The sequence below is a fragment of the Mobula birostris genome, chromosome 23 (assembly GCF_030028105.1).
Source record: "Mobula birostris isolate sMobBir1 chromosome 23, sMobBir1.hap1, whole genome shotgun sequence".
In the NCBI taxonomy this organism is placed as follows: Eukaryota; Metazoa; Chordata; class Chondrichthyes; order Myliobatiformes; family Myliobatidae; genus Mobula; species Mobula birostris.
This window is the reverse complement of record NC_092392.1, coordinates 32,025,048-32,097,136: the sequence shown is the minus strand read 5'-3', so window position 1 is coordinate 32,097,136 and position 72,089 is coordinate 32,025,048.

Genomic DNA, 72,089 nt, shown 5'->3' with positions numbered 1-72,089 from the left:
AGATCTATACCATTCTGGCTGTAAGCCTACCTTCCCCTTTGAATGAACCCATCAGTTTACCACTATGATTATGATTATGAAGACACATAGTTCTCTTTTATTGTCATTTAGTAATGCATGCATTAAGAAATGATACATTATTCCCTCTGGTGTGATATCACAAAACACAGGACAAACCAAGACTGAAAAAACAGACAAAACCACATAATTATAACATATAGTTACAAACAGTGTAACAATACCATGACTTGATGAAGAAGTCCATGAGCACAGTAAAGTTCAAAGTTTCTCAAATGTCCCGTCTCTCACGCAGACAGAAGAAGGAAGAAAAACTCTCCCTGCTATGCCCGACCACAATCTGGCTCTGAGTCATCCGAAAACTTCAAGCTCTGATCAGCTCGCCGACACCGAGTACTGAGCGCCATCTCTGTCCGAACAATTCGACCTCCTTCTCGGTCACCAAAAACAGGCAAGGCCAGGGATTTTGAGGCCTACCCTCCGAAAGATTCCCGAACACACAGTAACGACAGCAGCGAACGGGCGTTTCAGAAATTTCCCCAGATGTTCCTCTGTGCTTCCACGTCCATTCTCCATCAAATCAGAATTGTCCACGGCCCCTATTTAACAGATACCATATCATTTTTAACCGGAGGACTGTGCACATGCAGGCGCGCCGCCATCTTCTCCTCCCGCCTTGCATAAATACTTTTCAATAACATTGATAATACTGAGGGCAGAATCCTTAAATATTATCAACAATCCCACTCATCCATCCAGCATCCTTTTTGACATTCTGCCATCAAGCAGGAGACTCTGAAGTACAAACACGAGAACGGTCAGGATGGGAAACAGCTTCTTCCCTCAGCCCATTAGGCTTCTAAACTCCCTGCCGGATCACAAAGTGCCACCAGATAATTTGTACTGTAGACTTTCCAGGCACAGATCCATGGTCTCGCTAGACTAACGGATGCCACCACCACCCTACAATAAGCATTTTGTTTATCTATGGATAATTGATTTGCAGATTTAATTCTTACTTTTCTAAGTTATTGTGTGTTATGTATAATACTGTGCTTTACACACCCTGGTCCAGAGAAGCATCATCTCCTTTGGTTGTATACATCTATATAGTTAAATGTCAGTAAACTTGACTTGACATGTGACTAAACTCAACCCATGCTGGGAATATAAACCAGGTCCTTCCTAGTCTGTTCAAAGATCCCTCCCCCCCAGGATACTCTCTTTTTCTCCCCCATCCCATCATGCAGAAGATACAAAAGCTTGAAAGAACATACCACCAGGCAGAAAGACAGCTTCTAACCTGCTGTTGTAAGACTATTCAACAGACCTCTTGTACAATAAATTGGACTCTTGCCTTGCAATCTACATCATAACTTTGCACCTTATGGATTGCCTGCACTGCAGTGTCTCTGTAACACTGTATACAGTATTCTGTTGCTGTTTCCCTTAGTACTACCTCAATGTACCATTGTTGTGAAATGACATGCGAGGATGGCATGGAAAACAGTGATGCCTGGTGCACCTCAGCGCACACTGTACGCAGTAATGAACCAGCACTGGGTTTACAGCACCTGCAGAATTTCTCCTGTTTATAATAAACCAGTTACCAGTTCAGATAGCACATTGCACTAACTAGTTTAACTACCAGGATATGAACATAAGCTGCATTAGAATCAGATTCTGGACCTCTTCACAGGGCTTCAGATTAGAATCAGATTCTGGACCTCTTCAGAGCATTTGGATGTATAGTGATACAAATGAGAAACATTTGCAAGTAAATTGGCAAGATCAGAGAATAACTCAACCCAACCAGTGATATAAATCTCTAATTTCTGATTCTGAACTGCCAGCATGCAAAGATCTGGGTGTTCTATATGAAATGCATATTATTTAAATAACTTTCATTCTCACTGAAGTATTTGTTTTGAAAATGATCCATTGAGAAAGGTTGCATAGAAAACAGAAACGAGTTCTTTGTCTACTGCACCTTCACTGAAAACCAAGAATCCACCTACACTAATTTATTTTCCTTTTATATCTGCATCAATTTCACACTCAAAGCACCTGAATTTCCATCACCCAACTACACCAGGCCCAATTAACCTTCAAACTATCATGTCTTTAGCATATTAGATTAGAGTAGATTGGATTATGAGAACACTCAGTCCTCTTTTTATTGTCATTTAGAAATGCATACATGCATTAAGAAATGATACAATGTTTCTCTGGAGTGATATCACAGAAAACAGGACAAACCAAAGACTAACACTGACAGAACCACATAATTATAACATATAGTTACAGCAGTGCAAAGCAATACCATAATTTGATGAAGAACAAACCATGAGCACGGTAAAAAAAAGTCTCAAAAGTCCCCGAGTCGATCGACTCCCGAGTCCTCGATAGCGGCGGCAAAAGGGAGAAACTCCCTGCCATAAACCTCCAGGCACCGTCAACTTGCCGATGCCTTGGAAGCAACCAACCACGGCCGACACTGAGTCCGTCTGTCCGAAAACTTCGAGCCTCCGACCAGCCCCTCTGATACAGCCTCCCGAGCGCCTTCAACCTCGCCCTGGCCGCTGGAACATGCAAAGCCGAGGATTTCGGGGCCTTCAGCTCCGGAGGTTCCAGTTACCACACAGTAGCAGCGGCAGTGGAGCGAGCATTTCATATAGGAGGAAACCAGAGCTCTCTGAGGAAACTCACATGGTTACACTGTTATGTTTTCTAACTCCAAAACATAAAACAAAGTCAAAGAAAAATGTGCAACTGGGAGACGGGTGTCTCCTCTAGTTTCATTTTTATTTCTAGTGAGACACGCACGTATGACATGGTGGAGTGATGGCGTATGTCATTCGCATACTTTGACATATAACACACAAAGCATTATGTAAACAAAGAATGCTTAATCAATATATTTACAATGTTATTCACATATTAAATGCATAACATACATGAGACTGTCATGCACACAGACAGTCCTGCATTTCTAAAGCAGCAGTGTCAACTATTCCACCAATATGTATTTACTCAAAATCCATGATACTAATCATGAATCCATCAGATTAATGGATCATGCTCAAAAATTGAAGATCTGCAGTAATGATAGACATTTAAATAATTTATGTTTTAGTCAGAATACTGAGAACTTTTCTTGCTGTCAAGGCATTATTCTGGAAGAAGGTGGTACCAGCGAACAATGTGACCAAGGACAACATCCTCCAGATGGTTCACAAAACTACTTCTTTCATGTCTTCCCTTTCTTTCAAATGTGTTCTGCGACTGCTAGAGCCTGTGATCTACCATTTTTGTGTTGTGTTTTTTGAGCCAATTGATTTCGGGCGATATGGCGCTTTGCTGTCTCTGAGGGAGTTCTGTGAGGTTTCAAGCAAAGTGTGCAGCATGGAGGCAGGGCATGAGCCCACGACCGACTCAATTTTTTTGCTGGTTTCGCCGATTAAAGCATTGAGGAAGATTGAAATCAGCCCTGGCTACCTGCATTTGACCAGTCTCTCTCTCCCCCTCTTGCCCGCTGTGCCTGGAGGAAGATGTCTGTATGTGTGTATATTCACATACATCCATTGCACTGGGTTTGGCTGAACTGAGCTGGACAGAATATGCTTGGACTCTTTTGATGACTTAATGGTTTGTGCTTTATATTCCCTGTCTATCTCTCGGTTTTTTTTGTCATTTGTGTGATTTGTTTTTGTTTGGGCCGGTTAGGAGTTTGATGTTTTTCTATGAACAGGTTCCATTGGTTGTCTTTATTTCATGGCCAACTGTGGAAAGACAAATCCCAGGGTCGTATACTGCACCTGTACTTTGATAATAAATGTACTTTGAATCTTTGATTAATCAGAAATTGGTCATTTACATCCAGACTAGCGATCATTTCTCCCTTGAAAACGCTTTAGTAATAATCTGTGGAACAAAATACAGTTCGTGTAATTTGGACAATCTTAGTAACATTGCAAGAAAACCCTGCATCTAATGATTTCAGGTACTCTGTAGAATGTTCATATGTATTTTAAAATTATTAAAAATGTTTAGATGTGCAAGTAGGCAACATTTCTCAATTTCATTTCAACAAGATGGAAATAATTAAAATAAAAATTTGCCTCATCAGTTGTTCTTAATCTTCATTAATTCAACTTTCAAAGATATTTTGAGTGAACAATTAGAATTGATTTCATACATGCAAATGATTATTCCACTGGTGCTCAAGAATCTGCCTCATCGTTGCAGAGTGCTGACCTCGTGGTACCCATACACCAGAATCTCTGCAGCACGTTTAATCATTTTTATAATGGCCTGGTCTAAATATATTCCACCTTGTGTAAAGAAGTTAAAGGTGCAAGATAGCCAATTAAATTGGTCAGTGTATTTAATTTTAAAACAATACTTCATTCTTTAAAATTGCAACCTAAATCTGTACGTTTTAAAACTATAACTTGCAAAGTAACAAATCATCAGGCAAGGTAAATTTCCATTATGGGTATGATATCCAGAAGTCGTCTAACATCATAGTGTAACTAATTACCCCTGTAATTGTGGGACAGCAGAGGATTCTGGACAGCAATTGGTCAAAGAAGATAGAGATTAGTTATTCTGATTGGAGCAGAGTGATCAGATACATTCTACAAGGATCAGTAATCGTGCCTCTATTGTTGGTCAAACAGTACTATATATCTAGAGTGCCTAAAGCTTGTGCACAGTACTGTAGTAATTTTATGTATTGCAATATACTGCTGCCACAAAATAAAACAAATTTCATAACATATGAACATAAAAATTACAGCATATTACAGGCCCTTCGGCCCACAATGGTGTGCCAACCATGTAACCTACTCTAGAAACTGCCTAGAATTTCCCTCGCACACAGCCTTCTATTTTCCTAAGCTCCAAGTAAGAGGCTCTTAAAAGACCCTATTGTACCCACTTCCACCACCCCCACCGATGGAAGTGCGTACCACGCACCCACCACTCTCTGTATGAAAAACTTATCCCAACATCCCCTCAGTACCTATTCCCAAGCACCTTAAAACTATGCCCCCTCATGTTAGCCATTTCAGCCCCGGGAAAAACCCTCTGGATATCCACACAATCAATGCCCCTCATCATCTTATGCACCTCTATCAGGTCACCTGTTATGCTCCATCACTCCAAGGAGAAAAGGCCAAGTACTCTCAACCTATTTTCATAAGGTACACCCTCCAATCCAGGCAACACCCTTGCAAATCTCCTCTGCTCTCTCGCAATAGTATCCACATCCTTCCTGTAGTGAGGTGACCAGAGTGATGATCAACCTGATTCTGATCTGGGTCTCTACTGTGACTGACAGTGGGAAGGGGGCAGGGAGAGGGGAATCATGGTTGGGAAAAGGGGAAGCCAAAGGGAAGAGGGGAGTGTGAGGGAAGCACCAGAGAGACATTCTGTAATGATCTATATCAATTGCGTGGAATCAAATGACCTTACCAAGTATCTCAGGACTGGGTGTGTCTGCACCCGCACCAACATCCCATGCCCCAGCACTTCTTCTCTGCCACCTGTCACCTACCCCCCCACCCCCGTGGAGCTCCACCCTCACCATTCCCAACATCTTTTGCTCCAGCCAGATGTATAAACTTGCTCACCATTCCACATTGAGAAATACAGTACTCTGCAAAAGTCTTAGGTGCCCTAGCTATACACGTGCCCAAGTCATTTGCACAGTACTGTAAATACAAATTATTTGGACAACAATGAAAATGGGATTGGTGAGTTTGCAGTTTGTACTTTGGAAGGTCAAATATAAAGGGAAGTACACAATCGATGGTTTGCTGACCAGTGGTGTAATGGCACCTGCACTGGACTTCAAGGCGAGTGGGGACTGGGTTTGAGTCTTGCTGGCTCCTGGCACGCTTTCCATCTGTGCTGAGTTGAGCATCGAGCTAGCAACTCGGCCTTGTAAAAACAGGCAAATGCTAAAGAAACGGCAAAGTTGCTGCCTGAAGTGCCACAAGGCGCAGAGATGAACAACATCAACAACAACTGATGGCAGGACTGTTGGGAGCAATGGAATCAACTCCTTAGGTTCTAAATGTGGCAATACAAGTAGGTAGTACAGTACAGGCTGCCTATAGCATGCTTGCCTCTATTTGTTGGGGCATTCAATATATAGAAATTCGATAGAAGTTTGTCAAAGTTTTAGATGTCATGCGGAATCTTCACAAACTCCTGAGGAAGTAGGCATGCTGCCATGCTTTCTTCATAATTGTACTTACGTGCTGGGCCCAGACCCTCCAAAATCATAACACCAAGAAATTTAAAGTTGCTGTCCTCTACACCTCTGATCCCCCAATGAGGATTAGATCATGGACCTCTGGTTTCCTCCTCATGAAGTCAATAATCAGTTCCTTGGTCCTGCTGACATTGAATGAGAGGTTGTTGTTATGGCACCACTAAGGCAGATTTCCAATCACACTCCTAGATGCTAATTTAGGTCCAAATTTGACTCGACCCAAGATGGTGATGTTATCAGCAAACTTGAATATAGCATTGGTGCACTTGAAATTGGTTTCGTAGCTGGCACCAGAGCTCCTGTACCTGTGCTATTCTGTAGTATTTTCTATGAAATGCATCGCCTAAGGAATTCTACAGCTTTTGTTTTCAGATAAGGACCTCCCACGGAATAGAAAAAGGATTCTGATGACTTGAATGAAGGATTAACCTAACTAACAATTTCCCAAATTGATTCCAGTGTGCTTAATACTCAGACATAGTCAATCTACAAACTTGTTGACTAGGCAGAACTAAAATAGCTCAGACACAGTAGATTGCAGTTTATTTAATGAAGCTGAACTTTCCAAGCAAGCAACGGGAAGTAATTCAAAAATATTTAACCAAAGTAGATTTTTGAGCTGTTAAGTAGAATTTCCTCCAACGAAATGTCACAATACCAGAATACAGAAGCATGCAAAATTAGTTGCCATCACTTATCAGTCAGACTACTCCAAGCAGTGACTCTCTGTTTACATTGTTCACATGCTCACTATCATCATACTATTGACATCATCCAGGGAATCCCAGCCTTGTGTTCACTGACCCCTTGTTTAATAGTATTGGTTTGTGGTACAACTTTGTAAAACCCTTGATTCTGACAGATTGCCTTAGGATGAGGCTTATGTAGGGGCAACATTTCCTCTAACTTGTTTTTACAGCTGCACTGACCAACCATTGTTCCAAAAAGGTAATTGTGCAGTACTTGAAATTTTTTGTAATATACATATTATGATTATTCAGAATGAAAATTGAAAAATCACATACTTTTGATTTTATTTATTAATTGAAGGGTATAATGAAATACAATACAACTAATAAGACCTTCCACCTTTCATATACTTTTTCTAGCTGCATGGCAAAAAAGGCTATGTGCATGACAACATTTCAGTTACTGCGTGGCCACATACCCATGCAGCTTAGAGGGAACAGTGTGTAGGTATCTGATTAATGATTTGATCTCAGATAAGTTTCCCTTCTAACTCTGCTAATGAATCTGTTGCAGTATTTTCAGCTCACCTTCAGGATGTTTGCTAAAATGATCTCAGTGAGTAGAATGGTTTGAAGGTGGCATGCAAAAGTTTGGGCACTCCTGGTCAAAATTTCTGTTACTGTGTATAGCTAAGCGAGTAAAACATGACCTGATTTCCAAAAGGCATAAAGTTAAGGATAACACATTTCTTTAATATTTTAAGCAAGATTATTTTTATTTCCATCTTTTACAGTTTCAAAATAACAAAAAAGGAAAAAGGCCTGAAGCAAAAGTTTGGGCACCCAGCATGGTCAGTACTTAGCATAACACCCCCTTTGGCAAGTATCACAGCTTGTGAACGCTTTCTGTAGCCAGCTAAGAATCTTTCAATTCTTGTTTGGGGGATTTTCGCCCGTTCTTCCTTGCAAAAGGCTTCTAGTTCTGTGAGATTCATGGGCCGTCTTGCATACACTGCTCTTTTGAGGTCTATCCACAGATTTTCGATTATGTTTAGGTTGGGGGACTGTGAGGTCCATGGCAAAACCTTCTGCTTGCGCCTCTTGAGGTAGTCCATGGTGGATTTTGAGGTGTGTTTAGGATTATCATCCAATTGTAGAAGATATCCTCTTTTCATCTTCAGTTCTTTTTACAGACGGTGTGATGTTTGCTTCCAAAATTTCCTGGTATTTAATTGAATTCATCCTTCCCTCTACCAGTGAAATGATCCCTGTGCCATTGGCTGCAAACCAAGCACAAAATATGATCGATCCACCCCTGTGCTTAACAGTTGGAGAGGTGTTCTTTTCATGGAATTCTGCACCCTTTTTTCTCCAAACATACCTTTGCCCATTGCGGACAAATAGTTCCATTTAACTTCATCAGTCCACAGGACTTGTTTCCAAAATGCATCAAGCTTGTTTAGATGTTCCTTTGCAAACCTCTGATGCTGAACTTTGTGGTGAGGACGCAGGAAAGGTTTTTGCTCTGATGACTCCTCCATGAAGGTTTTATTTGTGCAGGTGTTGCTGCACAGTAGAACAGTGCACCACCACTCCAGAGTCTGCTAAATCTTCCTGAAGGTCTTTAGCATTCAAACGGGGGTTTTGAGTTGCCTTTCTAGCAATCCTACGAGCAGCTCTCTCGTAAAGTTTTCATGGTCTTCCAGACCTCAACTTGACCTCCATCGTTCCTGCTAACTGTCATTTCTTAGTTACGTTATGAATTGAGGAAGTGGCTAGTTGAAAACGCTTTGCTATCTCGTTATAGCCTTCTCCTGGTTTGTGGGCATCATTTATTTTAATTTTCAGAGGGCTAGGCAGCTGCTTAGAGGAGCCCATAGCTGTCGATTGTTGGGACAAGGTTTAAGGAGTCAGGGTGTTATAAAGCCTTGGAATTCACATCACCTGGCCTTTCCTAATGATGATTGTGAACAAACCATGGCCCTAACAAGCTAATTAAGGTCTGAGAACTTGGTAGAAGTTATCTGAGAGCTCAAATCTCTTGGGGGGCCTAAACCTTTGCATGGTGCTCCTTTCCTTTTTTTTCCCCCACTCTAAAATTGTACAAAACAAAAATACACTAATCTTGTTTAAGTGTTGAAAAGAATGTTTCATCTTTAACTTTATGACTTTTGGAGATCAGTTCATCATCTACTCACTTAACTATTCACAGTAACAGAAATTTGACCAGGGAGCCCAAACTTTTGCATGCCACTGTACAATTCTTTGTAGAGGCTAACATGGCAACATTATAAGGTTCTTTTGATCTTATGCCAATAACTGAGTGGGTTTGATAATTGTAAAGTGAATGTCTGCATGCCTAGAACCAGAAAATAACTAAAACCATTTTGCTGTAATGATAAAATATATTGTTACAAGATTTAGAAACAAACAGAGCCAGAAATAACCTCTGGAAATGGCAGCAGTAGAAATCAATATTGTACAAGTAAAGGGGAGACTGTAAATCCAACAAAGATCACACTTTGGCTCCAGAACTATTCCTCAAAATTCAGTTAGGAACATTATTTCATTCCCTGTTCCAGTCTATAATGTTCAGTATTAATTGTTCAAAGTTCAAAAGTTCAAAGTAAATTTATTACCAAAGTTAATATATGTCACCAGATACAACCCAGAGGTTCATTTTCCTGCAAGCACACTCAGTAAATCCATAATAGGATAATAACCAGAAGATAATCAATAAAAGACTACACCAAAACTACCACATCAGAGTATCACTTGAGAGCTTATCATGAAACACACTCCACATTTTGCCTTTCCAAATCAACAGTTCGAGTCTATTCTATGAATCAGGTCTTCTTCTTCTTCTTCTTCTTCTTCTTCTTCTTCTTCTTCTTCTTCTTCTTCTTCTTCTTCTTCTTCTTCTTCTTCTTCTTCTTCTTCTTCTTCTTCTTCTTCTTCTCTTCTTCTTCCTTCTCTTCTTCTTCTTCTTCTTCTTCTTCTTCTTCTTCTTCTTCTTCTTCTTCTTCTTCTTCTTCTTCTTCTCTTCTTCTTCTTCTTCTTCTTCTTCTTCTTCTTCTTCTTCTTCTTCTTCTTCTTCTTCTTCTTCTTCTTCTTCTTCTTCTTCTTCTTCTTCTTCTTCTTCTTCTTCTTCTTCTTCTTCTTCTTCTTCTTCTTCTTCTTCTTCTTCTTCTGCTTCTTCTTCTTCTTCTTCTTCTTCTTCTTCTCTTCTTCTTCTTCTTCTTCTTCTTCTTCTTCTTCTTCTTCTCTTCTTCTTCCTTCTTCTTCTTCTTCTTCTTCTTCTTCTTCTTCTTCTTCTTCTTCTCTTCTTCTTCTTCTTCTTTTCTTCTTCTTCTTCTTCTTCTTCTTCCTTCTTCTTCTTCTCTCTTCTTCTTCTTCTTCTTCTTCTTCTTCTTCTTCTTCTTCTTCTCTCTTCCCTCCGCATGATGTGTAATTAATTATAGAACTTCAAGGAACTCAGATCTTGAATACAACCTAGTCTCATGTATGAACTGAATGATAGACTCTTCAAATAAGATGTTGATTCTCTTGATGGCCAAACAAAGATTGAATAGAAAACCAAAATAAATTTAAGCCAGACAGCCTCTTGAACAACATGCTTCTTCAATTTTGTATCGATTACAGCTCAGCGAAACACGCTGGACTGTCTCTGGACAACCACAGTCACATATCAGTAGGATGTTTTCCTATTATCTTTAAATAATAGTTTAGCCCACAATGCCCCAACTAAGTCTTGTAAATTTCATCATATCTCTACGACTTAAAGGGTAACAGTCTGAGACCTTTTTAACTTGTGGGTGACCAGAAAAATAATGCCTGCCCCCTAATTCATTTTTCCAATCCTCCTGCCACTTCTTCTCTATACCTTTTTTAATCCTACTTCTCAATTCTGCTCTGCCTAGGGGAACTCTAATTTCTACTTGCCTGCTCTCTAAGGAAGACTTTGCAATCCCATCCACAATTTCATTTCCCTCCACCCCAGCATGCCCAGGTATCCATGAAAATCTAACTGCACAACCATCTTCCCTACTCTAGACTACACTAAGAGAATCTCAATAACTATGTCAGGATGAGCTTTTGATTTACTCCCTTTTATAGACTCTAAGCAGCAGCAGAATCCGAACAGATGATAATCCTATGTGGTCGAGAGTCTCCTATCCACCATAAGGCCCAGAGGATTGCTAATAATTCTGTTGCAAAGACAGAAACACATTCTGAAACCCGGTGACCAATCTTAACTCCAAGTTGAGACACATACAGACCAAATCCTGACCTACTGCTCTCTGGGTCATTGAGCCATATCTGGGGTGCTGGAACTACCCCTGTGATTTAAATCAATTAACGTAATTTTGTTCGGGTGCTGTGAATCATGTCCAGTTAAATGAGAAAAAAAGAGTTTCTGTATGTGTGTCTCTATATCTGGTCAATGACAGAGTAACTGAAATGCTCTCACGCACATAGCCTTTGTCGCCCTGCAGCAGAAACTGGACACAGCTAGAGAAAGTCCTTTGTGACTGGGCTGTTGAGCTTAGAACCCAAGCACTCTCCTTTCAAATGGTGCTTCAGTCTTCGTTATTTTATCCTGAAAACAAACTCTTTGAAATTTTTCTAGAAAGGTTAAGGTCTAACTTCCAATTTTAAATCCTTCAACGCATTCTGATGGTGCACACAGCAGAGTGAAGAGTGCCAGATCTAGGATGGCTTTCATTGACAAAATAGGTTCATAACATGAGAACATCTGCAGATGCTGGAAATCCACAGTAACACACAAAATGCTGGAGGAAGTCAGCAAGTCAGGCTGCACCTATGGAAATGACGTTTGAGGCTGGGACCGTCTTCAGGACTGAGAAGGAAGAGGAAAGATGGCAGAATAAGAAGGTGGGGGCAGGGTAGGAGGCTATCTGGAAAGTGATAGGTGAAGTCAGGTAGGTGGGAAAGGTAAAGGGCTGGAGAAGAAGGAATCTGATAGGAGAGAGAGTGGTCCATGGAGAAAGGGAAGGAGGAAGGACCCAGAGGGAAGTGATAGGTAGGTGAGAAGAGTTAAAAGGCCAGAATGTGGAATTGAAGAATTGAAGGTGGAGAAGGGTATCTTTTTACCGGAAAGAAAAATGGATATTCATGTACTGTAAACAGGTTGGAAGATACCCAGACAGAATATAAGCTGTTGCTCCTCCACCCTGAGGGTGGCCTCATCTTGGCACACGAGGAGGCCATGGACCAACATTTCGGAATGGGAATGGGAGTCAGAATTAAAATGTTTGGCCCCCGGGAAGTCTCTCTTGAGGCAGGTGGAGAGGAGGTGCTCGATGAAGCCATCCCCCAGTTTACGACGGGTCTCACCAATACGGAGGGGCCGATTGGGAGCACACAATGCAATAGACGATGGCAGCAGATTCACAGGTAAAGTGTTGCCTCACCTGGAAGGACTGTTTGGGGCCCTGAGTGGAGGTGAGGGAGGAGGCAAATGGGCAGGTGTGGCACTTAAGACACTTGGTTCATGTTTTCATCACTGGTAAGCAGGCAGACTGCCCATCCTCTGTAATTGGAGAAGGTAGAGAGATGGTTCCCGATCAGCTGATTCGTGAATCTCCATCTCCCCTGTCTCATGCTCAGTACTGGACTTGGACATACTGCCTCAGCCCTTAGAAGAATGTACTTGTGCTGGTACTGGTAGTTAGCAGACAGGGTAATGGGCTTTAGTGTCAAGATTTGATCCAAAAATCTTCATGCAGAGCTGTGATTAGAAAATGAAAGGATAAAGAATACTCTGGTTCCATTTCAACATTTATTAAAAGACAAGGACAAGTTAAAAACGAAGGTTTTATTTTGGAAATCAACTAATTTGACTAGTAATAAAAGGGAATTAATCTTCAGGGATTTCCAATCTGGACTCCATGGACCCCTAAGATAATGATAAGGCTCCATGGCTAAAAAAGGTTGGAATCTTTGATCTAGATTGATTAGTAAAATGGGAAAGTTATCAACTCTTGGGGAAACTGGCATAAGCACCTGCCTGATGAGCCACAAGGCTCGTGACAGACTGGAAATAAAATAAACATGTTAAAAGTGAGGATTTGTAAAAATGAAAACAATCTAAAACAGCATAAAATTACTTTGGAAACACAGTACTGTGCAAATGTCTCAGGCACTCAGGCACCCTAGCTATATATGTATATATATATATATATATATATATATATATATATATGCCTAAGACTTTTGCACAGTACTGTAGTAATTTTATGTATTGCACTGTACCGCTGCCGCAAAAGAAAAATACAAATTTCATGACGTTTTTTAGTGATAATAAACCTGATTCTGATATGGGTCTCTGATGTAGGCTGAGAGTGGGAAGGGAACAAGGAGAGGGGAATCATAGTTGGGAAAAGGGGAAGGAAGAAGGGAAGGAAGAAGGGAGGGAACAGGAAGCACCTGAGAAAACATTCTGTAATGATCAATAAAACAATTGTTTGGAATTATAGCAACATTAAAAATCAAATCAACTGACATCACACTTTTGTCCTTTGTCTGACCTTGTGTTTTGAAATAAACATGAGGCCCGATGTTGGTGGTATAGCCCCACTGCTTTCATTCACCATCTATGTTTACTCAAAACTTACTTTCCCCTCAAAAATAATCACTAAGTTTCAAGACATGGGCCTTGATACCTCCCTATGCAACTGGATCCTTGATCTCCTCACTTGCAAACCCTAGAAAATATAGGTCAGCAACAACATCTCCTGCACAATCTCCATCAGCACAGGTGCACCACAAAGCTGTGTGTTTAGCCCCCTTCTCCACACACTTCATACCGATGACTGAGGCTAAGTCCAGCTCCAGTATCATATTTGAATTTGCTTACAACGCCACTGTTGCTTGGCTGAGTCACAGGTAGTGATGAATCAGCATAAAGGGGGGAGATTGAAAATCAGGTTGAATGATGTCACAACAAACCTCTCACTCAACATCAGCAAAAGCAAAGGCCTGATTATGGACTATAGGAAGAAGAAACCAGAGATGCATGAGCCATTGCTCATTAGAGAATTGGAGGAGGAGAGAGTCCGTAGCTTTCAATTCTCTGGCATTATCATACCAGAGGATCTGTACTGGGTTTATATGACATCCTGAGGTCCGGCCATGGCATGAAAAGGTGAGAATCTCTGACCTAGATTGTATCATTATTAGATATCAGCTCAATTAAGAGTTATTCTCGTTTTACCATGGTCCTCTGAATTTTCATGTTACACCAAGGAAATGTGGTGGTGGACCTGCACTGGTTGGGGTCGACCATGGATGTTGCATTCTAGCTGTAAACGTCAGTACACAAGCCAGGGTAGTACAATTTCAGAAGCTAGCTGTTCCCCACCCAGCAGGCTCCCCCATTCGTGCCACTGATGAATCCAAAGGAATGGCAGAGATACATACAGTTTGGTGCCAGCGGCGTCACAGGAGTTGTCAAGTCTGCATTGAACTCAATGTAGGACTGACTTAGGGACCTCAGCTCCAGATTTTTCTTCAGAGTTTACTTCTGAAGCCTTCCCCATGAATATGTATATCTGCAAGGCAGCAGAAGTTTAAGATCAGACCTTCCCTTCTGCTAGATGAGCTGCAAAACATGACTGACAAGACCCATCTGCCCAAAGCGACTGGTTTTAAGTTGCCAGTAACCCACCTTTCCCCTTTCTCCCGTCAGAAAAAAAATGGTTCTGCCAGGCTTAGTAGATAAGGCCAGGAGCTGGACTTGGTTGTCAGAGGCTATCTGAGAATCACCAAGGAATTGAGATATTAATATTCTTAAAATGTTATAATCTTCATTGGTTTTAGATTATTTCACACATAAACAAACATTTAAAAGATTCCCACCTTGTAGTAGTACACCCTTTCTGAATGAAAATGTTATAGGATCAACCTACCTCAAAGCTTCAAAGTAAATTTATTATCAAAGCACATATATGTCATCACGTACAACCCTGAGATTTCTTCTGCATAATCTAGGTCCACATTTCCATGCAGATGTATGGCGGGTATGAACTGCCACTATTTTTCTGGGTACTCCTGTCGGGTGACAGTTAATAAGCTGTCATGAAACTTCAAGAAAGAATGTGAAATCTTGCCATCCAAAAGTAGGCTATCCCGGAAGAAGTGAGAAAATACCCAAATACCCAAATTCATTGTATGTGATGATTTCTCTGCTGAATCTTCCTGAGTCTTATACCTTCCCTCAGAATATCATGCCTATACCCTAACATACTAATCTGATGCTCAGACACCAATTCTCTGCATAAACACACCAATAAAGCTGTCTCTGCAATATGAGACTAATCCACGTCCTCAGACCTGGACAAACAGAGTCTCTGGACTGATGAACTTCCACCAATGGAGCAGAATTCCAGGGACTTGATCATAATGAACGGTTGTAAAATAAGTGGAACATTTTAAAGGGAGCACCAGTAACTTTTTATTTCATCAGTACATGATACCAAAATGTGGTATTAAGACTGAAAACTGTTTAAGTTGACAATGGATGCTCAAAATAAGATCTTGTTTTCCTCCTTGTTCTTCCACCATCCCAGACGTACAAGAAGTTCCTTCCTGTTAAAGACCAGAATGGACCAGAAAGACCAAAATGAATCTCAGGGTTGTATATGGTTGCATATGTATACTTTGATAATAAATTTACTTTGAACTTTGAACTTTTAAACTTTAATTAACTGCATATCCACAAGTATCTTACCTCTCCACTTGTGGGCTCCCAGAAAATGGATAGTTCAATGGTTCGATTTAATGGCAGAGAAGGTACACAGTATACAACCTGTGACCCTTACTCTTAGCAGATGTCCACCAAATAGAAAGGAAAACATTAGAACCCTAAAGCCCCCATCCCCCCATTCCTGCTCCCTCTCCCTCCCTTGTTCCTGCAGAAAACATCAACACTTCCCCCCCCACCACCACCACCCGCGAAGCAATAGTAAGCCACCAAAACCATGACCTATAGTCCATCAAAAATGACTGTTCATCCCAACACCTCAGCATCTCAACAGGACCTGTCTGTCACAATGAGGGAGAGAGAGATATCACTCCTGCCACAGTGAGAGAGAGGCCACCAGCTCACTGTTTCACTGTTACAGTCTGCAGCATCACTAATTTCGAGTTCTCCCAACTCAAGAATCAGCAAGCTCTCCCACTCCACTGAGAGAGAGAGAGAGAGAGAGAGAGAGACAACAATTGTTCAGTGGCCTCTGACAGCTGTACCCACTGTCTTAATGTTTCGATCTCCCGTGACCCGCTTCAGTTGGCGACATTGGTGAGGAATTGGGTCATCCACAGGGCCGCACAAGGCCGCATCCTGAAGGCATGCACCTTCCAAGCCGCTCCTTAAGTTCCCAAAAAGCAAACTGCCTGGTGAGTTCTGAAGAGTGAGAACCTACCGTCCGTGAAGAACACAGTTTCAGTGCAGCTGGAGGTCAAGGACTCCGACAGGATCCCAGCAACTTTGAAAAGGGAAAAACAGACATGAGAGTAGGAGATTTAAGCTATTGCGTGGATGAACTCGAAGAAGTCGTGCAGGTCCACAGAAACCTCTGGTGCCATCTTTAGCTCCTCCCACTCCACTCTGATAGATTCCTGCACACTAACCACCTAATTGCAGAATAGATAAGATCCCTCATTTGAACAAGTACAAGGTTCCAGCTTCAAATTTGCTTCGTGACATCAAATCTATCCCAGTGTTTTTTGAATTCATAATGTCCTGATGTCATTCTCAGAACTTGAACTTGGCAGAACTTGGTCATGGAGAAGCCTGGAAAAAACAACCAGTTTCATATCAGCTCATAGTTAATGCATTCTTCACAGTTATCCATGCCTGCTACTATAAATGCAGTATAGAATTTTTTCATGTAAATTAATATTGCACTTTAAAAGATTTTGTGATGCAGTTCTACCAAAGCAAGTATATAAATATATCTTGACTATATGCTTAGTTTTAAGGCATTTCATAGCATTACCTTTTCACGATGATTGAAAATACATCACTTGTCACAATCAGTCAGTGAAGACAGATGTAATAAAATACTGTTGTAATGGATAAAACTTTGCAACAAAGCTCTATGTTTTTCCTTCGTCTCAAACGGAGTATGCGGCCTTGAGGCCAAGAAGCCTGGGGATGGGGTGCGGGACAATGATTGCCTCCAGTTCTCGCCTATCTTGCCAGTTAAAGCACAAGGAAGATGGAAACCATCAAGGCAAGTGAGGAAGGCGAGGGGCGTTCAGCACCGACTACCCGCCTCCTGCTAGCTGCTGCTGGACTGAAGTGTCTGCATGAGACGGTCCTTCTCTCCGTCAATGCAACTGGAGGATGGTGAAGGAGTTCTGGGTCTTTGGCAAGGTTTAACTAATGCAGCTTGTGGACTGGAATCTGTAATTCACGTTATGGTGCGTTTCTGGTTTCTGGTTGCTCCTGTTTTTGTTGTTATTTTGGGTGATTTTAAATCGGGGCAGCCTGCAAATAACAAACACTGAGGTGAACTGAATATGCCTGGTCTCTTTCGATTTTGTGCTTTATATTCTGTGTTTCTCATTCATTTTTTGTTGCCATTTGCACAATTTTTTGTCTGTGGAAGGTGCAGTTGATGTTGATACCTTGAACAGGTTCCATAGTTTTCTTTGTTTCATAATACTGTGCAAAAGTCTTAGGCATTGGAGATTTTATATACAAACACCTACATCAAGGTGTTGTTCTTTGACTATAGTTCAGCGTTTAACACCATTGTTCCTACAGACTTGATCGATAAACTACGGAACATGGGCCTCCGTACCCCGCTCTAACCAGAAGACCACAATCTGTGTGAATTGGTATTACTAAATCCTCCTCACTGACAATCAACACTGGAGCTCCTCACGGATGTGTGCTTAGCCCACTACTCTACTCCCCCCTATACCCCTGACTGTGTGGCTAGGCATTGCTCAAATGCCATCCATAGATATGCTGATGATACAACCATTATTCAAAGAATCTCAGATGGAGACGAGAGGGCGTAAATGAATGAGATATATTGCTACTTGAGTGGTGTCACAGCAATAACAGTGCACTTAATGTCAGTGAGACCAAAGAACTGATTGGTCACTTCAGGAAGGTAAGTTGGGGGAAACACACACCAGTCCTTACAGAGGGACCAGAAATGGAGAGAGAGTGAGCAATTTCAAGTTCCTAGGTGACAAGATCTTGAAGGATCTAACCTGGTCCCAACATATTGATGCAGCTATAAAGAAAGCAAGACCAAGGCTATATTTCATTAAGAGTTTGAGGAGATTTGGTTTGTCTCCTAAGACGGTCAAAACTTCTATAGATGTAGCATGGAAAGCATTCTGACAGGCTGCGTCACTGTCTGGTATTGGTGGGGGGCAGGGGACTACTGCACAGGATTGAAATAAGCTGCAGAAAATTGTAAAATTAGTCATTTCCATCTTGGGCAACAGCCCCTCTGTAGTATCCAAGACACCTTCAAGGAGCGGTGTCACAGAAAGTTGGAGTCCAACATTAAGGATCCCCATCACCCAGGATATGCCCTCTTCTCACTGTAACCATCAAGAAGGAGGCACACAAGCCTGAAGACATATACTCAATGATTCAGGAGCAGTCTCTTCCCCTCTGCCAATCCAATTCGTAAATGAACATTGAACCTATGAACTCTACCTCAGTTTTATTGTTTCTGTTTTTGCACTATTTTTAATTTAACTATTTAATACACACACACACACACACACACACACACACACACACACACACACACACACACATATATATACTAACTGTAATTGATTTACTTATTTACTTTTCCCTATATTATCATGCATTGCATTGTACTGCTGCCACTAATTTATCAAGTTTCACAATATATGCCGATGACATTGACCTGATCCTGATTCCGATTCCGATAGACAGTATAGTTTCAGATGGAATGGTCTCCACAGAGTCCTGATCTCAACGTTATCAAGGCTGTATGGGAGTACCTGAAGAGACAGAGGCAAGTGAGACAGTCAAAGTCTGCAGAAGAACTGTAGCAAGTTTTCCAAGATGGTTAGATCAACCTACCAGCTGATTTTCTCGTAAAACTTCACAGCAGTGTACCTAAGAGAATTGATGCAATTTTAAAGGCAAAAGGTGGTCTCACCAAATATTCATTTGATTTCTAAACATGAGAAAATCTGCAGATGCTGGAACTCCAGAGTAACACACACAAAATGCTGAAGAAACTCAGCAGCCAGGCTGCATCTATGGAAAAGAGTAAATAGTCGAGATTTAGGGGCGAGACCCTTCATCAGGACTGATTTGATCTAGTTTTTTACCGCCTGCTGCTTTTGATTGTAAATCTTTTTGATATTTAGAAACTTAACATTTAATTATTTTTGAAAGCATCTTTGCTCTACAGGTTTTTTTTTAACATGTGCCTAAAACTTTTTCACTGTCCTATATAACTTATTTTTACTGTAAGAGGATGTTAAAATGGATTACCCTAAACAGCTGATACCAAGGAATAGACAAAAATGCCCACAAAGATATTTACCCCAGTCCCAATTGGTGGAGGGACGGAGATACGTCTCTACCAAAGGAGGTGTAAGGCGCTCCTTCCCTCTGCTAGCCTGCAGATCACCCTTGGCCAAGATGTCGCATCTGCTTTGTCCCCAGATCAGGATCACGTGAAGCCATGGGACCAGTTGGTGGATGGTCATATCAGCAGTTGGTGCATATCACAAATCCTAGTTCAGTGACCATGGACGCCAGGCAGACAATCTCTAAAGTGTATTGATAATGGCTGGGGTCACCCATCTTGTAAAGACACTGCCCAGAAGAAGGCAATGGCAAACCACTTCAGTACAAAAATGTGCCAAGAACAATCATGGTCATGGAAAGAACATGATCACCTAGGTCATACAACATGGCACATGATGATGAGGATCCTGGCATCAGTGCTAATACAAGGGTTTGTTAATCATGCATATATGCTTTGATAATAAATGCACTTTGAATCTTTATTCAAACACTCCCACTTTAGTTATTTGAAGAAATTGATAGGTGGTTTTGTTTCAGTTTCTAAAACATTAGTAGAGGAGAGCAACATGAGTGAAAGACGGATTTCATTGAAAACGGACAGAGTTATTGGAATAGATACACTGGTATCTGAATGTCCAACCTGACATTAAACTGGTAAATTTGCTTATTATTGTCACATGTACTAATATACAGTGAAAATCTTTGTTTTGCACACCGCTCATACAGAGTACTTCATCACATCAAATACAGTGAGGCAATACAAGTGAACTGCAATAACATAACACAGAATATAGTGTTAAAGTGAAAGTATATTGCAGTAAATTCCATTACAAGTAGATTATGAGAGGAAGAGTCCATCTTATCACACAAGAGACCTGTTTGATGGTCTTATAACAGTAGGTTAGCTTAGAATGTTACAGTATTGGCACATTATTGTGACTACAGACACAAGACAGGGGTGGGTCTCAGTTTAGAGATTCTTTCAGTACTCAATAGGGGCACCGTGGTAGTGTAGTGGTTAGCGCATCACTATTACTGCTCAGGATGTTGGAGTTCAGAGTTCAATTCTGACATCATCTGTAAGGAGTTTCTGTATGTCCTCGTCATGGAATACATGGGTTTTCTCCGGGTGCTCCTGTTTCTTCCCACAGTCCAAAGACGTACTGGTTAGTAAATTAATTGGTCCTTGTAAATTGTCCTGTGGTTAGGCGAAGAGTAAATCAGGGATTGCTGGGCGGCATGGTTTGAAAGGCCAGGAGGGCCTATTCCGTGCTGTATCTCAATAGACAAATAAATCACAGGACAATTTCCTATGGTGATTAAAAGTGATACTGAGATAAATCCTAGGACATGCTGGGAGACAGCATCAGTGATGTAACCTGGGGTCATTGGGTGTTACAGATATTTCCACATCAGACACTCTGAACCAGCTATCCCAGACAGGGATGATCAGGCCCAAGCTTGTGTCCCAGCAGCACTGGTCCACAGATCACATCTCTTGATCCATAGCCATCTGGAGGCTCGCTCAGCAACCTCTGTGATGGTCCTGTGGGCTCCTTTCTTTGCAGCCCGGGTAATGCTAAGGTCAGAGCAGATTCTGCACAGCGAGTAGCCAGCAAAACCTCAAAACCACCCCCACCCCACCTCTACAGGCTCGCATCATGCCCTCCAACCCCTATCTCTGGCACTGATTTACCAGCTCCTGGTATTTTCCTTTTTCACCTTGGTAATATTCCCAGGATTTCCCCTTGTGACATCTTACTGCATCAAAAGCACCATGCGTTTTAATCACATCATATCAGCTGGGAAGTTTAGGTTCAGACTTATAGAATTAAAAAACTTGTATTAATAATAATAACAATGAGGCAATTTCATTGTTGCAAACAAAACAAACTGTTTTGTTTAATACTGTTCTTCATGGAAATGAATCTGCAGTCCTGTCCCAAATTTGTCTGTATATGGGTCCAATCTTGTCAATGTGATTGACCCATAACTCCCTCCTCAGTTCATAGTAATGATTAATAAGCCCTTATATTAACACTGATGCCTGGATCCTCATCGTCATTATTATATACTGTGTCACATGACATGGACAATCATGGTCTTTCCATAACCATGATTGTTCTTGGCAAATTTTTCTACAGAATTTGTTTGCCATTGCCTTCTTCTGGACAGTGTCTTTACAGGATGGATGAAACCTGCCTTTATCAATTCTCTGCAGAATCGGTCTGCCTGGCGTCAGTTGTCGCATAACCAGGACCTGTGATATGCACCAGCTGCTCATACGACCATCCACTACCAGCTCCCATGGGTTCACATGACCCTGATCGGGTGGGGAGGGGCAGATAAGCAGGTGCTACACCTTGCACAAGGGTGACCTGCAGGTTAGCAGAGGGAAGGAGTGTCCTACACCCCGTCCACCCCGCCACTCTGGATCCTATGAAGAAATAATAATTAAATAAATGTATAACATGCTTTAAAGTATCTGTTTCTCTTGAGTCAGCCAGTGGTGTACTAGCATCAACACTGGACTTTGAAGCAGCTGGTCCTGAGTTCCAATCCAGCTGGGTCCCAACCTGGGTAGCAGCAGTATCTGTGCAGAAGAAAGGACTGATAATCTGCTTCCGTATCTGGCCATGAAAACCCTATGGACAAGTACATAGGGTCGCCATGAGTCGATGACGACTCGATGGCACTGAGCAACAACATCTTTCTCTCAGATTGCGACTAATAACATAACCCGAGAATAATTTGAATGATTCTGGAATAGAAGTGATGATGTTGTATCAACATTAAAGCTGTTTAAGGCTTTTCTTTTCTGGTTTATTCACAACACTTCAGGCCTTTGCCATAAATTCACTGAAAAATTTTCCAAAATGACAAGTTTATGTACTGCTGTTTTGTGTCACGTGAAGCTTAGAAGCATAATGCCACAGAGAAATCTCACTGCTGCCCAGCATTCCGCTCTACATATGATAATGCATGCAAAATGCAGTTTTGCCTTTCGAGTTGTTAAATAAAATTCTAAAACTCTTGTAATTATGCATGACCCACTCACACTAAATTAAACTGACAGGTAAAATGCCACTTTAGTAATGCACCGCACTCAAAGGCCAATTACCCTGACAACTGATATAATCTGACAACTAAATGGAAAGGCAATTCTCCTCATCATACCGCTGATTAATCATCACACTCACTTCCTTAAGGTATGAATGCTAATTCTGGTAAGCTTGAAAACAACTTTTCTCCTTCCTTTAGGAGACTAAAATCTTACATCAGCTGCTACCATCTAATGGACAGTGACGGTTTCTCACAAAACATTACAAAATGTATTTATTTTGCACCTTTGGTCGCGATCAGGGGTTCCCAACCTGGACCCCTCGATTAATAGCAGGGGTCCATGGCATGGAAAAGGTTGGGAACCCGTGGTCTAGACTAAACAGTGACAGGATGATAAGAGGGATTTGCAAAATGTCGGGGTTGAAGGAGCCAAGTAATCCAGGAGAGTGCAATTGATGAGGAAATTAAACGTATACTTTGGGGAATTGAGAACCAGTGAAGTTCAGTGAAGTTGAGAGCAGTGGATATTTATTTATTATTTATTTTGAGACGCAGTTTGCAGCTGGCCTTTCCAGCCTTTTGAGCTGCTTTTGGGCAACCGAAATTTATTCCTAACCTGAACACAGGACAATTTCCAACAACCAATTAACCTACCCGGCACATCTTTGGACTGTGGGAGGTAACTGGAGAACCCGGGGAAAACTCACGCATTCCACAGGAAGGACGTACAGACTCCTTACAGAGAATCCCAGGATTAAACTACAAAGTCTGAAGTACCAAGCCATACTGGCATCATGCTAACTGCTACGCTACTATGGTTGTATTTATTTGGCACTTTTGTCTACATTAATTAGTGACAGGATGATGAGAAGAGAGATTCACAAGATGTCAGAGTCACAGAGTGTGAAGAAAGTGAGAACATTGTACTATACAGGCCTGGACTGGACAATGACATAGAAGAGGTGTGGCTGTGGAAAAGAAATGAACCAATCACAAACAAGAGAAAACCTGCAGATGCTGGAAATCTAAGCAACACACACAAAATGCTGGAAGAGCTCAGCAGGCCAGGCAGCATCTGTGGAAAAGAGTAAACAGTCGACTTTTCAGGGTGAAACCCACCATCAAAACTGGAGAAAAAAGATGGAAAGTCAGAGTAAGAAGGTGGGGGTAGGGGAAGAAGAAATACAAGGTAGTAGGTGATAGGTGAAATTGCGAAAGGGGAAAGGGTGAAGTAAAGAGCTGGGAAGTCGACTGGTGAAAGTGATAAAAGGCCAGAGAAGGGGGAATGTGATAGGAGAGGCCATGGAAAAAAGGGAAGGGGGAGAAGCACCAGAGGGAGGTGATGGACCTACTGTATCACCTACTGTATCAGGTGAGGAGATAAGGTGAGAGGGGGATAGGGAATGGTGGGGAGGGTATGCATTACAGAAAGTTTGAGAAATCGATGTTCATGCATTAGGTTGAAGGCTACCCAAGTGAAATATAAGGTGTTTCTCCTCCAACTTGAGTGTGGCCTCATTGCAACAGTAGAGGAGGCCATGGACTGACATGTCGGAATGGGAATGGGAAGTGGAAATAAAATGGGAGGTCCTGCTTTTTCTAGCAGACGGAGCATAGGTGCTCAGCGAAGAGGTCTCCCAATACATGTCAAGTTTTCACCGTTATACAAGAAGCCATACCAGGAGCACCGGAAACAGTAGATGACCCCAACAGACCTGGAAGGCCTGTTTGGAGCTCTGAATGAATGTAGAAATGAACCATGATTATTGACCTTGAAGAACGGTTCTTTGTGAAGAAGATGATGTGTGGGCAGAGCCACAGCTCGGCCTTCTTGAATAGAGTCAACATCTTCATTATGTGCCGTGTCGAATGACATGGGCGGTCATATCTTTCCATGTCCGTGATTATTCTTGGCAAGTTTTTCTACAGAAGGGTTTGCCATTGCCTTCTTCTGGGCAGTGTGCTACACCTTGCCCAAGTGGGGCCTGCAGGCTAGCAGAGGAAAGGAACACCTTACACCTCCTTTGGTAGAGATGTCCCTTCCACCTCACCACCCAATGGAGTAGAGTACTGTAGCTGAAAACAGCCTGCTTCTTCCTGAAATTGTGATGAGGGAGAGAGCAAGGGCACTAAGCCTGTGCAATGGGCCCTTTGTCTTCCCAGTACTTAATTGTGAGAAATTGCAAATCATCATCGAAGGGCTGAATGGCCTACTCCTGCACCTATCGTCTATTGTCTATTGTCTATTATCACAAGAGTAACCATCCCTTTCTCATGCATTGATAACTGCTGTTTTTGTGAATGATGTTGCCCGAAAATAACATGCAAAAAAGGATACGAAAACCATTCTTGGGGGGAACACTGACGTAATCGAGTGGGGGTAGGAAGAGAACTGATTAAAAATCCATGGATGAATCAAACAAAAGCATCGTCTCAGTTTGAATAAAGGACAGACATAAGGTGATCCATCTTGTCAAAGAATTTAGAGAGGAGACAGAGAGAGAGAATAAAATTATGTGATACCTCTTTGGGTTACTTTAATGCTGTGTCATGAGCAGAAACTCGATTAGAGTGATGTCTTATTATTTTTTTCCTAAGTGTATTCATTATTGTAGTGTAGTGACTACATGCTCAATGAATTTGGAAAGAAAAACGAGCTTCATGCTGGGCAATTGTTTGCAAGAACAGAGGCGTTAAGGGTCTGAAGCAGGCATGATGATAGGTTTCGAAAAGGAAGGGGTGGGCTCTAAAGAAAGGACATGATTTACAAGCTGAGTTAGCATAGGAGCCAGAAGGGGAAGGTGGGTGTTCTACATATTAATGGCAATAAAATAATGGGGAGGGGGTGCAAAAGGTGGGTTTCATGTGCAAGATAAATTTGGAGAGGTTAGACACAAAAGAGAGAAAGAGAAACGCAAAATAATTAAATACTGTATACCCATCCCTTACAGTAGTTAAAGGAACAGCTGTATAATGTCTACAAATGGGTGAGAAGTGCCACTAGTTTGATTGAGCACCAGAATTGTAAAAAGTAAGTCTTTAATTTCAGAATCTGAGAATTTGAATTCATTAAGTCCAGTGCACTCTATCATACACTTCTTGTTTTGACACTTGATCTGATTATTATTTAATCACAGTTACTTGCTTTAGTTGAATACTATTTCCAAACTTTCAGGGCTGCTGGAGCTTGATATTTTGCAGAGTATTTGAATGGCCATATTTAAGATCTGATTGTTTGGAAGGCAAAGAGTATTTATATCAATGTATGGTTGTGGCTTTGAAGTTATTTTTACTTATGTGACGGGGGTTTTGAGGCACTGCTCCTTAAAGATGTCCTGGTTACTACAGAGCCTAGTGCCCATGATGGAGCGGGCTAAGTTTACAACTATCTGCTGCTTATTTCGATCCTGTACAGTAGAGCCCACATGCCAGATGGTGATGAGGCCAGTTAGAATGCTCTCCAGGCAATGGATTTTGTTTTCAGAGTTTAACCTTTGCTGTAAGTTCTATATTATCCAGGCAGTTCTGCACCATATACCTCCAAATGTCACCAAGCTAAAGGCAGTGATCTAGATAAGATGCAGAAGATAGGACCATAATACATAGGAGCAGACTGAGGCCATTCGATCCATTGAATTTACTCTGCCATTCAAAGGGCTGATCCCTTTTTCCCCTCCTCAGCCCCACTCGCTGGCCTTCTCCCTGTAACCTTTGATGTCGTGTCCAATCAAAAACCTATCAATCTCCGCCTTAAATACACCCAATGACCTGGCCTCCTCTGCTGCCTGTAGTAACAAATTCCACAAATTCACCACCCTCTGGCTAAAGACATTTCTCTGCATCTCTGTTTTAAATAGATGCCCCTCTATCCTGAAACTGTGCTCTCTTGTCCTAGATGCCCCATGGAAAACATCCTTTCCACATCTACTCTGTCTAGATCTCCAAAGAGAGAGAGTAAGGTTTCCAGCTTTTTGTATACGGAGTCTAGACTGTATAGTTACACAAAATACTGAGAAAGGAAAGAATTTTAAAATATTTTAAAACATAATTTAATGTAGTTTACATCAACTGCATAAAGGGAATGGATTTAATTCTTAATAATGCTTAGGCAAACCAGAATGAGCAATCATTTAGACTTAGTATGCAATGATTTTTGGAAGTCACTCACACTAGGTCTTAAACTGATCTATTACATCTTGCACAGGTTACATGATGTGATAAGACATTGAATTACTGTCAATAATCTGAGAAAATAATTGAATTTAAATTTAAATTATGACATGATGCACTGAACCCAAATCTATCAACTTCACCAGTTTCCAATTATCTGGCAATTTTTTTTTCATCCATGGCCATGTGTTACGATACGTGGATTATCACTGAAGAAAAGATATGTCTGGAGTCACTTAGCACCTTCATGCATGGGGTATTAAGTGTGTCAAAAATAAAAAACCTACAAAGATTAGCAAATATACTGAAAATAAAACTGATAATACCTATTTTAAAAAATCTACCAGAAAACACAACTATAGCTACATACTATGTCCAATGTGAACTCCTGGCAGCTTGATCTCCCTCTCTCTCTCCTGTTACTGAGAGCGATTCGCCATCTTTAATTACCCACAAAGCTAACTTAAAACTACACATGAACCAGAATATGATGCACCCCACAATGTAATTAAAATCGTATTACAAAATAAACAGAAATATCTACCAGAAATGCAGTATACAAACAATATATACCCATTTACACATCTCCGTTACTAAGGAAATGGAATATTCCAACCAGAGCATCAGCTTGGGTTAGGATCCATTATGAGGATATACCGGGGGAAGATATTGAAGTGCGCACACTCAGCAGAACGGCAAGACAATAAGTGTGTGTGTGTGTCTGTGTGTGTGTCTCTTTGTCAGTTCGCTAGGGAAAGGATGACTGAAAGGTGTTTCATCACCTAGAACAGCCCTTTTCTCATTGCTACCATCAGGAAGGAGGTAGAGGAACCTAAAGACACACACTCAGAGATTCAAGAACAGCATCTTCCCCTCTGCCATCAGACTTCTGAATGGACATTGAACCCATGTACACTACCTCTGTATTTTTTTGCACTACTTATTTAATTTAATTTTCTCTTTGTGTATATACTTCTTATTGTAACTTAGAATTTTTATTATTATATATTGCAATGTACAGTTGACACCAAACAACAAATTTGATGACATCTGCCGGTGATATCAAACCTGTGTGTGTGAAGATGCGTATGTGTATGGAGAGTGTTTACTGAGCGCTCTCCATCACAGAAAGTTTACACTTCATTTATAAACTTACTTAAATGGAATCAGATAGAAATATCCATCTGCATTCATTTCTTTATGTAGCCATGCTTCTGGACTGTATTTTTTTTTGTGTGACTGTGTTTTTTTACTGAGATAGAGCGCAGAATAGGCCCTTCCGGCCCTTCGAGTGTTGCAATGAGCGAATGAGGTGGGCTCAAGTGCAGGACACAGGCTTGGAGATTTGGTTCAGATGCTGACGCAAATGGCAAACAGGAGGGAAGAGCAGGCAGGAGACGGACAAAATTTATCTTGACTCGGAGCGTAGAGAAAGAAACGGCAGACAAAATTCTTCTTAGTACAGAGAGACGGAGTTACACTGAAGTAAAACTTTAGAAGACTTACCTTGGCGCGGAGAGGCTGGGTTTCACAGGTAAACCTCTGAACTGGAGTTGAACTTAGAAAACTGATCTTGACACAAGGAGACTGAGTGTCACAGGTAATTCTTGATACTGGAGCAAAACTTAGAACATACGATCCTAAGTGGCCGGGAAATGTTAATTACCACACAGGCAAAACCAACGATCTGGCAACTAGTGGTTGTAACGCCGGGGTTCTTATGCTGCAGGTCCTGATGGAAGCCAGGTGTGTCATCATCAAGGAGAATTAGGAGCAAATGGGAAATTAACGGTTGGAACCGTGGCCCAATCAAAGGAAATTAGGAGAAAATAGGGAATTGATGATCGGGACCATGACATTGAGCCGCATTGCCCAGCAACCCCCCATTTAACCCTAGCCTAATTACAGGACAATTTACAATGACCAGTTCATCTACCAACTAATAGGGCTCTGGAGCACCCTGAGGAAACCCACACCATCACGGGGGAAACGTACAAACTCCTTACAGGCAGAAGCGGGAATTGAACCCCAGTTGCCCGTACTGTAAAGAATTGTGCTAACCACTATGCTACTGCGCTGCCCCGATTTTACTGATATCCTCTATGTGCTGTAATTTGCCTTGAAGCTGCGTCAGACTGTTGATATTGTGTTTTGCACCTTGCCTGTTTGGTTTGGCTGTATTCATGGGTATTCATGCATGGTTCAATGACAATTAAACTTGAACTGAACTGAACTGAATGTGTGAACATCTGCTCACATCAACTATGTTCAAACCACAGGATTTAGCTGCAGAAGGAAATGCCTCAAGCATTTTCGTAGCTAGTGACAATGTCTATAAATCAACATCACCTATTTCCTTTACAACCTGTGCAATATTTGACTGGATCAACAAGAGCTATAATGGATAATCTTTGTATCAGCCAATCAATCATAGAAAATTACCCTGATAAAACATCATCTGTCTGCCAAACATTTTCACAGGTTTTCACTTATTATTAAGCTCGTGCTTCTTTTTTAACATATTTATTATGATTCCTGTATCCCAGCCATTCATCTTCCAAGCAGATTTCAACACTTGATAAACCGCTGATTTTTTTTTTGCCCCTCAACACCAATTCTCAATTTTTTGATGGAAAGTACTTTTCAAGAGCTCGAAAAGGAAAAGATTTGCTTTAGCCCTGAGATACTTGGAGCAAAAGAACAAATGAATGTAAGAAATGGGAAAGGTGAAGTCTTAAGGACCCTTAAACCGTTGTGCCATTCAGTGAGTTCTTGTCTGATCTACCTCATCTACTGCATCTTCCTACATGAAAACTATATTCCATGATGTCCTCAACATCAGAAATCAGTCAAGCCCTATTTGAAATACCTCAATGACTGAGTCTTCTCAAGACTACAGAGTACCTTCAGGATTTTATACACCCTGGGAGTATAGGGACTTCTCCTCACGCAGTGCTAAATGACTCTGGCGATGGAACTTGTTTCAAGTTTTCTCAGGAGAAATATGCTCTCTATATGCACATTTCCAAGCTCTGTAGAAATTTTCAGAATCAGAATCAAAATCAGGTTTATTATCAATGACATATGTCGTGAAATTTGTGGCTTTGCAGCAGCAGTACAATGCAATACATAACTATACTATTGGGTGGCGGGGTGGAGATACGTCTCTATCAAAGGTGGTGTAAGGTGCTTTTTCCCTCCACTAGTCTGCAGGTCACCCTTGGGCAAGGTGTAGCACCTGCTTAGTTACCCCCCTCCCCCATCCCCTCCCAGTCAGGGTCACATGGGGGCAGGTGGTGGATGGCCTTATGAGCAGCTGGCGCATATCACAAGCCCTGGTTATGGGACCACTGACACCAGGCAGACAATCTCTGAAGAGTATTGCTAATGGCTGGGGTCACCTATCTTGTAAAGACACTGCCCAGAAGAAGGCAATGGCAAACCAGTTCTGTAGAAAAATTTGCCAAGAACAATCATGGTCATGGAAAGACTATGATCACCCACGCCATATGAATTGGAACATAACAAACAATTGAATTGAGTTGAATTGAATGATCTTTATTGCCGTTATACATAACTACAATGAAATTCTGTTTGGCTTCCTCTCAGGCAATTAAATAAAGCGGTAGATAAAACAAGACAGTAATAGAAAAACAATATTAAATAGATAAGTAGCAGAAAGTAAGTTGCAGCAGCACCAGAATATCACAGTAATGCACAAAGTGCCATTAGTGAAAGTATTTGAGTCCTTGTGTTTGCATGTGTGTGCTCACAGTTTCAGTCGTTGTTCTGTGGGAGTGGTGTGATGGAGGCCACAGCTCTGGGATAGAAGCTGTTCCTCAGTCTATTTGTTCCGGCTTTTAGTGTCCTGAACCTTTTGCTGGCCGGCAGCGGGTCAGACAGGCAGTGGCCGGGGTGTGTGGTATCTCTGGTTATGCTGATTGCTTTCCTCCTGAGTCTGCTGGAATAGATGGTGTCCAGTCCTGGGAGCTCCATCCCGACAATTCGCAAACTGTCAATTAAAATAAGAAACATATAAAAAATAAGTAATTGAAGCTGAGAGTAAAATAGTGAGGTAGTGTTCATGGGTTCATTAACCATTAGGAAATCTGATGGCGGAGGGGAAGAAGCTGTTCCTGAATCATTGAGTGTGTGTCATCAGGCTCCTGTCCCTCCTCCTTGGTGATTGCGATAACAAAAAGGGCATGCCCTCGATGATGGGTATCCTTAATGATGGACGCTACCTTCGCGAGGCATCGATTTTGGAGATGTCTTTAATGATGGGAGTCTAGTACCCATGGAGCTGCTGAGTTTACAACCCTCAGCAGCCTTTTCCAATATTATGCATTGGTGCTTCCATATCAGTCATTGATGCAACCAGTTAGAGCCCCTCCATGGTACATCTACAGAATATCTCTAGAGTCTTTTATGACATATGAAATCTCAAACTCCTAGGATACTAGTGTGCCTTCTTTGTAATGACATCAATACATAGGCCCAGGATAGATCTTCAGAGATGTTGACATTTGAAAATGTTCACCTTTTCCATCGCTGTCCCCTCAATGAGGACCGGTGAGTGCTACCTCAACTTCCTCTTCCGAAAGTCCGCAATCAAATCCTTGGTCTTAGTGACATTGAGTGTAAGGTTTTCATTGTGACACCACTCATCCAGCCAGTTTATCTCACTCTCCCGCATCTCCATCTGAGATTTTGCTGACCACAGTCGTGTCATCGGTGAATTTACAGATGCCATTTGCATTGTGCCTAGCCACACAGTCATGAACGTATAGAAAGTAGAGCTGCAAGCTCAGCACGAATGTTTTGAGGTGTGTCTGTGTTAATTACCAGTGACTAAGAATTGTTATTTGCAATCCGCATAGACTGTCATCTCTCAATGAGGAAGTAAAGGATCCAGTTGCAGAGCCAAGTAGAGAGGCCCAGATTTTGAAGTTTATTGATTAGTACTGAGTGATGGTGGTGTTGAACGTTGAGCTGTAAGAAGACCTTAAGACATAGGAGCAGAAGTAAGCCATTTGGCCTCTTGAATCTGTTCAGCCATTTCATCACGGGTAATTAATTATCCCTCTCAACATTCTCCTCTCTTCTCCCCATAACCTTTGATGCCCTGACTAATTAAGGGCATATCAACCTTCACTTTAAATATGTCTAATGACTTGGATTCAACAGCTGTCTGTGGCAATGAAGTCCACAGATCCTCCGGCTAAGGAAATTCCTCCTCACCTCAGTAAACAGCAGCCTTACGTAGGTATTGCTGTTGTCCAATGATCCAAGGCTGAGTGGAGAGCAAGTGAGATCGCATTTGTTGTAGGCTTATTATGGGGTAGGCAACATTTGGAAGTTTCTACTCCATTCTCTTCTCTCTCAAGCCCCTAATCCTGTAGCTTCTTTATACATCCATTCATACTGTGTGGGACTGTGCTGACAGGTAGCCAGTAGTTTTGTACAGAATATTCGATAGCCGCAGCTGCAATTGTTGCACCAGAGCTTTAAAAAGTCCACAACTGTTAAAGGTTCAAGCCTTCACGGAGATAGGGTAATTCCCACTTCAACATCACTCTATGGGAGAATGTGTACATCGCCAAAGACACTCGCAAATTTCTACAGATGTACCGCGGAGAGCATTCTAACTGGCTGCATCACCGTCTGGTATGGGGAGAACCACTGCACAGAATTCAGAATCAGGTTTAATATCACTGGCGTGTCATGAAATTTGTTATTATGTGGCAGCAAAACATTGAAATACATAATAATAAAAACTGTGAATTACATAAGAAGGTTGACCACCTGTTTTCCGGAAACTAATATTTCGGCACCTGTTTTAATTCGGATGAAATTACGAGGCCAAGTGTTGCTCACATTTCATGAAACATCTGTTAGATGAGGTGAATGCAGACAATTCTGTACAGACATTCATTAAGGAATTTAGCATGAATTCGTTCTTTGAGGGTGGGAGAAGGTAGAGCTTTCTACACTAAAGCATGGCTGGCATAAGTTGCGGCCTGCCTTGACGTTTGATAATGCACCTGAAGAAAAGCTTGACTATGGTTCTACAGGATTTTGTGTATCAAAGGAGAAAGTAGTTGCTCATGATTTGCTTGTGTGCAAAATGTGTTACAGGACCTGCTTTCAAAGATATAGCAAGTAGTCTTAATGAAGAAGATCTACAGAGTGAATGATTGTCAACAACAAAACACCTGTAATGCATTGCCTTGCGGTCTCAGATATTATAGGCAGTGCTGGTAAAAACACTGCAAGCCATGAAGATGGCAGCGACGATGATGAAACTGAAAAATTTACTACTGACAAGTTAATTCAGTTGTTGAGTGATTTAATCAAAAGCTTAAAGAAACATATCTTGTGACTGAACAAGAGCTAATGGATTTTTATTTGATGCAAGAAAGCTTACACAGGGAGAGATCAAAACACATAAAACAACTTCACCTGGTTGAAATGTTTAAAAAGGTAACTGAAAAGCAACATGCAAGCACAGTAATTAATACATTTACATTTAATTTTTGTTTAATTAATACATTTTTTAGCTGCTACAGTCCACTTTTCGTCATTATTATTGCATGACCTCTTTTAGTCTGGCAAAAACGTTAATCCCGCAAGGCTCAGGAACTGAGGGTGCCAGAAAATCGGTGGTCAACCTGTATCAACCGATCATCCAAGACATGCCCTCTTCTCAGAGAGGAGGTACAGGAGCCTGAAGACACACATTCAATGTTTCAGGAACAGCTACTTCCAACCTGCCGTCACATTTCTGAATGGACAATGAAACCATGAACACTTACTCTGTATTTTTCCCTCTCTTTTTGCGCTACTTAATTTATTTTTTGTATTTCCTCCATATTGTAATTTAAAGTTTTAATTTTACATACTGTAATTTACTGCTGCTGCAAAGCAAGGAATTTCACAACATGACAATAACCCTGATTCTGATCTTGAAAAGAAGTTGTTCCTGAACTCCCAATGTGATGTCTTGGTGGCGGACTCATGCTCTGCTGTCTTACAGATGACAGTAGGTGGGAGTTGGGAGGAAGGGGTCGTGAGTGAAAGTTGGTAAATGACATGTAACTTGTATGCAATAGAGCTTTGACTTCACAACAAATGCATTTTAAGGTATATAGCCTACTCCAGTGGGGTTCAATCTTCCAGAACTCATCCTGGTTTAATCTGCAGTCCTGAAGAAGCTACCTACCAGCAAACCGAGGCAGTAGGATTTGCGGGGTGATTTTCAGGATGGGGGATAGGGGTGGGGTGTCCAAATGAAGAGAGAGTAAGCTTGGGTGGGCTGAAGACATATTCCTGCCTCACAATCACACAAATAGTGCAGGAGAGGTCCTTGCCTCCTCGCACAATGATATTCACTTCATTTCAAACGTTGTGTTTTCCAGGAATGTTCCGTACAGGTGACCTTCTTTAATATGACAAAAAAGGTTAAGTCAAAGACTGCCACCCTCAATAAATCCCAGGTTCTGCCTTGCTCTGTTCTATTAAAGCCCTTCATAATTTTAAAAGACCTGCATAGGGCCTCCACAACTGCCTATGGCAAAGAATTCCACTGATTCATCATTCTGCACTCTCTGGTTAAAGAAATTCCTCCTCATCTCTGTTCTAACTGGATTCCCCTCTATTCTGAGGCTGTGTCCTCTGGTCTTAGACTCTCTCACCATAGGAAACAACTCTCCGTATCTACTCTATCAAGACTTTTCACCATTCAGAAGGTTTCAATGAGGTCACCCCTCATTCTTCTGAATTCTTGTGAATACAGGCCCAGAGCCATTCGACACTCTACATGTGACAAGCCATTCAATCCTGGAATCACTTTTGTGAACCTCCTTTGAACCCTCTCCAGTTTCAGCACATCCGTATTAAGATAAGGGGTCCAAAACTGCTCATAATACTCAAAGTGAGGCCTCACCAGTGCTTTATAAAATCTCTACATTATATCTTTGCCTTTATATACTAATCGTCTTGAAATGAATGTCAACATTGCATTTACCTTCCTCACCACAGACTCAACCTGCAATTTAACCTTTAGGGAATCCTGCACAAGGATTCCCAAGCCCCTTTGAGTCTCCGTTTTCTGTATTTTCTCTCCATATAGAAAATAATCAACCCTTTCATTTCTTCTACCAAAGTGCATGACCGTACAATTCCCGACACTGTATTCCATCTGCCACTTCTTTGCCTATTCTCCTAATCTGTCTAAGTCCTTCTGTAGCCACTCTACTTCCTCAAAACTATTTGCCCCTTCTCCTATCTTCATATCATCTGCAAACTTTGCAACAAAGCCATCAATTCCATCATCCAAATCATTGACATATAATATATAAAGAATTGATCTTAACACAGACCCTCGTGGAACACCACTAGTCTCTGGCAGCCAACCAAAAAAGACTTCCTTTACTCCCACTCCTTGCCTCCTGCCAATCAGCCACTGCTTTATCCATACTAGAATCTTTCCTGTAATACCACGGGCTTGTAGTTCGTTAAGCAGCCTCATGTGTGGCACCTTGTCAAAGGCCTTCTGAAAATCCAAGTACACAATAGCAACAGATTCTCTTTTGTCTATCCTGCTTGTTATTTCTTCAAAGAATTCCAACAGATTTGTCAGGCAAGATGTTCAGGAGGCTGATAGCTGAGGGACAGTAACTGTTCCTGAACCAGGTGGTATGAGTTCTGAAGCTCCTGTGCATTCTTCCTGATGGCAGCAGCAAGAATAGGGCATGACCTAGGTGGTGGGGGTCCCTGATGATAAATGCTGCTTTCTTGTGACAACACTCTGTATAGATGCGCTCAATGGTGGGGAGGGTTTTACCTGTGACAGACTGAGCCATATCTACGACATTTTGTAGGATTTTCTGTTCAATGGCATTGGTGCTTCCATACCAGGCTGTGATGCAGCCGGTCAATATAGTCTCCACCAAACATCCATAGAAATTTGGCATAATTTTAGATGTCATGCCAAATCTTCGCAAACTTCTGAGGAAGTAGAGGCACTGTCAGCCTTTCTTCCTAATTGCACGTATGTGTTGGGTCCAGGACAGATCCTCTGAAATAATGACACCGAGGAGTTTAAAGTTGCTCCATATTGCATGTAAAGGTATTATTTGTATTCACATTAGATAAGATTATCTGGAGTTTTTTTATGAATAGCAGTATTATAACAGTAATAAGTTATGTTGCTCCTAATTGATTGTTATTTCATTATAAATCATCATGATCATTTTGTACTGTGTTGTATGATGTGGCTGATCATGGTCTATGACCATGATTGTTTTCGGCAAATTTTCTGCAGAAGTAGTTTGCCATTACTTTCTTCTGGGCAGTGTGACCCCAGCCATTATCAGTACTCTTCAGAGATTATCTGCCTGGTGACAGTGGTCTCATAACCAGGACCTGCCCAAGGGCGACCTGCAGGCCAGTGGAGGAACAGGTTGCCTTTCAGTAGCGACGTACCTCCACCTAGCCATCCATTATAAATATAATGGTCAAAATATTCTTAGCTCATTTGAAAAATATCTTTTTAGTGATTGCAGGAGTCATGAATAGTTATTGCTGTATTAATGTCACTCTTGAAGGAAATATATTGTTTAAACAGAAATAATTTCTATAAACTTACAGACCTCGATAATCACCTGCATAATATATGTTTTGTTGTGTACGGTCCAAGTGAGCAGAGGTGTAAAATCAATCAGAAAATGTGGCTGGCTCATCTGTGGATGCACAGTCTGTGTGTAACTTCATTAATAGCCCATTTTTCACATCCCTGTAATTTAATAAGGTTAGAAAAATATACCAGGCATGAAAATAGACTTCTGTACAAAAAAAAATAGACATTTAGTGTGTGTGCATATATTACCAGGGCACAGTTCTAGGATCAAATAATGCAAATGCTCTCAATGTGAAAGGAAATCAGAAAATGCCAGATATATTCAGCAGCTGAGGCAGCATCAACAGAGAAGGAAACAGAGTCATTGTTTCAGGTTAATGACTTATAAACACTTTTTGTTTACAACATGTGGTCCAGCAAACTTCAACTTTTTGTTCTGGCCTATTCTTCCTTCCCTTACAGCCCTAAAGAAGGGTTTTGACCCGAATTTTTGGCTATCCATTCATTTCCACATTTGCTGCCTGACCTGCTGAGCATTTTGTGCATATTGTTCTTGATTTCCAACATCTACAGGATCTCTTCTGCCCATCCTTACCACTGGCATGTTTATACCAATTTCAGCCAGATCTGCTGCGCATTAATACTTTGTTTTAGTTTGGAACTTCTGAGAATTCCTTGCAAAAAGTTACTTATTAATGTGTTTCTCTCCTGTGATTCAATCACTTAAAGAGTTGCTCCTCAAATAAAGTTACTTCTAGATGTAGATTGGGTGACCTGAAACAATAAGTAACAGAGCAGCGTGGGACAGGATATTCGTCTTCAGTATTTTGACCGGACAGCTCAGTGGGTGAGGTTCAGATCAGTTATCTTGTCCACCTTATCTTCAACCCCAATAAAAAAGAAAGTCCCTTCCTTCAAACAGCTGAGAAATCTGTTACATTAGGCACCAGGAAAGAATCCATTATTATCTTTTGTAGTATATTCTTTCACGAGAAATGTCTGAGATTTCAATTAACATTTAGGTATTATCACAGAATTTCCCAGCAACTCCGCCCCACACTCATTTGCTCAACCATCAGGCTTCTGAATCACCGAGGATCACTTCACTCACTGCAATTCTGAACTGACTCCCTGACCCCACAACCTGCAAACTTGCTTTTAAGGACTCTACAGCTCAAGTTCTCTGCACGATTTATTTTTCATTCGCACATTAGATGTTTATGTGCAGTTTTCATAAATTCTACTGTATTTCTTTTTTTCCTGTGAATGCCTGCAAGAAAATTAATCTCAATGTAGTGTATGGTAATATAAATGTTAATTTGATAATAAATTTATTTTGAACTTTTAACTCCGATTTTGATTAAACTGTACAAACTTTCTCAGGGCTCCCTTATTCATTTTGACGGCCCTTACCCTGGGTGAAGCACCAGTAAGAACGTCCTTAAAGAAGCCTGCTGCATATTCACTGTTGATGAAATTCAAAGGGTCATTAGGCCTTATATCTTTATAAGAAGACTTTATATATCAAAGTTTAAAGTTCGAAGTAAATTTATTATCAAAGTACATATACAAACCTGAGATTTATTTTCCAATAAATCCAATAACTGTAGTAGAATCAATAAAGACCACACCATCAGGACGGACAACCAGTATGCAAAAGACAACTGTACAAAGAGAAAAAGGAAGAAAAAAATAAATAATAAAAATATTTATTATTATATTCACCGAAATCTCACTTAAAATACAAACTCATAAAATAAACTATACCTTACTATAAATACAAGCCTGGCTCAGTTTTAGAGTCAGAATCCCACAAATTATATGACGACCAATCAGATACTACAGATAGGACAATCCATAATAACTGCCTGGATATAATAACACAGGATAAAAAAGCAAGAACAACTTAGTTAATAGATATAACCATTCCAAGCACACATAGCATACAGAAATCAATAAGTGAAAAACATCAGAAATATGCTGAATTAAAAGAGGAAATGGAAAGACGATGGGAAATGAACAGGGTATACATTGCCCCAGTAGTAATGTTTACAACTGGTATCATCCCAAAGTCACTACTTTGCATTGAATAATTAGGCCTACACAGCAATATCTATGTTAATCTCGAGAAAGCCACACCTCTAGAACAGTCCAAAAGTTGCTAACAATTGAGAAATGAATTAATAAAAGAATAAAAATATGAGCTAAATAGTAAATACTTAAATAAATAGGCAATAAATATCGAGAACATGAGATCAAGAGACCTTGAAAGTGAGTCCATGTGTTGTGGGAACATTTCAGTGATGAAACGAGTGAAGTTATTCGCTCTGGTTCAAGATCCCGATAGTTGAAGTTGAACTGTTCCTGATCCTGGAGTTGTGAGTCCTGAAGCTTTTACACTTTCTTCCTGATAGCAGCAGCAAGGTGGTGTGGGTCCCTGATGATGAAATCACAGCATATATGTACAGTAGCTTTGGTAAGCAGGGCATTTTATCTCCCAGCAGGCCAAAGAAATTTTGCCAAAGCATTTGAGGATGATCATTCTGAAGAATTTAGTTGGAATTAAATGGAGTTCGCTAATTCTTCCTGTGAATGAAGGAGTCTCTTCCCACATCCCAAATAAATGCAGGTTAGTAGATTGTAAATTGTCCCTTGTGGTAAAATCCGTGGGAAATGCAGAACAATGTGATTAATGAAAAAGGATTGTAGATGTGCACTTTATAGTCACAAATGACCACAACAGTCACACGGGCTAAAGGATCTGTGCTGGGTCTGAGTTTCTGATTTTCCATAACTGCAAGAGCTTCACCTTGTGGATTAACAAACAAATTAAGTGAGACAACACCACAGCATCCAATTATTTCTGTTTAAAACAACATATTTAAAAGTGACGTTAATATAACAATAACCATGGATGACTGCTGCAATTACTAAAAAGATATTTCAAGGTTCAATGTAAATTTATTATCAAAGTATCTACAGTAAGTGGTGTGGGGGTCAAAGCACAGCAAGACAGAAAGTCAGAACATTTATAAAATATCTTCTCCAGCCTTTCAGCATCCTAAAACATCCCAGTGAGGTATTTTGGAAGCAAAGTCACAGAGAAAATTTACAGTGTAACAACAGGTTGTGGAGGAAAGGATGAAGAACTGTGTCCTGAGGCAGAGATTTTAGGCTCCAAACAGGTTCAATTGGATGGTAGGTGGACTGTCCTCATCATCATTATGCTCCATGTGATATGGCATAGACCATCATGGTCTCATGACCATGATTGTTCTCAGCAAATTTTCTAAGGAAGTGGTTTGCCACTTCCTTCCTCTGGGCAGTGTCTGTGCAAGATGGGTAACCCCAGCCATTATCAATATTCTTCGGAGTTTGTCTGCCTGGAGTCGGTGGTAGCACCAGCTGCTCATAGGACCATCCACCTCCTGCTCCCATGGCTTCATGTGACCTTGATTGGGGGTCTAACAAGGTGCTACACCTCGCCCCAGGGTGACTTACAGGCTAGCGGAGGAAAGGAGCGCCTTACGCGGTAGGGGTAACAACGTTCCCTGTTCCACAATGAAATACAGTGCCACTTTTTCAGGCCATCAGGCAAAGAGCAATAAAACTTGGCTAATTACGCCCATATCATACCCTCAGACTAGAAGTTTTAAATGTCTTTTATAATATGACATTTCACATTCACATTTAAATTTAGGAAGCTCTGAACAACAATTTGAACTATAATTTAAAGTTCAACTTATAATAAATAAGTTATTAAATAAATAGTTTTTTATAGCTTTGATTAACTTGACTAAAGCAACACACACAAAATGCTGGAGTAACTCAGCAGGTTAGGCAGCATCTATGGAAACGAATAAACAGTCGACATTTCAGGCCGAGACCCTTCATCAATACTGTTCAGTCCTGAAGAAGAGTCACAGCCTGAAACTCCGACAGTTTATTCATCTCCATAGATGCTGCCTGATCTGCTGGGCTCCTCCAGCAGCATTGTGTGTGTTGTTTTGGATTTCCGGCATCTGCAGACTTCCTCATGTATATAATTAATTTGACTAAAACAGGTTTCTGGTTAAGCAACACTTGTTTGAAATTGCCACCAATGTTTTAAAATTCAGCCAATTTTTTTCTTCCCATCTCTGTAAAAATCCTACACACTCCTTCATGTCTGGCATCTTAATTATCTCTGAACCGATTCAGTCCACCCCTAATTTCAGATCCTATCAAAGTCAGTGAGTAAATTCTCTCCCAGAGCCTTCACTTTGATGCCTATTTTTCTTTTAAATGCTCCTTCAACCCTACCTCTTTTGGCAACCCCGTTAGGTCGTGCATCCTAATACCACCTGATATCTTCATTTGGTTTGAGAATGCTTCTATAAAACTCTCTGAAGTGTTATTGGTAAAAAAAAGACAATGTATAGATGGTTGTTGCTGGTATGCCTGAATCCTTTAGGCCATCAGATAAAATATTTCACACAAAAAATGCTGGTGAACGCAGCAGGCCAGGCAGCATCTATAGGAAGAGGTACAGTTGACGTTTCGGGCTGAGACCCTTCGTCAGGACTAACTGAAAGAGGAGATCTCTTCTTTCAGCTAGTCCTGATGAAGGGTCTCAGAACGAAATGTCGACTGTACCTCGTCCTATAGATGCTGCCTGCCCTGTTGCGTTCACCAGCATTTTTGTGTGTGTTACTTGAACTTCCAGCATCTGCAGATTTCCTCGTGTTTGCGAGATAAAATAATTCACCAGCTTTAATAAGTCAAAGTGTGCTCTATTGCTTATTTATTATTATCATTTCTTTATTTTTGTATTTGCACAGTCTGTAGTCTTTTGCACACTTATCAAATGCCCAGGTTGTCCAGTCATTCATTGATTCTATTATGATTATTGGATTTATTGAGTATGCCTGAAAGTAAATGAATCTCCGGGTTGTATATGGTGACATATATGTACTTTGATTTAAATTTAATCTGAACTTTGAATGTTTGTTGGAGTCATAGAAAAGTACAGCACTGAAACAGGCCCTTCGGTCCATTTAGTTTGTGCTGAACCATTTAAACTGCCTATTTCATCAACCTGCACTAAGACCATAGCCCCCCATACCCCTACCCCTATGCACTGTATCTATCCGAACTTCTTTTAAACATGGCTCACGAGGATCTAAAATGTCACTGTTTGATTTGACTTGGACTTTTGATTCCAGGTTATGCAAGCCTATAGAACGTGTTTTATAATGGAACGTTAGTGCTGTAGAACCACCTCAGAGCAAAGGGCAATTGTATAACATTGGTCCGATTTTATAAATACCTTCAGACATCAATGGTCAAATGACACACACAATCAAACTGTTCATGAATGGGCTGATAAAAGTTTAAACCGTGTGATTTTTAAGGAGTGGTGTCATGATTAGGTATAAATGGAGACACGGTGTCTCCACAGAATCCCTGGGGTAAGGGTATCCACTGTGTGTGGTGCCTCACTTCACAGCAGTTTCAAGTGTAGAATGTGAGTAGAAATGAAATGAGCTCTTAGCCAAAGCCTTGAATTCAGTCTGGTTGTCAAGGAACTTTATTCTCTGTCACTATATTTCTCACAAGGCTGCCTTTCATGATACAGGTTTAATATGAAGACTTTCAAGAAAAGTTTATATCATTTATTCCTAAAAATACAAACAAAGCATGCATTGTTAACTACCAGAAAAGCAGCATCTGATGAATGGACATTCATGAGTTAAAAATAATAAATTTTCAGATCATTTGTAACTGCTCTTTGAGTCCATTATTTTCATAACACCAAGGATAGGTGTAAAGGCTACAGCCAGAAATCCTAGCTCTTGGAAAACATAAATTACTTCAAATTCTATAATATAAATAAAGGATTTATATTTAGACTATACCTTCTTTATCCTTCTGAAAAACTTTGATACTATTAAATATGATGGTCACTGTTGCATTGCACATAATCTGCTTGCAATCAGGACATGTCAACAACAGCTATAGGTGTCAGGTCAATTTTTGAGAGTCACGAGGACAGTTTTGGATCTTCTTCAAGCACTGTTGTCTAAGTATGGAGATGGTCACAAATTAACAGCCAAGGCAACACCATCAGTAATGCAGCACTCCACTTGCACAGAAATGTTGGTCAATTCCCTCCTAAAGTCATCTGACAACTTTATCTCTCTGTCCTCAGCGGGCTCCTTAAAACCTACCTCTCCCTATTAACCTATCATTGTCTGAGACTTGAACGTTGACTCAGAAAGGAAGAGTAAGACATCAGCTGAGTAAAGTCACAAGAAAGAGGTACTGAAATACATAAATGTACAAAATGTACATCGGTGTTAACAAAGAATCATTAGTGTTCAAAGAAATGCTTTCTTTGACTAATTCTACATGGTAGTCATGCATCTGCTGTTTTGTTGTAGAGTGAGGAGGGAGAATTAGATAGAAGTAATTGATTCTCAACATGAACAAAAAACTCTGTTCTACTCCATTCTTTTAAGTCCCTGGTCAATCCCACTGCTCCCTCACTTCCTGTTTCGGTTCGTGTCACAACCATGGACTCTACCGTGGGGTTGACGTGCCCATGCAGACGGGCTGCTCAACAGGTATGCAATTGTGCTCATGAGCATGCACATTCCAGATTATTACTGTTTCTCTATGGTGGTATTTAACTCTCTTCTTTTTGTTCTAGTCTTGTTGAGACTTGACCAAAAGCACAGCAACATTTACACTCCCTGCTTTCCCTTATCCTTGTCTGGGAAAGAGGACTAATGGTTTGACGGGCTCTGGAAAAGAAGAGTATTCGCTCAGTATTTAGTGTTTGCTTCCAGCCACAGTATTGGCGTTAACTTTCATTTTGAGAGTTTTAGTTAACGGCCCTGTTGGCCCAGCGTTCATTGTTTTCCTTTTCCTTTAAATTCTGCAACAGTTCTCATTAAAGTCAGTGCTCTGTCAACAGACTTCAGTGTCTCTCTCTCTCCAAACATGGCTGATTTCCGAACATTCTGACAGGCCATTCTGTTGACCGTACACTTTGGTGGGTTTAGATCAAAGATCAAAGGGTCCTGTGAAAACCACTCCAGCTCACATTGGAGGTGCTTACAATTTCTCATCAGCCTTAGCCGATCATTTATTTATAATACAGACTTATAGCACATCCATTAAAATAGCAAAGGAATTTCTTGAAGAGATTTGGTAGAATAAATAGAGAAACTCCCCCACCCCCCAATGGATAGGCAACAATGAAAGCTTGTCATTATAAAAATGTTACCAAGTGACTGAGAAGAAAATCAGGTTTCTTTGTGGAAAGTTAGTTTATTTGAAGATAGTATATCTTTTCCACAGTTTGTACTTGAGGATTATACTACTGCATTTAAGGAGAATTTTGATAAACATTTGAACCCAGAGGAAGATAAAAAGAAAACAACATAGAGTGAGGTTTAGCTTTTGTTAGGAAAGTCTTGTCCTTTGTCATGCTCTAACATTTTATGAGGGTTATCATTTAACCCATTGAAAGCGTTGGATAGATCCCCAACAATAGAAATATAACATACAATCTTCTTCACTTTTGGCTTATCATTATGAAGTTTCTAAGTCTTTCATCTCTATGGAAAGAAAAGTCAATGGCTCTATGTTTTTGACTGATAAAACACAGGATGTCATGTTTCCATAAATGGAAACTGAGAAGTAGCAGTAGTGTCATAACAAGATTGACATCAAAAGAACAAAAGAGGTCATAGAGTCATAGAAAAGTACAGCACAAAAACAGGCCCTTTGGCCCATCTAGATCATGCTGAAACATTAAAACTGCCAACTCCCATCAGCCTGCACTCAGACCATAGCCCTCCATATCCCAACCATCCATGTACCTGTCCAAACTTCTCTTAAACATTGAAAATAAGCTCATATGCACCACTTGTGCAGGCCACTCATTCCATACTCTCTCAAGTGAAGAAGATTCCCCTCACGCTGCCCTTAAACTTTTCACCTGAATAATTAGCTTATATGTCTTCAGAGATTCAGAGGAAATCTGCAACATGAATCACATAGTAGCAACTTGCTGCAGTCTTTATGATCCTCATTGGAGATGGTGACCTCCCACAGTAGAGCTTTACAACAAACACTTGGAAAATGTTTCTTTGCCAATAACAAGGAAGAATCATTTGTAGTTTATCACTGACCATTGCTATTGTTCTGAGCTGTTTTATCTCCTTTATATTTTGTCCCCATCCAAAGACACTTCCCAGTTCAGGGCATAACACCCTTAAGGTTTCAACAGATGCCCAAACCTATCAGATCTGTGCAAAATATTCAGAACTCCACAGATAATTAGGTAAAATTGATCTGTTTGCGATCTTTTACTGCATTATACCCACACCCTTTCCCTAGATTGAATTTTCTTTGTTAATTCATTGACAGAACGTGAATGACATTGGTAAGAATTTCCCAACCATGATTACTCTAGCTCCTTTCAGGGGTCAAATAATTGTCAACCAAAAAGAAGGGTAGTGGACCACTTACTGGCCACAATGAGAAACTGTCGGATTTCCTTCCCAAATGAACAATGCTGAATTAGTTAGTTGTATTGTATTTCAGCAGTAGGGTCGCCTTTACTAGAATTTCAGAATTAGAATCAGAATCAAGTTTAATATTACTGATGTATATATAGTGATGCTTTGAAGGGCAGGGGCATGGTTGACAGCTCGTCCCGGCATTCCTGGTGGCCAGCGCTATTTATTGTTCTTGTATTAAAATGCGTTCATGGGATTATTGTGGGATGTCCAAGTACATTTTAGCTTGGGTTATACAGTTAGTCACATGTGTGTTTGTGGCTCACCCTGAATGTAATTGGGGTGTGTGATAATCACCTCCCCCTGTCTGTATGAGACTGCGCAGTTCTTTCCCTGGGTCATCATGCCCAATCTGGTTTTGCACTTATTGCAATGAAAACAGCAGTTGAGTTAAGCGAGCTTTTCTCATCTGCCATCATGGACTGAATGCTCGCTGCAATATATAAAATGGTCAAGTAAAATAAATAGTGCAAAAAAGTAGGAGGAGGAGAAGATGGCGGCGTGACGCAGCGCGCAGCAGCCACTCCTGTGAATGATATTTATAATTTGTCAAGTAGGGTGCCGTGCACAATCCTGATTTGATGGAGACAGACGTGAGAGCACGGAGGAACATCTGGAGAAACTTCTGAAATGCCTTCTTCATTGCCGCTGCTACTGTGTGATTCAGAATCTCCGGAGGAGAAGGCCCGAGTCCTCGGTCTTGCTTGTTGTTCGACGGCCGGGGCAGGGTCGAAGCGCTCGGCAGAGATGGTGCTCGGTGCTCGAAGACTGGTGTTGGAGGGCTGGTCGGACGGACTCAGAGTCGGCTGTGGTCGGCAATTGTAAGCACCTGGAGGTTTATGGCAGGGAGAGTTACTTCCTTTTGCCGCCTGCTATCGGGACTATTGGGAGTCGATTGGAACTTTGAGACTTTTTTTTACCGTGCCCGTAGTCTGCTCTTTATCAAATTATGGTATTGCTTTGCACTGCTGTAACTATATGTTATAATTGTGTGGTCTTGTCAGTGTTAGTCTTTGTCTTGTCCTGTTTTTTTTTTGTGATATCACTCTGGAGGAACATTGTATCATTTCTTAATGCATGCATTTCTAAATGACAATAAACGAGGACTGAGTGTCCTCATAGTCTAATCTAATCTAATCTAAAGTAGCAAGGTAATGTTCATGGGTTCAGTGTTCATTCTGAAATCTGATGGTGGAGGGAAAGAAACAGTTACTGAATTATTGAACATGTGTCAGGCTCCTGTCCTGATGGTAGCAATGAGAACAATGCACGGCCTCAGTGATGGGGGTTCCTTAATGATAGATGCCAACTTTTTGAGGCATCGCTCCAGTTATTTAACTATTCAAATTTTAATTATCCTGATGTCATACTGAAATTCAAACTTATGCTTAAGAATAGTCAAGATCCTTTTTTATTTATTCATTCATTTATTTACAGATACCGTGCAGAATAGGCTCTTCAGCCCTTCAAGCTGTACCACCCAGCAACCCCTGACGACCACTGATATAACCCGAGCCTAATCACGGGACGATTTACAATGACACATTAACCTACTAACTGGTACAGCTTTGGACTGTGGGAGGAAACTTGAGCACGCACGTTCCACAGGGAGGACATACAGAGGATGTTGGGATTGAACTCCAAACTTCAACACCTCGCCGAGCTGTAACAGCATCGTGCTAACCACTACGCTACTGTGGCACCCAACATTAATGGAAAGAAATCTTTGAATACTTATCTTGTAAATTTGCCACTCCACTACCTACATGGAAAATTTAATATACACCATTTTTCTTACTCCTGGTCTTCTTCTGGATCTCATCATGAGAAATCATTGACTATTTTTCAAATCCACAAGGCTTACGCCCCACCTCCCCCTCGTACCCCATCTGTTACTTATTTTTATACACACATTCTTTCTCTCACTCTCCTTTTTCTCCCTCTGTCCCTCTGAATATACCCCTTGCCCATCCTCTGGGTTCCCCCACCCTTGTCTTTCTTCCCGGACCTCCTGTCCCATGATCCTCTCGTATCCCTTTTGCCAATCACCTGTCCAGCTCTTGGCTCTATCCCTCCCCCTCCTGTCTTCTCCTATCATTTTGGATCTCCCCCTCCCCCTCCAACTTTCAAATCCCTTACTCACTCTTCCTTCAATTAGTCCTGACGAAGGGCCTCGGCCTGAAATGTCGACTGTACCTCTTCCTAGAGATGCTGCCTGGCCTGCTGCGTTCACCAGCAACTTTGATGTGTGTTGCTTGAATTTCCAGCATCTGCAGAATTCCTGTTGGTTGAAGCTTATGTAACTGTAATATTTCAACCGAGTGTGAAGAATCCTTTTCTGTCTCCATCCTCGAGCAACCTGCCGTTGTCTTCTTCTTGCCATTTGGGTCATCATCACAGCAGCAAGGGTTAAGCGTGTCAGCCAGCTATGAGCTAACAATATTGTTTTCTTCACTGAAGGAGGGAATGTCTAACATTGAAGGCAATTCCCAAATGGTGAATGTTGACATAAACATTGTTCTGACTGACATCGCAAACTATTGGCTCAGAGATTGTGCGGAATCGATTCTGCCCAAATACTTCAAACGCAAAAGCATGTTTGAAGCCAAAAAATATGAGTGCAAATTACTGCATGATATTCTCGAATAATAGTAATCTTTATTAATTTCATTTGTTTTCGTTTGAAAGCGATCCAAAAGGCACAAAGCCTTAGTTGAACAGTTTCAATAAAATCTTCAGAGAATTTCTATTTAAATTATACATGTCTCAATTCCCAAAGTTGCTGCTGGTAATTGCAGCAAATGCTGGAAATTTTGCTTCATTATTACAACAATAGCCAGCCCATCAATTCTCACGCTCTTGAATTATCTGTGTGAAACCCACAGCTTTGGTGCTGATATTTCCGAATGGCGCTTATGTTGGGTTGGTACAAATATAAGAGTAATAGCTGAAAATAATCCTTCTCAGACACAGGGAACAAGTCATTAACTGAATCATCTGCCTCTACTAGCTTAAGCCTGTTTTGAGTTTTATAAATAAGAGGTCAAACAAACCAAAGAAGCAATAATTGGATGAGGCAATCAAAAGATCCCATTCTGGCAAATAATGGTATCTACAGTAGCGTGCAAAAGTCTTAGGCACATATACTGTATATTGTCAGGGTGCCTAAGACTTCTGTACAGTACAATATTTGTCAATGTGGAGCAGAGAGCGAGTTTGTAAATTTGAAGGGAGCAAAGGATGTTGAGAATGGTGAGGGTGGAACATCATGAGAGGGATATGGGACAGGCAGAGGATGGCCTGGGGAGAGGTGTGGCACGGGTGCAGACACACCCAGTCCTGAGACAACTGGCAAGGTCATATGATCCCAAACAATTGATTTATTGATCATTACAGAATGTCTCTCTGGTGCTTCCCACTCCCTCCCCTCTCCTATCCCCTTTTCCAACCATGATTCCTCTCTCCCTGCCCCCTTCCCACTCTCAGTCCACAATAGAGACTCATATCAGCATCCGGTTTATCACACTCACGTACGTCATGAAATTTGATTTTTTTGCAGCCGCAGCAATACAGTGCAATACATAAAATTACTACAGTACTGTACATAAGCTATAGGCACCCTAGCTACATAAATGTGCCTAGGAGCAATGGAGGATGAAAGGTGACCTGATAGAGGTGTTTAAGATGATGAGGGGCATTGCTCATGTGGATAGCCAGAGGCTTTTTCCCAAGGGTGAAATGGCTAAGACGAGGGGGCACAGTTTTAAGGTGCTTGGAAATAGGTATCGAGGGGATGTCAGAGGTAAGTTTTTCACACAGAGAGTGGTGAGTGCACGGAATGGACTGCCGGCGGTGGTGGTGGAAGCGGATACAATAGGGTCTTTTAAGCGCCTCTTAGATAGGTACATGGAGCTTTGAAAAATAGAGGACTATGCGCGAGGGAAATTCTAGGCAGTCTCTAGACTAGGTTACATGGTCGGCACAACAATGTGGGCCGAAGGGCCTGTAATGTGCTGTAAGTTTCGATGTTCTATGTGCCTAGGACTTTTGCACGGTACTGTAAAGCTCTGTAAGAGCAACTCCAGTTTAAATCATCTTCGTCAAAATGTGCTTGCGTCTTATAAATGTTCCACATTACAATTATACAGCCACCAACGTTCCCTCTAATGTTTTTTTTCACAGCTGCAGGGACCGATCGTTGCTCTGAGCAGAAAATTTATATATTAACATTATATAAAAGAAAATTCAAGCTGCATGACAGCAAAGGGTACAAAATAGCGTAGTGGTTGGCACAAAGGTTCACAGTGCAGGCATCTTGGGTTCAATTCCTGCCACTGTCTGTGAGGAGTGTGTATGTTCTCCCTGTGATTGCGTGGGTTTCCTCTGGGTGCTCTGGTTTCTTTCCACAGTCCAAAGACATACCAGTTGATAGGTTAATTGGTCAGTGTCAATTCCCCTCTGATTAGACTAGAATTAAAGGGGGGTTTCTGGACGGCGCGGCTCAAAAGGCTGGAAGGGTCTATTCTGCACTGTATCTCAATAAATAAATGTGCGTGGGAGCATTTCAGTCACTATGCAGCTTTGCACCCCTGCAGCTCAGAAGGAACAGTGAGCATCACTCATATGAAAAGGCTCTGAACATAAAGAGCTCAGCAAAGTTTTCCATTGGCCTCACAAATATTTGTGGCATTTTTCACCCAGAGTGGCATATTACCCATTATTGATTCCTGGTTATTCATTGCCGCACAAAGACAAAACTATCTCAGCTACCTGCATTTCATTGCCAATTAGGGAATACAAAGTTTAAAATAAAATCACTCACCAAGCGAAGGACAAAACTGTTGCGGCACAACACGCCACTCCAACAAATAAGGAATTTGGACCACAAGATTGATTAGAGTGTGGTGCTGTAAAGATTTCTCCCCATTCTGTCCTCTAAAGTAATTAAGCTGTCACCTATAAGTGGATTAAAGGCCATAGTGCAAAGGGAACTGACTCTTTATAAGCAGATGTTTTGATAGAACATGAATGTCTTTTTCAGAGCCCTCTGCTAATTACCATAGTCCTATTCTGTCTGCCTCTCTCACTGTCAATAGGGCAGTGTGGCTGAGCTTGCCATCTGTTCAGATTCTATTCTTTACTCTTTTCAAGGCCTCTTAAGATTTAATCTTTTCTTCCTTTCCATAATGCAGCTCAAAGGTGCATTACTGGGTTATTCAGCTTTTATGAAGGCAGTGGCACGCGTCAGGCCCCTCAGGAAACCGCCTGAGACTCACTCGCAGATCAGGCAATGTGTTACTCAAGGATCCTACACTGCTGTGTTTAGCCTAGCTGATAATCATTTCAGAACTGTGAAATATTCACTTTAAGTTGTTTCGAAATGTGCTGAAGTGGAGAAAAAAGATAAGAATGAATGTAGAATCACAGAAAGGTTACTGCATAGAATAACATGGCTTAATACAGCCCATCGAGTCAAAACTAGCCCTATTTGAGATCAATCTACTGTATGTATATGTTAGGGCATTTTGGGGGGTTAGGACATATAACAAATAACTTCAGCCAACAATCTTCAGATCTGAGTATGGACGGTAGAGTAAATTTAAAATGCTGCTCTGGACAAAGGGGTCCTAAGAGCCATGAACCACAGTTAATTGGAAGGCCAGGCAATGCTGATTTAAAATTCATTTGGATGTCTGTAGTGTGGGTGTAAAGCTGGAGGTGTGATGTTTGTGTGTAGTTCAAAAGAAGCATTGTGGATGCATTGCAAATATGGAAATGTACTCTGATCTTCAGCATATGAAGTGTTGGGTCAAGCAGGTTTCTTCCTCTGAAAGGATCTCAATATGATGCCTGCTATGTCGCATTACTTCATTTCTACCAGCAACTTCTCTCCAGCAGTGTTGTTCACATGACAACAGTATGCTGTACATAACTTTGAAATTTGCCTTCTTGGAGGCAGCCACAAAACAAAGAAATATAACTGAACCCATGTAAAAAAAAACACAACAAGCAATGTCAGACACCTAATTTTTGAAAAAAAAGATCAAATTGTGCAAATAATAAAAAAGTAAACAAATAGCTCACAGAACATTAACCTCAGAGTCCCAGAAAGTGGGTCCACAGACACAGAGCCAATTTAGTGCTGAGGTGAGTGAAGCCAGTCCAGGAGCCCAATGGCTGTAGGTCATAGCCACCTTGACTCATTTACCTTTAGGAACAGTCTCTCCTTAATTACTATGTCTGAATCTTCATCATCAGGAAGATAGTATGTAGATGATCTGGAAGATCCTGCCATCAGGAAGAAGGTACAGGAGCCTCAGGACTCACACCACTAAGTTCAGGAACAGTTACTACCTCTCAGTTATCAGGCTCTTAAACCAAAGGGGTAACTTCACTTGCCCCATCATTAATATGTTCTCACAACCAATGGACTCACTTTCAAGGACTCTTCATCTTATGTTCTCAATATTTATTATTTATTTACTTACAGTATTGTTTCTTCTTTTTGCACTTGCACAGTTTATTGTCTTCTACTCTCTGCTTGAACTCCCTAGTTGGGCGGTGTTTCATTGATTCTGTTATGGTTATTATTGTATAGATTTGTTGAATATGGCAACAAGAAAATTAATTTCATGGTTGTACATGGTGACATATTTGTATTCTAATAATGAACCTTATTTTGAATTTTGAACTTTATGGGAATTAAGGGATATGGGATTGGTTCTGGAAAGTGGTGCTGTCTTTTGTGATCTTATTGAATAGACTACCCTCTATGTCTTATGTTCTTCTGTTACTGCGTACTTGATCCTAAATACCTTTATTGGTTCTCCTCTTCTACCCTCTCTTCCAAGGAGAATAAATTCATATCTCCAGTTTATCCATGTAACTAATTACTGAAATCTCCTCGCTTAGGTATGAGGTGTCCACCTGCTTTAAGAAGACCACTAACAGCACGGTAACTAAGGAAGAAACAAGGTAGTGGACATTATGACTTCTGACCGATGATTCTGACATCTACCATCATGAAGTGCTTCAAGAGGCTGATCATGGCATGCATTAACTCTAGCCACCCAGACAACCCTGACTCACCACAGTTGAACTACTGCTGAAGCAGGTCTATGGCAGATACCATACCTCTGGCACTACACTCATCACTGGAGCTTCTGGACTGTAAATGCGTTTATGTTAGACCGGTGTACATTCAAGTTCAAGTTTAACTGCCGTTCAAACATGCAAGGATACCCATGAATACAGCCAAATGAAATAGTGTTCCTCCGGGGCCAAGATGCAATTGCCAACAGTCATACACAGCACAAGTCACATATAGCACGTATGCTATAGCAAGCCATAAAAGATGTCAGTAAAATACAGTCACAGAAAAAATAGTCCAGGACACTGAGTTCATGAATGTTGCAGAAATCTGCAGTCGAACACAATATGGCTTGTGGTCTGCCAAGTGAACTTTGTTGGGGGGGGGGTCAACACCCTCTCCAGTTTAGACGCCACACCACACTGCCTCCAGAGGAGTGCACCGACTGACACCTCTCTCCTGGGCAGCTGTAAACAGGTGACACCACAGCTTGAGGCTTTGCGCTCGCTACGACTGAATCCACGCAGCTCCCCCACCATCCGCCAATAAATCAGTGAACTGGACTTGCAGCATAATAACTGACAGGAGCTTGTGATGACAGGAAAAGTCACCAGCTGTTAAATTGCACAGCGTCTTCACGCACCAACTACTCTGATGCCTCTCTGTCTCAGGCAGCATCACAATCTGCACCATCCAACTCCACTTTTTTATTCTGGTGTCATCATCCTTCCTTACCAGTCCTGATGAAGGGTCTTGGCCCAAAACGTTGACTGTTTATTCATTTCCACGGATGGCTTCCTGACCTGCTGAGTTCCTCCAACTTTTTGTGTTTATTTTTGGTAGTCACGACGTCAACCCTTCCATCAGTGTCAACAAAGGAACTGGTCATTCAGTTCAGGAAGGGTGGGGGTGGTACACATTTTCCTGTCTATATCAACAGTGCTGAAGTAGAGAGGGTAGAGAATTTCAATTTCCTGGAAGTGAACATCAACAGTAGTCTGTCCTGCTCCAACCATGTTGATGCCCCAGCCAAGAAAGCTCACTGTAACTTCTACTTCCTCAGGAGGCTAAAGAAACTGAGCATGTCCCCTTTGACTCTCACCAATTTTCATTGATGTACCATAGAAAGCATCTTGTGCAGATGCATCACAGCGTGGTATGGCAAATACTCTGCTCCAGACCACAGGAAATAGCAAGGTGCTGCAGATACAGCTTAGCACATCATGGAAGCCAGCCTCCTCTCTGTAGCCTCTGTCTACATTTCTCACTGCCCTGGTAAAGCAACCAGCATCATCAAAGACCCTACATACCAGGACATTCTCTGTTCTCCTCCTTCAGTAGATATAAAATTCTGAAAGCATATACCGCCAAGGCCAAGCAGAGCTTCTATCCTGTTGTGTTAAGACTACTGAATGGTTGGCTTGGACGATAAGGTGGGCTCTTGACCTCACAATCCAACTTGCTGTGACATTCTACCTTACTGTCTACCTGCACTGCACTTTCTCTGCACTGTAACACTTCATTTTGCTCTCTGTTGTTGTTTTACCATATGCTTTCTCGATGCACTGTTCAAATGAATTTATCTGTGTCAATGTTATGTAAGAGAAGTACATGTGACAATAATAAACTAGATTACCAGTTTAAACCTCTTCTGCACCCTTTCGTAAACCTTCACATCTTTCCTGAAGCGTGACTGAACCAGTGTTTCATAAACGTATTTATGACATCCTTACTGTGTACTCTCGGTGTTGATTTTCATCTCTACCAATGGAGGTGTAAGATGCTCCTTCCTTCCACTAGCCTGCAGGTCACCCTTGGGCAAGGTGTAGCACCTATTTAGTCCCCTGATCAGGGTCACATGAAGCCATGGGAGCAGGTGGTGGATGGTCGTATGAGCAGCTGGTGCACATCACATTCTGGTTATGCGACCACTGACGCCAGGAAGACAATCTCTGAAGGGCATTGATAATGGCTGGTGTCATCCATCTTCTGAAGACACTGCCCAAAAGAAGGCAATGGCAAACCACTTCTGTGGAAAAATTTGCCAAGAACAATTATGGTCATGAAAAAGCCATGATCATCCGTGTCATATGACATGGCACATAACGAGCGAATTGTTGCACTCTGAGCCTCTGTTTATTAAGCCCAGATCCTGTATGCTTTGGTGACTCATTGTACAATTTCCATTGAGCCATGCACAGGTCAGTCTGTTTATTGCACCCTCTAGCTTATACTACCTCTCCTTGTTCTTCCTAATAAAAGGCAATATATTCATCTGCATTAAATTTCATTTACTAAATTTCTACTCATTTAATCAGCCTCTCTGCATCCACTCAAAGTCCAAAGGCCCATAAGACATAGGAGCAGAATTAGCCCATCGAGTCTGCTCCGCCATTCCATTAGGGCTGATAGATTCTCCCTCTGAACCCCATTCTCCTTCCTTCTCCCTGTGACCTTTGACATCCTGAATAATGAAGAACCTATCAAACTCTGCTTTAAATATACCCAATCACGTGGCCTGCATAGCTGTCTGTGACAACAAATTCCGCAGATTCACCACCCTCTGGTAAAGAATTTTTTTCTTCACCTCTGTTCTAAAAGGATTTTTCTCTATTCTGTGGTTGTGCCTTCTGGTCCTAGACTCCCCCACTATAGGAAATATCCTTTCAACAGCTATCTAAGCCTTTCAATATTCAATAGCTTATAATGAGATCCCCCCTCATTCTACTAAACTCCAGCGAGTACAGGCCCAGAGCCATCAAACACTCCTCATTTCAGCTCTTTCATTTCAGGAATAATTCTTGTGAAAATCCTCTGGACCCTCTCCAATGCCAGCACATCTTTTCTTAGATAAGGGGCCCAAAACTGCTCACAATACTCCAAGTGCAATCTGAATGATGCCTTATAAAGCCTCAGCATCACATCTTTGCTTTTATATTCTAGTGAACGCTAATATTGCATTTTCCTTCCTTACCACTGACTCAACCTGCAAGTTAACCTGTAGGGAATCCCGCACATGGCCTCCCAAGTCCCTTTATACCTCTGATTTTCAAATGTTCTCCCCATTTAGAAAATAGCCTCATTCTTTATTTCTTTCAGCCTTTATTCCTTCTACCAAAGTGCATGCCATATACTTCCCTACACTATGTTCCATCTGCCACTTTTTTTGCCCATTCTCCCAATCTGTCTAAGCCCTTCTGCAGGCACCCTGCTTGCTCCACCTATCTTTGTGTCGTCCACAAACCTGGCCACAAAGTCATCAACTCCGTCGTCCAAATCATTGACATTTAGCGTAAAAAGAAGTGGCCCCCAATTCTATTATTATTTTCAGCTCAGCTCTCTGCACTTCTAGATTTTGTATCATCAGCAAGTGTGGAAATTGGGTTCTGTACATCCACGTCCAAATGATTGATACATACTGGGAAAAGCAGTGATCCCGGTCCTGACCCATAGCAAGTGCCACTGTGCACATCTCTAGAGTTCAAGTGGAAGACACTTATTGTTAGTCTCTGTTAACTCTCACTTACTGATTACTAATTTATTTAACTTGGCACAACATTGTGGGCCGAAGGGTTCCTGCTATGTTCTATGTTAGTATCTAATTCTTTAAGCATGCTAGAACAGCTGATTTTATTCTACAGGCTTCAGTCTTGACAACAAGCTTACTAAGAGTATATTCATTAAATTTCTTTTGAAAATTCTTATCATCGCACAACCCACGATTCCCTCACCAACCCTCATTTTAAATTTCCTCAATAAACTCAATTGTTAGTTTTTTTTCAAGTCAAATTTATTGTCATTTAACTATATACACGTATATACATATAATGTATAGAGAAAGGAGACAATGCTTCTCCAAACCAGGCTGGAAAGCACAGTAGTACCCTTAACACACATATAACACATGATAACTTATGAAGGTAAGGATAAAATCTACAGATCAATCATGCTAAATAACAAATTAAAGTGTGTAAGTTAAATATTATAAGGTATGGAACAGGTTAACCAATGACACTTCGAAGGCAATATGACAGGGGATTCAGAAATCTAATGGCCTGAATGAAGAAACTGTTTCACATCCTTTAACAAAGCATATATCAAGTAACTTCCATGACCCCAGGCTGTCCCAAATGCTTTAAAAAGAAAGAAGCAAAGGTGGCTTTAATATGCAGAAAAGGTACACAGAATTCATGCATACCAAGGCAATAAATTCTCCCACAAGAGTTTGAATTTTGTTAGGGCGTTATATTCTGTTTCTGAAATTTAGTTCTATTAAAATTAATTTTGTAAACAGCTTGCAATATATCAATGTGACGATATGCAGTAGGATATTTATATAGTGATTTTTTTTCAGTGGATTTGTTTTAATGATATGGATGAAAGGTAAATATATAACTCTACATTTCTTTAACTAATCTCTAGAGATCGCCTATGCCCTCTTGGAAATGTAGGCTGACCCTCAATTTTATATATCATTCAAAACACATAAATAGGTTTTTCACTGTAGTTTAATAACTGGGAACCACGTCAGCGGGGCAGTTATTGCTTGCTATTACAGCTGGGGATATTCCAGAGTTTGGAGTTCAATTTTGGCGTTGTTCTGTAAGGAGTCTTTGTACATCCTCTCTGTAGAATGTGTGGGTTTTCTCTGGGTATTCCAATTTCCATCCCACTGTCCAAACACGTACCAGTTAGTAGGTTAGTTGGTCATTATAAATTGTCCTGTGATTAGGTTAGGGTTAAATCAGAGTTGTCAGGGGTCATTGGGGTGGCACGGTTTGAAGGGTGGGGAGGGCCTACTCTGCACTGTAATGTTAAATAACTAAAAATAAATAAATAAACTGATGCCATCTACAAACGTAGATCAGCAGTTGGGTTGTTACAATGGGCGTTAACCCCAATTACTGTCCAATGTCTGCTGGTGTGATGTGGACCATCAATTGATCATCGAGCCAGGGCAAGAGGTATCCAATTCCCTCCTGTAACTAATACTCTACAGAGACACAAAATGCAGGCTTTTGTTTCAAAGAACAACCTCAGTTAGCAGGGGGAGGTGGCATCCATTGGGGTGCTCCAACATCTGTCATTCCCTTAAGGAGTGGAGGAGAGAAAAGTAAAAGGCAAGCCAAAACCAGGAAACCTCTACTCTAGTTAAAACAAAAGCAAAAGACTGCATTAAAAGGTCAGTCAGTCACTTTTTGCTCCTGGTGTTCATAATGTCCAAACTGTCTCTTCTGTTAACCAAGACAGGAGTTGCATTTTTAATAATGTGAAGCACTTTGGAACATGCTGAGCAAGGGGAAAAGAGCAATCTCTGTTTTTAAATATACCACAGACATAAGGCATAGGAGAAGAATTAGACCATTCAACCTATCCATTCAGCTGCTATTCCATCATGGCTGATTTATTATCTCTCTCCAGCCTCCTCCCGTAATCTTTGACGTCCTGACTAGTCAAGAACCTATCACCCTCCACTTTAAATATACCCAATGACTTGGCCTCCACAGCTGTCTGTGGCAATGAATTCCACAGATTCACCAACCTTTTGCCAAAGAAATTCCTTCTCACCTCTGTTCTAAAGGAACAAAATAACAAAAGTGGATGTAATAGACTAGAATTAGGGGACATAGCCTCAGGAGTAAACTTAGGACAGAGATGAGGAGGAACTGCTTTTCCCAAACAGAGGCGAATCTATGGAATTCTCTGCCCAATGAAGCAGTGGGGATTACCTCAGTGAATATACTTAAGACAAGGTTGAACAGGGTTTTGCACAATAGGGGAATTAAGGGTTATGGGGAAAAGGCAGGTGGGTGGAATTGAATTGACGTTATTTCTTACATCGTTCACATACGTGAGGAGTAAAAACCTTTACGTTACATCTCCATCCAAATATGCAATGTGCAGTCATACTAATTTATAATAATTTATTATAAATAGAACAGTAAATGTAACATAGAAATACACTCAAATCAGCATGAGTTAATCGGTCTGATGGCCTGTTGGTCCTGGCATTTATGCTGTGGTACCGTTTCCCAGATGGTAGCAACTGGAATAGATTGTGGCTGGGGTGACTCAGGTCCTCAATGATCCTTCAGGCCCTTTTTCCACATCTGTCTTTGTAAATGTCCTGAATCATGGGAAGTTCACAACTGCAGATGCGCTGGGCTGTCTGCAGAGCCCTCTGATTGAGTACAGAAGTACAGTTCCCATACCAGGCAGTGATGCAGCCAGTCAGAATGCCCTCAGTTGTGCCCCTGTAGAAAGTTCTTAGGATCTGGGGGCCCATTACATTTGGCTTTGAAGTCTGCGATGGTATGCAACCCTCGCCACAAATCACGTGTGCTAATTGTTGTGAATCTTGACTCAATTTTCTCTCTGCATTGTTGTTTCACAGCCTTGATAGCTTTGTGCAGATTGTAGCTGCTTTTCTTAAGTTCCTGCTGATTGCTGGCAATGTAAGCTCTTTGTCACACGGTAAGTGCTGCTCATATGGAACTATTGATCCAGGGTTTCTGGTTCGAAGACCCTGACCAACTTTGGGGGGACAACATCGTCAATGCACTTCTGGATGAAGCACGTGACTCCATCAGTTAACTCGGAGACATCCTCATCATGGAAGACATTCCAGTCGACGTCATCAAAGCAGTCCTGCAACATGGAGGCTAATTGGTTGGAACAGCAGTGGACAGTTTTAACTATATCCGTCTCTTATTTCAGCTTCTGTCTGTACATTGGCAAAGGCAGGACTGAAGAGTGGTCTGATTTTCCAAAAGCTGGGCAAAGGAGAGCTTTGTAAGCATTGCGGAAGAGAATGTAGCAGTGGTCAAGTGTCTTATCTCCACGAGTGCTCACCTGGATATGCTAACAAAACTTCAGAGAGACATTCATCAGTGACGATGAAGGCAGCCTCTGGGTGTGCAGTCTCCGGCGTGTTGATGGTCTTGTACAGTTCTTTGAGAGCCAGGTCAATATCAGCCTGCAGTGGAATGTACACCACTGTGATGATAACAACCGTGAAATTTGTAGGCTGCCAGTGGGGTCGGCACAGCAGCACCAGTTATTCCAGGTCTGGGGAAAAAAAGGATTTGAGAGCATGCACATTCTGGAGGTCGCTTCAAACATTGTTGACCATGAAGCATACCCCTCCTCCTCTACTCTTCCCAGACAGGTTTTTTGGCTTGTCCGCCCAGAACAGGGAGAACCCAGAGGCTTGCTGGCATGATCCGATATCTCATCCATCCATCAGCCGGGTCCCTAGTTTCCCGCTAGTAGGAGATTCTGCCTCTCAGTTCGCACAGCTTGTTGTCCAGGTGCTGAACGTTAGCCAGGAGTATGCTAGGGAGCGGTGACCGGTCTGCACGCTGCCTCAGCCTCACCTGGATGCCGGCCCTTCTCCCCCGCTTCCGGCGCTTCTTCCGAGGTGGTGGCGGTGTAAGAGGCGAGTCTCCCACGGATCGCGCAAGCAAGGATTCCCAGTGTAGGAAAAGCAGCACCTAGTGGGTAAATGCCGTCTTTCCGATATTCAGAAAGATCAATCTATCGTATCTGATGTGACTATCAGCTACTTGAACAGAAAATGCTAAGAAAATTGTAGAAATTAGTAGTATACTGTAGATTTGGAACAGAGCTCGCAACACGGCCTCCGTACGCGGCGCCATCTTAAGTGGGCCAAAGGATGAGTCCATGGTCAGATCGGCCATAATCTTATTGAATGGTGGAGCAGGCTTGACGGGTCAGATGGCTTACCCCTGTGCTTATTTCTTGTGTTCGTATATTCTTGTGTTCTAATATTTCTTCATCAAATGGTAAGAATGAAGAGCAATTAATCAAGAACCTATCAACCTCCACTTTAAATATATAATAGACCTTAAGTCATGGGAGCAGAATTAAGCCATTCAGCCCATCAACTCTACTTTGCTTTTACATCATGACTGATTAATTAATTACCCCTCTCAACTCCATTCTCCTATTTTCTCTTCGTAACCTTTGATGCCCCTACTAACCAAGAACCTATCAACCTCCACTTTAAGTATACCCAGTGACTTTGCCTCCGCTGTTGTCAGTGGCAATGAATTCCACAGATTCACCAGCCTCTGGCTAAAGAATTTCTTCCTCATCTCTGTTCTAAAGGGTTGCAATAACAAAAGTGGATGCAATATTTCTTCATCAAATGGAGAGCAAAGTGATTCAAGGAAATGGACAAGCCTTCCATCTGTTAAACAGAATCCTATTATTAGACAATTCTTGCTTACAATCTACAAACTACCATGAATGCAGCTTCAAGAGAGAAAAATAACAAATGTTTCACCGGTGCTATGTTTCTCATAGAGTAACAGTTAGGTTTCATTTGGTGAAGTACTTCAGTAGATTCAGTGATACTCTACTGGAGATACAAATGCATACAATCAGATTCATTTGTTCAGCTGAGGCCTTTTGACAACTAAAAGCTTCTTCAACGACTTTCAGAATACAGAAAAAGGCAAAAATATATATTTCTCATGACTCAATACTTTCCACCGCCAGCGCTAGTTTTTAAAGGAACGAGGCAGAAGTAACCATGGTGACAGCCTGCACTGTAAACAGTTACTATAAATCATTCTTTATCTCACATGGGGAATATAGTACCTCCCTCGTCAAATCCACCTTCATCTGGAGAGTAAAATCTCTGTTATTTTGATTCAGAAAGGGTATTACATTCATTAAAGGTGTCTTGGTTACTTTCAACAAATTGCAAGAAATTTCACCATGCAATAAAGTATTCTAATAGCTATCAGATTTGTAGATTTAGAACATTAATTAGAAAAATAATATTCATTCAAATTAAAATTACTTTGTGGCACCATTGACAACATAGCAGATCTCTCTCTCCCTCTAACTCCCTCGATGCTGTTGGCAAATGGTGCCAGAGCAAGGTTTAATTGACACAAATTGTAGATTTGAACTCTAATTCAGGTTTACGATGTGTTCTATTTCTGGTCACTCCTTCCTCGTTTCAACTTCTGGACGATTTTTGAATCAGGGCAGCCTGCAGATAATAAACACAGCCGAACTGAACTGAAATATGCCTTCTGATTTTGTATTTCATATTCTGTGTTTTCACTTTTTTTTCTGTCGCAGTTTACATGATTTTTTTTTGCGCAAGGGGAGAGAGCAGCTTGATATTTAATGCTTTTCTTTGAACAGGTTGGTTCCGTGGTTCCTCTTTGATTTGTGACTGTCTGTGGAAAGGTGAATCTCAGGGTTGTATACTGCATACATACTTCAATAATAAATACACTTTGAATCTTTGAATCTTGAATAACCGTAATTGAAGTGATAATAATCTCAGCAGAAAATATCCACTAGACTTTGATGAAGAAATTCACATAATCTGTAAAACCTATTTTGAATGACATGGCATAGGGTCGAACATTAACTAAACTTGTCATGCCTTAAAAATGAGTTTAAATGTACTGTCATTGCCACATCAAGTGTAAACAAATCTGGTAAGAACAAGTATTTGATATATATTCTAAAATCAGGAATTATGCTATATCTACAGTTCGATAGTTTCATTTAATATCAGAGAATGCATACAGTATACAGCCTGAAATTCTTACTTTATGCAGATATCCATGAAACAGAAGAAAACCCAAAAGAATAAATGATAGAAAAAAGTTAGAGCCCCAAACTTTTTTCTATCATTCATTCTTTCGGGTTTTCTTCTGTTTCATGGATATCTGCGTAAAGTAAGAATTTCAGGCTGTAAACTGTATGCATCCCTCCCCCTCCCCTCCCCTCCACGTTCCAGCAGGAAGTGTCCCACCATCCACCAGGGAAGCAATGGCAAAGCCCTCAAAGAGACCAAGATCAAGGTCCAACAAAGATTACATTCCATAACCCAGTACTGTGACATGCCACAGGCTTTCTCTCACTAACAAGGAAGAGGGAGGTGTCATCTGTTCCACAGCAGGAGGGGAGGCCAACAGATATCACTGCTTTGATGTTACAGTCTGAAGTGATGCTTATTCAAGCTCTCCTGACCTGAGAACCAGCAAACTCTCCCCCCCACCATCGAGAGAGAGAGAGAGAGAGAGAGAGAGAGAGAGAGAGAGAGAGAGAGAGAGAGTGAGAGTGAGAGAGAGCGAGAGTGAGAGAGAGCACGTGATCACTCAAGTGCAGAGGCCTCTAACAGCCGTGCCCATTGTCTCAATGTTCCCATCTCCTGTAGTGTACTTTAAAATACAAAGATTATTTATGTTTTTTAACACTAATTTGGTGTGAGTGCTATTAAAGACTTACTAAAGTGCATTTTATTCCCACTCTCCATCGGAAAAAAGCAACAATGGGAGATAAATCAGTTGCATTAAACTTCAACCCGTTCTTCCCTAATCATTCGAAATTTGTTTGGGGTGGGAGTCAGTAAAATGAAAGCTGCTTTTATGCTGCCTTAATCCTGGCACTGCATTCTGGGAGTCTGGGATCATGAGTTGGCTCCTGAAAGCTACATTACTAAATCCAGCCACCTCCTCCCAACGGGAGACAAACTGGGCCTACAGCTTCACTGCTGGGAGACAGGAGCCGTACGCAGTAACGAATTTGTGGACGTCAGCCTCTTGGAATCTGAACCAAACAAGTGGCAGTATAAAAGTAGCATTATATTTATAGTTCCTAAATATCATTTATTTCACCAATCATCTCGGCTTTTTACTGAAGATTCCCTTCAGTTGTTTCCGATGCCTTGAGGCTCAGATTTTATAAAAAGCAAGTAGCTTTACACAGGAGAATGATTTGAAGGCAGTTTTATAGCTGACAAAGGTTAACTTTTATAAATGGTATGACAGATGGCCACTTTGTAACCTATCCTCCAATTGCCTGGTGGCTTTTATAGATCCATTTGCAAGTCAGTCCTGGAATAGCATGTGGGCATAATTGTAACAATCCCAGTTTATTAAAGTGGCAGTCTCCATTTCACTGCACTACACCTGCAAAGCAAGTATAATTTAAAAAGTTCACAAACCTTAATATAAGTCATTCTTACATTTACAAAGATGTTTAGTAACATGGATGTAAACTGAAGAACGTTTATAAATATTTTGGAATGATCTGAAATTATAGCCATCGGGATAAAAGTTGCAGACTGTTGTGAAAATAAGTATTGAGATTCCTTTATCATCACACAGTGATGGTTCCCTGAAATTAATTAAGTACTCGTTTATTATGATGTGATATCACAATTTAGTATAGAACCTAAATTCTTTGGTCACAGAGTCATGGAAAAGTACAGCACAGAATCAGGCCCTTTGGCCCATCTAGCCTGTGCAGAACTATTTAAACTGCCTACTCCCGTCGACCTCCACTGGGACCATTGCCCTTCATACCTCTACCATTCATATACCTACCCAAACTTCTCTTAAATGTTGAAATAGAGCACATGCACCACTTGCACTGGCAGCTCGTTCCACATTTTCGTGGCACTCGGAGTAAAGCAGTTTCCACTCATGTTCCTCTCAAACTTTTCACCTTTCACCCTTAACCCATGACCTCTAATTGTAGTCCTAACCAACTTCAGTGGGAAAAGTCTGTTGGTATTTATCCTATGTATACCCCTCATAACCTTGTACCTACTCTCTCCCCAGTTTTCGACGTTCCAAGGGATAAAACCCTAAACTATTTAATCTTTCCTTATAACTCAGAACCTCCAAACCTGGCAACTCAGGAATCCTATTATAGATCCTTTTAAAGTTTCACCTTCTACCTATCAAAATGACTCAAACTATGTTCAAATAATTTTATAAAATAATACCGTAAGGTCTTTTGATACTTCAAGTTAAAATAAGAATATAACTTTTGATCACTCCTTTGTAAATGCAGTTTATCACTTTAAGTGTTACGACATGTTAACGCAAATTGCAGATAAAAATACCACTTCAAAGATCATTATTCCTATGCAAATGAGCTTTGATTACATATCAAATAAAAATCCCCTACAGATCACTTTCTTCGCCCTGCAGTCTAACAAATCAATGTCGTAGTTATGAGTCCTGATGAAGGGTCTCAGCTCAAAGCGTCGACTGTTTATTCATTTCCATAGATGCTGCCTAGTCGGCTGAGTTCCTCCAGTGTTTTTTGTGTGTTGCTCTGGATTTCCAGCATCTGCAGACTTTCTTGTGTTTGTAGTTATGAGTGATATGCTTAAAGTAAAAGCTGATGTGGGGGAGGGGGGGAGGTGTCAAAATTAGTTCAACACTGGAAATAACATTGTTGCCCTACATCCTTATTTTTAATTTAGATCATAGTACAGCACAGAAACAGGCCATTTGGCCCACAATGTAATGTTAAATCAGCTAAAAAGTAATTCAAAATCACCCAAACACTAATCCCTCCTATTTACACCATGTCCATATCCCATGTGCCTATCCAAATGTCTCTTAAAAGCCTCTAATGTATTTGTCTCTTCAGCCATACCAGGCAGTGCATTCCAGGCATCCACCACTCTCTGGGTAAAAAACTTACCCCTCACATCTCCCCTCGAACCTAACCCCTCTCATCTTCAATGCACGCCCTCTGGTATTAGACATTTCAACCCTGAGAAACAGATACTCTCTGCCCACTCTATCTATGCCTCTCATAATCTTATAAACCTTGATCAGATCTCCCCTCAGCCTTCACCGCTCCACAGAAAACAACCCAAGTTTATCCAGCCTCTCATGATAGCACATGCCCTCTAAACCAGGCAGCATCCTGGTAAACTTCTTCTGCACCCTCTCCAAAGCTTTAACATCCTTCCTATGATGGAGCGACCGGAACTGTATGCAATACTGCAGGCATGGCCTAACCACAGTTTGATAAGGTTGCACCATAACCTCTTGACTTTTGAACGGTTGAAGGCATATCCCAATTTCAGGGAAAGTGCCTGACAGAAAGAGACTATGTAAAATTTCAGCCAGTGAATTGTCAGAGAGTTTAAAGTGTTTAGAATTGTTTGATTTTTCATATCAAATTCATGCCATACTGCTATGAAGTTATCTTCAGGGACCTCAACAGAGGTGGGAATTCGTCTATTCAAGGAAAATTATCAGGAAGAGCAAGACAAGCAAGACACGCTTCATCGTTATGTGCTTAGCCCACTGCTGCACTCTCTCTACACTCACGAATGTGTGGCTACACACAGCTCAAATGCCATCCATAGATTTGCTGAAGACTCAACTCTTGTTGGCAGAATTTCAGATGGTGACGTGAGGATGTACACGAGTGAGATAGATCAGCTAGTTGAGTGGTATCGTAGCAACAATCCTGCACTCAATGTCAGTAAGAAGTGATTGTGCACTTCAGAAAGGGTAAGAACAGGGGACAAGCACCAGTTCTCATAGAGGGATCAGAAGTGGAAAGGGTGAGCAATTTCAAGCCCCTGGGTGTCAACATCTCAAAGATCAATGTAGTTACAAAGAAGACACAATTGTATTTCAATTGGGGTTTGAGGAGATTTGGTATGTCGCCAAAGATACTCACAAATTTCTGCAGATGTACTGTTGAGAGCAGTCTAACTGGCTGCATCACCATCCGGTATGGGAGGGGGGGTGCATGGTGCGGCACAAGAACGAAATTAGCTGTGAAATCATCATGAGCACCAGCCTCCCCAGCGTCCAGGACATCTTCAAGGAGCGATGCCTCAAAGATGTCGCATCCATCACTAAGGACGTGCCCTCTTCACAATGAAAGCACACACTCAACAATTTCAGCTACAGCTTCTTCCCCTCTGCCATCCTGTTTCTGAATGGGCATTGAACCCATGAACGCTACCTCGCCACTTTTGTTTTTCAAATTTTGCACTACTTATTTAAAATTTTAATATATATGGTATATAGTTACATACAATGTATATACTTCTTAGTGTAATTCACGGTTTTTATTATTGTGTATTGCAATGTACTGCTGCTGCAAAATTTCACAACATATGCCAGTGATATTAAACCAGATTCTGACAAGTAAACAATAAAGATCTGCAGACCTGATGAATTTTGAGGGTTAACCCCTTGGCCTCTGGAAAATCAGAAATTATATTGAAACGGATGTTATTTCAGTGGGAGAGAAACTGGGCCGATGAAGTCAAAGGTTAGATAGTATAATCAAACACTGAGATAAAACTGACTGTTTGTTCAATCCCAAAGCTAACACGGCTCACACAATTCTATTCTTTGCCCTGTACCTTTCTGATTATTTATCAATGTCAGTTTACAATAAGCGATGTCATCAATGCAAACATTTTGGCGAACAGTTCCACATCATTAGTCATATGTAGTGTTAACATTTTTTTCTAATGTATAATCAAGGTAATATATATCTTTTTGGAAATGATTGGCATGTTTCACAATGGATTCAATTTCAAGCTGTGGTAGGCCACTTTATTAGTCTGAAGGTTTCTTTTTTTGTGTGTCTGTCACCTTCTTTTGCAAGTCACATGGTTAGAAATCTCACCAAGCTGACAATGGTTTCAAGTATAAATCCCCCCAGAAAAACAATAGCATGTGACTTCAAGATCATCTACTTCAAATGGGCAGCGAAGCATTTCTGTGAATGGGAATCTTTCAACTAACATATTGCAGTATTTATGAACCTCATCATCTGAGACTATATCTTCGTTCTATTATCCTTCAATTTATTTTGGAAAATGTATTTAAAGAAAGGATTCTAACCCTATTGAAAGCTAAATATACAACATGAGCTTTGTATTGCCTGCCCTGATTTCTTTTTGTCCACTAGTTTCAACAAACACCTGAAAGTATTGTTTATAAATAAAAGTAAATTTATTAACAAAGTACATATGTTACCATATGCTACCCTGAGATTAATTTTCTTGCAAATATTCACAGTAGAACAAAGAAATACTGTGAAATCAATTAAATATTACACAGACAAATAACCAATGTGCAAAAGAAAATTAACTCTGCAAGTGCTTAATAAATATGCAGGTCGATGGGACGAGGAAGCTTATATGGTTTAGCATGGATTAGATGGCCCCAAAGACCAGCTTCTGTGCTGTACTTCTCTATGACTCTATAAGTAAATTAAAAAATAAAATAAAATAACTCTGAGAACACGAGTTGCAGAGTCCTCGAAAGTGAGTCCATAGGCTGAGGAATCAGTTTAGTGTTGAGGTGAGTGAAGTTATTCACTCTGGTTCAGGAGCCTGATGGTTGAAGGGTAAATACTGTTCCTGAACCTGGTGGTCCACAGGGGACTGTCTTGTCTCCCTTTCTCTTCACCATTTACACCTCAGACTTCAATTACTGCACAGAGTCTTGTCATCTTCAGAAGTTTTCGGATGAGTCTGCCATAGTTGGACGCATCAGCAAGGGAGATGAGGCTGAGTACAGGGCTACGGTAGGAAATTTTGTCACATGGTGTGAGCAGAATTTTCTGCAGCTTAATGTGAAAAAGACTAAGGAGCTGGTGGTAGACCTGAGGAGAGCTAAGGTACCGGTGACCCCTGTTTCCATCCAGGGGGTCAGTGTGGATATGGTGGAGGATTACAAATACCTGGGGATACGAATTGACAATAAACTGGACTGGTCAAAGAACACTGAGGCTGTCTACAAGAAGGGTCAGAGCCGTCTCTATTTCCCGAGGAGAATGAAGTCCTTTAACATCTGCCGGACAATGCTGAGGGTGTTCTACGAGTCTGTGGTGGCCAGTGCGATCATATTTACTGGCAGCAGGCTGAGGGTTGCAGACACCGACAGAAACAACAAACTCATTCGTAAGGCCAGTGATGTTGTGGGGATGGAACTGGACTCTCTGACGGTGGTGTCTGAAAAGAGGATGCTGTCCAAGTTGCATGCCATCTTGGTCAATGTCTCCCATCCACTACATAATGTACTGGTTGGGCACAGGAGTACATTCAGCCAGAGACTCATTCCACCGAGATGCAACACAGAGCGTCATAGGAAGTCATTCCTGCCTGTGGCCATCAAACTTTACAACTCCTCCCTTGGAGGGTCAGACACCCTGAGCCAATAGGCTGGTCCTGGACTTATTTCATAATTTACTGGCATAATTTACATATTACTATTTAACTATTTATGGTTCTATTACTATTTATTATTTATGGTGCAACTGTAATGAAAACCAATTTCCCCTGGGATCAATAAAGTATGACTATGACTATGACTATGACTATGACTTTATTCGTCACGTACGCATTGAAGCATACAGTGAAATTCATTGTTTGCATCAAATCAAATCGGCGAGAATTGGCCTGGACAGCTGGCAAGTGTCACCACACATCCACGCCAACATAGCATGCCCACAACTCATTAATCCTAACCATACATAAGACCATAAGATATAGGAGCAGAATTAGGCCATTTGGCCCACCGAGTCTGCTTCGCCATTTCATCATGGCTGATAATTTCCCTTTCAGCCCCAGTCTCCTGTCTTCTCCACATTTCCCTTCATGCTCTGAATAATCAAGAATCTACCAACCTCTGCCTTAAATATACCCAATGATTTGGCCCTCCACAGCTGCCTGTGGCAACAGATTCCACGGAATAGCCACTCTGGATAAAGATATTCCTCATCTCCTTTCTAAATTGATGTTCCTCTATTTGAGGCTGTGTCCTCTGGTCTTAGATTCCCCCACCATAGAAAACGCCTTCTCCATATCCATTCTATCAAGGCCTTTCAATATCAATAGGTTTCAATGAGATCCCCCTGTCGTGCTTCTGAGTTTCAGTGAGTGAAGGCCCAGAGCCATGAAATGTTCCTCATATGATAAGCCTTTGGAATGTAGGAGGAAACCAGAGCATGTGGGGGAAACCCACATGGTCGCTGAGAGAACATACAAAATCAAACCCCTGTGTTACTCATGACACTGTAAAGCTTTGCGGTAAACACTACGTTACCGTGCCACCTAATTTCTGGCTTTTCAGTGCCAGAAATGGGACAATATGAATGTCGTGAAGTTCTTCACTTTTGGCAGAACGTTGAAACTCTCCAGGACAAAGCGGCCCAGTGGATTGGCAATTAATCAACCACCTTAAACGCTCACACTATCCTCTACCAGCACATTGTAGCAGTGGTATACACCAAAGGAAAAACTGGATTCAGCAGTTCCCTGAAGTAACACATGAGAGGCCAACAGCTTCAACCATAAACCAAACTGAAGAGGTGCTACGACAATTCCTAAATACCTTTCAACACCGTTTCCTGACCAGCATGATAGCAGGGCAATATTTCAACCATGAGGTCTGAGCTTCCATTGGAGTCCTCCTTTGCTGAGTGGAAGAGGTAGACAATGTCTCAGCCACCAGACTTCAAGTGCTGATCGTGTGTAAGTGGAACAGGCCACAACTTCCATGCTGGAAGAATGGGGTCCAAGCTTCACACAAACCATGGTGGCCCGTGGTTGCAGAGGATAAGGATGTGTTTATTCCTAAAACATCCCACTTTCCCTTTATCCCACCACGTCTTCAAATTTACAAGATGCAAAAGATCAGGCATAGAGATAGAGATTTTGAAGATTAGTTTCATTTGTCACATGTGCATTGACAAATCAAAACATACAGTGAAATGCATCATTTGCATCAAATCAAGTCAGTGAGAACTATGCTGGGGCAGCCCACAAGCGTCACCATACTTCCGGCACCAACATAGCATTTACTAACCCTAACCTGCACTGGTCACCTTTGGAAGGGGGGAGGAAAGTGGAGCACCCAGAAGAAATCCACATGATAATAGAGAGAACTTACCATACCTTGCACAAAGTCTTAGGCATGTATCTGTAGCTAGGATGCTTAAGAATTTTGCACAGTACTGTATCTGTCAATGTGGAGCAGAGAGCGAGTTTATGAATCTGGTTGGAGCAAAGGATGGTAGAAATGGTGAGGGTGATGTGCCATGGGAGGGGTGTGGACAGGTGGTAGAGAATGAGTGCCAAGGTTGTGGGGTGGAGGAGGTCACGCCCAGCCCGGAGACACCAACCAAGGGTAGTTGACTCTAAACAATTGGTTTACTGATCATTACAGAATGTCTCTCTGGTGCTTCCCACTCCCTCCCCTCTCCCTTCCCCTTTTCCCAACCATGATTCTCCTCTCCCTGCCCCCTTCCCACTCTCAGCCACAATAGAGACCCATATCGGAATCAGGTTTATCATCACTCACATATGTCATGAAATTTGCTTTTTTTGTGGCAGCAGCACAGTGCAATACATAAAATTACTACAGTACTGTGCAAAAGTCTTAAGCACCTTTGCTACAATATATTTAAAAAGTTAAATTAAATAAATAGTGTAAAAGCAGAAAAAAAGTAGTGAGGCAGTGCTCATGGATTCAATGTCCATTCAGAAATCTGATAGCAGAGGGTAAGAAGCTGTTCCTGAATCACTGAGTGTGTGGCTTCAGGCTCCTGTATCTCCTCCCCAATGGTAGCACTGAGAACAGGGCATGTCCTGGGTGATGGGGGTCCTTAATGATGGACGCTGCCTTTTTGAGGCATCGCTCCTTGAAGGCGTCCTGGATACTGAGGAGGCGCGTGCCATGATGAAGCTGACTGAGTTTACAACGTCTTGCTGCTTATCTCAATCCTGTGCAGTGCCCCCATCTCCATACCAAATAGTGATGCAGCCAGTTAGAATGTTCTCCACAGAAGTGTAAACGGGTGGTAGATAACTGCACGGCACTTGGTGGTTGGAAGGCCTGTTTCTATGAAGTCCCTTTATCTAACTCAGTAAATGCCTACCTACCTCTTCCTCTGTTAACCAGCAATTCACCATTGTGTTTCCCTTCCATCTGGCTCAGTTCAAAGGCACAACAGAATCACAAATAAGACTCAGTTGACGCTACATTCCTGCCATGAGTACTGCTGGCAAAGGTAAGGTGCGAGAAAGAATACCCACAGATCAACAATGCCACATTCTGTAAATGGAAGGTTAAAATAAAATTGGGTATCTTTCCTCTAGCTTTCCTTACTTGTTAAAATGTATTATTTTACAATTCTCTTTATTTAACTAATCCTTCTGACTGCCAGCTAAGCTGCTACTGTCTGGTCTTTTATTGCAAATTGGTTGGATCTGATAATAGTGAAGTTTTTTTTTACAATTATACAGTGATAGTGAGGTCATGCCTGGAATACTCAGAAAAGTTTTGGTCCTCTTGCCTACTTAAAGATACAGTAGCATTGGAGACAACTCTAAAGTCATTCCTGGAAAATCCTACAAAAAAGTCATGGATAGAGTCCAATCCATCACAGGTAAAATCCTCTCCAACACATCTACTTGAAACGCAGTCGCAGGGAAGCAGTATCCATCATCAGGAACCCCCAACCCCCCACCTCCCAGGACATGCCCTCTTCTCACTGCTACCATCAGGAAGAAGGTACAGGAGACTCATACCACCAGGTTCAGGAACAGTTATCACCCCTCAACCATCAGGCTCTTGGATCAAAGGGGACAACTTCACTCAACTTCACTTTCCCATCACTGAAATGTTCCCACAACCAATGGGCTTACTTTCACGGACTCTTCTCATGTTCTTGATATTTATTACTTAATTATTTATTATTATTATTTCTTTCTTTTTACATTTGCACGGTTTGTGACTTTTGCACACTGGTTGAATATCCAAGTTGATGCAGTCTTTCATTGATTGTGTTATGGTTATTATTCCATTATGGATTTATTGAGTGTGCTTTCGAGGAAATGAATCTCAGGAATGTATATGTACTTTGATAATAAATTTACTTTGAACTTTGTAAAAGGGAGGCTAAGCAGGTTGGGTCTATATTCTGTAGAGTTCAAAAGAATGAGGAGTAATGATATTGATTGTAGAGGCATGATAGGGTTGATATCAATATGTTTTCACCAGCGCAAAAGTCTTGAATGGGGTTAATTTTTTCAAGATAAGGAGCTGTTCATTTAGAACCAAGGCACGTAGAAACTTGTTCTCATAGAGGATAGTCAATGTCAGGAATTCTCTGGCGAAGAGAATTGTAGAGGTTAGCTCACTGCAAGTATTTAAAGTG